Source organism: Ipomoea nil, unplaced genomic scaffold, assembly GCF_001879475.1.
Source record: "Ipomoea nil cultivar Tokyo-kokei standard unplaced genomic scaffold, Asagao_1.1 scaffold1720, whole genome shotgun sequence".
NCBI lineage: Eukaryota > Viridiplantae > Streptophyta > Magnoliopsida > Solanales > Convolvulaceae > Ipomoea > Ipomoea nil.
In genome coordinates, this window is record NW_017618148.1 from 332,457 (window position 1) to 393,404 (window position 60,948).

A 60,948-nucleotide genomic window follows, 5' to 3' on the forward strand; every position below is an offset into this window, starting at 1 on the left:
GACACCAAAGTCGTTTAGGACGAAATTGAGAAAAACAACTATAGTCGAGGACAATTTTGGGTATTAACTCTATATAGATTTTATTCCTTCACCTAACAACTTTAACTTCATTAATATTTATTTTATTTTAATCAATAAAATTTAATATTGAGTGGTATTATAGCATAATTTAATTTTATAAAATGAAAATTTGAGTCTTTAGTTTCTCATTTATGCATAATTAATTGAATTGATCATAATTTAGTCACAAGACACAACTTTGGTTCCCAATTCTATCATTTTTTTTCATAATTGAGAAACTAAAAAATATTTTTATTTTTACCAAAAATGTATTTCCACTACTGGAAATTATGGAATTTCCGACCACCTGAAAGTGATTTTAAATCAAGTCGAAAGCCTTGTTCCGACCATTTTTGGTATCCGAAAAAACCTTTATTGCTATTTCCGACCACTTTTTGATTTCGACTTGATTTAAGATTATTTTCATGTGATCGGAAATTCCATAATTTCCAGTATTGTTCTACTCACACAAATTTGAAGAAATTAATGACTAATTTTACAAATTGGCAATCTTAAGGGATCAATTGACTAATCCTACATAATTCAAGGATTGAAAATCAATTATGCCTTCACAGATTTTAATTATTTTATTCAAAAAATGAAATTAAAATTGGAAACAACATATTTAGAAGTGAAGTGATTTAACTTTTATATAACCTTTCAAAAAAAAAAAAAAAAACTTTTACAACCTAATACACTAAAGATTTTAAAATTTTAAATTCGATCACAATTGTGGATTTGTGGTCAGGGCAACCACAAGGTAATGGATTGGTCAGCTAATAAAGTTTTGAACAATGTCCACTAATTAAAGTCATAACCCAGGAAATAATTGTATTGTTGAATGGTAGAGTTGACCACTAAGTTCTCAACTTTCTTCTTCTCCCAAAAGGTTAAATCCCCACACCCAAGGATTTCACATCCCAACTTAACAGAACATTTGGAAGGATGTAAATCACGGTGACTCAATGGCTCGGCATACAAGGACAAGTGAGCTACCCGAACCTTGGTCTCCTCTCCCAAATACTGCCTACTGAACCATTGAGCTAAGCCCGTACAGACAAGTTCCCAACTTTCTATCTGGGAAGATTAGGTTAAACTCATCATATTTTAAATTTTACATTTTTTTTAAAATCACTACTGGAAATTATGGAATTTCCGACCACCTGAAAGTGATCTTAAATCAAGTCAAAAGCCATGTTCCGACCACTTTTGGTATCCGGAAAACTCTTTGTTGCTATTTCCAACCACTTTTTGCTTTCGACTTGATTTAAGATCACTTTCAGGTGGTCGAAAATTCAATAATTTCCAGTAGTGAATCTCACATTTAAAATTTAAATAAAAATTTATATTTTCAAATATATGAAAAGAATAATGATAAAATCATTTTTAAAAATCTCATATTATCTGAGAATCTTATATTGGCATAAATCAAAGAAGGATATATCTAATATTATTTTTTTTTAAATGATATGAAATTTTTTTAATACACGAAGCAAGCACCACCTTAATGAAGATTGGCAAGTCCAATTTGAGTTGGTGGGTTGACTTTAAATTGGGTAATGCATGTGAGGTTATGAAAAAGTCAAAGAGTTAACTTTACAAACTCTTGATTTTAATTAAGCACATGCATTCTAGAACCCATCTTGCGGTCTCTTGCAACAAAGTGAAGAAATTTCATTATTTCTTTTTCATATTTCTTTATTTATTTATATTTTTCAATGATAGCATTCAAGTACATGTATGCTGTCTGAACCTAATTAATTCTAGATTGAAAACAATAGAAAATGTTTTGTTTTTCTTGAATGATAACATTTTCCTTGAAAATATGGAATTAATTTAACATGTTGAAAATAATTTCCGTGTTCGGATGAGAATTGATGGACATTCAGAAGAAAAATACGAACCAATAACAGTTATTCATTTATCAAGATCTAATAGATAATATATTTTTTTTTAATGTGGACATTTTGTAAATAACTGGAACTTTGTGTGTGTGTGTGTGTGTATATATATATATATATATATATATATATATATATATATATATATATTATAGACACAACCACAAGAGGATTTGTTCTCAAGAGAAAACTAAATACAAATGTTAGTCATCCATTTTAAAAAATACAACTAAAAATATGGAATTTGAAAAAAAAAAATTGTGATATTCTGATAATTTTTTGAACTTCAAAAGTGCAACTTTTAACACTATAATGTACAACTTTTAATAGTACAGAGTGTTGGATAAATTCTAAAACCTTAATTCAAAAAAAAAAAAACAAAAAAAAAAAACAAAATCCTAAACTAGTTTTATTTTATAAATATTTTAAATTTTGTCTGTGCATTTGTAAAATCTTGAAAGTACATTTGTTGATAAGTATTAGTGCACTTTAAAATGCTTAAAAGTGCATTTTTGGGTAACTAACATTGCACTAAACATGAGTACACTTTTATAGATCTTGTGTATTTTTATTTTTTTGAGTACTATTAACTCTGTTACAACGTAGTATCTGTTCAAAGCTACTTAAGCACTATGAAGTCAATATCACCCCTGATGGGGCTCAAACCTATGATCTTTACTTAAGCACAAAGAAGTCAATACCACCCTTACTGGGACTCAAACCCATAATCTTCCAGTAAAGCACAAAAAGTCAATACCACCCCCACTGGGGCTCAAACCCATAACTTTCCACTACGCCGAGAAATTAAAGCTACTTCATGAGAAGGTCATTGGCCTTAAAAAAATAAAAATAATAAAAAAATTAGAGGGTAAAATATCCCCGATGTATAAAGTTTTTGGTGCGCCTATTTCAACAATGATAGCCAAAAAAAAAAAAAAAAAAAACATTAATATTCAGGTTTCAGTAGTGAGTTGTCCTTGCCATATATAGTGGAGCAGAGTCATAAATACTATAGTTGCCTACTTGACTTGATAGATGACCTCCACTTCCCATTATATAGCTATACATACATATAGCTGATAAAGATATATTTCATAAGTGATGCTAAATTCTTATATAAAAATTATTACATTATATTTATTCTTTGATGTGTTACTATTGTATCATATATCTTTTTGTATTGATTGCAGTGTAGACTCTTTCCTTTATTAATTAACTCTTAATAAGTTTGTTTTTTATTTATTTATTTTTTCACCAATATTATGTCAATTAGTGATTATTATATAACAATTTTAATATCAGAAAGTAACATTTTTCATATTTTATAAAGAATTTGTTGGCATATTTGTGATTTGATTTGGGAAAATATCTAATGGTGACTTACAAATATAATTTCATTATTTCTGTAGTGCCCATACTGGTATAGTGGGCTTTTGACCATTAAAAATGTTAATTTTGTTCCTCCATATTATCATTTTATTCTTTTATTCTAAGGCCAGGTGCTAAAAACTCTATATATTGACTATTCGAAGGGTTCTATCAATAACGTCTACACATATAACTCAATTGGTTCTTAGGTGATAGATTGTGGACAAGGACTTTAATTGCTAACTTAAAAACATTTTTTGTCTAAACTGTACTGCCTACAACTGAATTGAGTTGTTCTATAACAATTTTCGGTTTGGACTACCCACAAATACATAAAGCTCACAAAACAACAGGAAGCCACATCTGGTAAAATCTTAGGTCATGGTAAGTCATCTGGTAAAATCTTAGGTCATGGTAAGTCATTTAGGTCATGGTAGCTCATAATTATCCTATTTGATAATTATCTTTATTTTTAACTAATGATGGGTCAGCCAATTCATGTGCATCCAATGAATGGAAGCCATATTAGGAGAGGAAAAATATGAAATAAAATTCAGGAAGAAAAATTATCATTTTCCATACTATAAATATGGGGTCTCAACTCCCTTTCAGCTTCAGACATTGTCATCAGTTCAAAGACAAACATCTTTAGTTCTCTCTTGACATCCAATTGACCAGCAGTTTGCAATCTAACCAATCGTTATATCGTGCATCAGGGCGCACGATGTATTGTGCGTCTTGACCCAAAACGACGTCGTTTTTATAAGTTGGTGGGGAGTTGACGCGACCGACAGCGTTACGTTCGTTATAGTTTTTTTTTAACACTTGTGTTTATGTGTATTATGTTAAGAGTTTATGTGTATTATGTATTATGTTAGATTATGTGTATTATGTTAGGAGTTTATGTGTATTCTACTATACAATTCTATACATACGAAACATGATTTTTTTTTTTTAAAGTTAACGGCAAAAACGGGAAACGAAAAAAAAAAAAAAAAAAAAAAAAACAGATACAAAACGATGTCGTTTTGGGCATTGTGCGCCTGGTGCACGATATAACGACTGTACAACAATCGTGTATAAATATTATGAGGTAAGAATTTCTGTGTATTCAGTTAAGAGTTTATGTGTATTCAGTTAAGAGTTTATGTGTATTCAGTTAAGAGTTTATGCGTATTCATTTAAGAGTTTTTGTGTATTCAGTTAAGAGTGTGTGTGTGTATTATGTATCATGTTAGATTATGTGTATTCAGTTATGAGTTTCTGTGTATTCAGTTATGAGTTTATGTGTATTCGAAACAGATTTTTTTTTTTTTGGACAATGAACCAAAATAACGTCGTTTTGAGTAGGGCGGGGTGCACAGTGAGATATACTCCGTAACTATTAGGACTATTAGGACTCTATTATCCATATTAGACTAGGACTATATTATTCGTGTTAGACTAGGATTCTATCTAGCATCTCTATATATTCGCTCCCTGTACTCTCAGACATTGTCATTGAATACAGAAAATATATTCTCATCTGGTATCTGTTAGCCAGGATTTTCTTTTCCAACATCCATGTTCCTCACTTCGTAGCAGTAGCCGATGGCATCAAACCAAGATAGACCGTATCAGAAGCGGTCCGGTCAACGACGTGACGTTGATGATCCGTGTCAAATTTGTAAAGGTTTCGGCCACACGGGAGCCAATTGTGTTTGGCGTTATGATGATCCGTGTCAAATTTGTAACCGTTTTGGTCACACGGGAGCCAATTGTTTTTTGCGCTATGATGATCTGTGTCAAATTTGTAACCGTTTTGGTCACACGGGAGCCAACTGTTTTCGGCGTTATTCAGGGGCTCCGGGTTTTCAGGCTAATGTGACCGTCTCTGGTGATAATGGTGATTCCAACGGTCCTCATCAGTGGTTCCCTAACACTGGTGCTACAAATCATGCTACGCCTGATTTTTCTTTGATGACTTCTGCGACAAGTTATGATGGCCCGGAGACTCTGCGAGTCGGCAATGGTACAGGTTTGCCTATTGTTAATGTTGGTTCTGCTTCGTTAGCCACTGATTCTGTGTCTTTTAAGTTACATGATGTTTTGCATGTCCCTGGTTTCTCTTCTTCTCTATTATCTGTCCAGCGTTTTGCAAAGGACAATAATGTTTTCTTTGAGTTCCACCCTCTTTGTTTCTATGTGAAAGACATTTTGACCAAGAAGGTTCTTTTTAAGGGACATGCGTCTGGGGGTCTCTACACATGGCCTGCGTCTTCTGCTTCCCCTGCTGCATTTGTTGCTGCACGGTCCTCTTACGTTTGGCACATGCGATTGGGGCATCCTCATTCTAGAGTCTTACGTAAAATTTTAGCGTATTCGTTTGTTAGTACATTTAATTCTAGTGATCTTCCCAATGTCTATTCCTCTTGTCAATTAGAAAAATCTTCTCGTTTTCCTTTGTCTCGTGTCGAAACTACTAGTACGCATCCTTTGGAATTAATTTATTCAGATATTTGGGGCTCTGCGCCATTACTTTCTGCGTCTGGCTTTAAATATTTTGTGTTGTTTGTGGATGATTAGACTCGTTATATGTGGTATTATCTCATGCGTGCTAAATCTGATTTGTATGCTATATTTGATAAGTTTCGGTCACTAGTTGAACGTTCCTTTTCACGCAAGATTATTTCTTTTCAATCTGATTTAGGGGGAGAATATAAAAAGCTTGGTTCCACTCTTGCGTCCTTAGGTATTCGTCACAGGCAATCATGTGCGTATACTCATGAACAAAATGGCAGGGTAGAACGTAAGCATAGGCATGTTGTTGAAACGGGACTAGCATTAATGGCTCAATCCTCTGTTTCGTCTCGTTTTTGGGATTATGCTTTTGAAACTGCGGTTTATCTAATCAATAAAATGCTCACTCCTGTCTTATCTGATAAATCTCCTCATTATCTTTTGCATCGGTCTCCTCCATCTTATTCATATCTGCGTGTTTTTGGGTGTTTATGCTTTCCAAATCTGCGTCCCTATAATCGCAACAAACTACAGTTTCGGTCATCCCCTTGTGTCTTTCTAGGATATCCTCCATCTTTTCGTGGCTATCGGGTTTTAGACACCAACACTAACAAGGTTTTTATCTGTCGCCATGTGCGATTCGATGAAGCTGTCTTTCCTTTTGTTGCTTCTGTGGATTCGCAGGTTCCAAAACCACGCCCGGAGCCGTGGGGTGTTGCACCAATTGTTTCTTGTGGTGATCCGACTATTGTCACGGCTCGTGACCCTCCTGCCGCGCCCATAGCCGCTTCTGACCACCACCGCCAGCAGCCTGCTACTGCCGAGCCCGTGACCGAGTCTGAGCGGACAGTCACGGACCAGCCGGCTCCTCGGCCAAGAGGCCGGCCTCGTGGTCGGTCTCGTCCCGCGCCCTCACCCGTTCGCTCTCATGGAATGAATACGAGAAGTTCGGGACAAATGATCATGTTGCTTTATCTACTGCTGCTGTTACTCCTGAACCTACATGTTTTACTCAAGCGGTTAAATTTCCTGAATGGCATGATGCAATGGATTTGGAATTTAATGCCTTGGTGCACAACAGTACATGAAGGCTTGTTCCCTTTAAATCATGTATGAATGTAGTTGGATGTAAGTGGGTGTTTAGAACCAAGAGAAAGGCTGATGGTTCGATTGAGCGTTACAAGGCTCGGTTAGTTGCCAAGGGATTCAATCAGATTGCCGGCGAGGATTTCTTTGAGACCTTTAGTCCCGTTGTTAACCGACTACGGTATGTCATCTTTTATCCTTAGCTATTTCTCGTGGATGGACTATTCGACAGTTGGACATACACAATGATTTTCTAAATGGCAATCTCGCTGAGACGGTTTATATGCGCCAGCCCCCTAGTTATGAAGACAAAACGATGCCCGGGCACGTTTGTCTCCTTCAACGTTCTTTATATGGGCTTAAGCAAGCTCCCCGTGCTTGGTTCACTCGTTTACATGATTTTCTAGTTTCTCACCTTCCAAGACGGATGTCTCTCTATTTATATATTCACATGGCAATACTCGTCTATATTTTCTGGTTTATGTGGATGATATTTTGGTTATGGGATCTGATCCGGCTCATGTGACTGCTCTTATTGACAAGTTGGCTCTTGAGTTTAAAGTTCGTGATATGGGTGTGCCCTCGTTCTTTCTGGGTATTGAGACTATTCCGTTGTCTGATGGCATGCTTCTGTCTCAACAACGGTACATGAAGGATATTCTAAAACGAGCAGGTATGGTTGATTGCAAGCCCGTGGCTACTCCGGTTTCAACCACGAAGGCCGAGACTGATGCCGTGGTACCATACGCTGATCCCACTCAGTATCGCAGCTTTGCAGGTGCTCTGCAATATCTTACGGTAACTCGGCCTGATCTTTCCTATGCAGTCAATCGTTTGTGTCAACACATGCACTCTCCCTCTACTGCGGATTGGGCGGCTCTCAAGAGGGTGTTACGGTATGTAAATGGGACACTACATCTTGGATTTAAGATTACGTCTTCTCCTTCTCTAGATATTCATGCATATTCTGATTCGGATTGGGCTGGCAATCCTGATGATCGCAAATCTACTAGTGGTTTTGCTGTATTTTTGGGGACCAATCTTGTCTCATGGGTTTTTCGAAAACAACGCACTGTGGCTCGTTCATCAACTGAGGCTGAATACAAAGGACTGGCTGATGTCTCTGCAGAGGTTACTTGGCTCGTCTCTCTGATGAAGGAAATCGGGTTTGCGCCACCTTCTGTGCCCAAACTCTGGTGTGACAATCTGGGAGCTACTTATCTTTGTGCTAATCCGGTGTTTCATGCTCGCACCAAGCACATTGAGATCGACTACCACTTTGTTCGTGATAAAGTCGCGAAGAAAGAATTACAAGTCAATTTTATTTCTACCAAAGATCAGATAGCGGATATTTTTACTAAGTCTCTTTCGTCTGTATGTTTTAATTAACTCCGTTGCAAGCTCAATGTTTTGGCTGACCAACCTTGTGCTTGAGGGGGAGTATTAGGACTATTAGAATTCTATTATCCACATTAAACTAGGACTATATTATTCGTGTTAAACTAGGATTCTATCTAGCATCTCTATATATTCGCTTCCTGTACTCAGACATTATCATTGAATACAGAAAATATATTCTCATCATAACTACCGTACCACAATCGTGTATAAATATTATGAGGTAAGTTTATATGGGAAAAAATATTTTTTTTTTCGTTTGTAAAAGCTCAACATGATTGACGCTGTCCAATAAAAATGCGAAGATATTAGTCCACAAACCATGCGTAAATTATATAGTGAACCAAAAACTATGTTTAGCACTTAGGACTTTTGGTATCCCCGGCCTGTGACCCAATCATTTTGATTTTGTCTTAAGTTGTTCACATACATTTTTGTGTTGATAAAGTCACAGTTGACTGCAAACTTTCAAAGTTTCCAGCTTGTTCAGATATACAACACTCGCAATAGATGGATGGATCTCCAACTAAACCACTAGAAGGTCAACCACAATTTTGTTAAACCACTAGATATCTTAAGTAGGCTCTAACAGTATGAGATACTTTTAAGCCTGTATTATATATTTATATTAGACTAATCCTTGTTTACACCGTGTCGACCCAATTAAGGGGCTGGCCAAATTATATTAATTTTTTCATACGAGAGGGGTTCGAACTTTCGACCTCTCTTAAGAAATAAGAGTACACGGTTTGAACCTGGGCGAGCCGGCGACAGTAGTTATGCCGTGGAACTGTGTCCACCTTGCAAGGTGGACACGATTCTATGTTCATAATTACTGAACTCTATGTTCATAATTTTTGAACTTCATATTCACAATTATTGAACTTTATATTCGCAATTACAGAACTCTATGTTCATAATTTTTGAACTCTATATTCACAATTATAGAACTCTATGTTCATAATTTTTGAAAACTCTATATTCACAATTATGACAGTTTTGGAACCTTGTCCACCTTGCAAGGATGGACATGGTTTCACAACATAATTTGGCAAGCAATGACAGTATTTGGACTTAATTCAATGACTCAGTAAGACAGTATTTTAGAAAAAAAAAAAAAAAAATCAAGGTTCAAACTAAGCTGGATGGGGTCAATCACTAATTAATACTTTATACTTGTCAAACAAAATTAAATATCATTTTTGGACTAATCCTGTGTGAGACTTTTATTCAGTGGATAAACCCAACCACCCAAATTTTACATATAAATAGACAGTACCATGAATGCTCCAACAACCAACAGATCTTCATCTTTCTGATCTCTCTGTACACAAATTCTTTGAACTAATATGACAGTTCCAAACCTTCATAACATGTTTGGATTTCTGATAGTTTTGTTGAGTTTGAGTTTTGGTTGTGCCATGCCATCTCACCCCTCGTCTGTGGGAGTCAAAGGGGCGTATTGGCCGTCATGGGCGGAATCAGATTTCCCGCCATCCGCCATAGACACAACTCTGTTCACTCACATCTACTACGCATTTCTCGTTCCCAACAACGCCACCTTCCGATTCGACGTCGACGCCGCGACCGCCCGGCAGCTGCTCCGCTTCACCTCCACTCTCCGGTCCAAGAACCCGCCGGTGAAGACGCTGTATTCCGTCGGCGGCGGCGGCGTGGACGGGAGCCTGTTCACGCGCATGGCTTCAAGCGCCGCCACTAGGAAAAGCTTCATTCAGTCGAGCATTCAAGTGGCTAGGAAGTATGGGTTTGATGGGATTGATTTGGACTGGGAAATGCCCCAGAACCCAACCGAGATGGATTACTTCGGGCTGTTATTGGGCGATTGGCGGGCCGCCGTGGAGATGGAGGCGCGGGCTACTCGCCGGCCACCACTGCTGCTCACGGCGGCGACGTATTTCTCCGTCGATTTCTTCCTGGCCCAGGTATACCGGGCATACCCAGTCGCCGCGATTAACAAGAACTTGGACTGGATCAACGCGATGTGCTATGATTACCATGGATCATGGGATACCTCGGCGACAGGAGCCCAGGCAGCCTTGTTTGACCCGAAGAGTAACATAACCACTAACTATGGTCTCGGGCGATGGATAAAAGCGGGGCTGTTAAGAAGCAAGGTGATCATGGGCTTGCCACTGTACGGGAGAACATGGAAATTGAAGGATTCCAGCTCGTACGGTGTCGGAGCTCCGGCCGTCGACGTCGGCCCCGGCGGCGGAACTCTGAGATTTAACGAAATTGAAGCGTTTAATGAAGCGAACAATGCGACGGTGGTTTATGACGCGGCTACCGTGTCAGTGTACTCGGTGGCCGGAACATCATGGATTGGGTACGATGATCCAAGATCCATCTCGGTTAAGGTTAAATATGCTCAGGCCTTAAAGCTTCGTGGCTACTTCTTCTGGTCTGTCAATGGTGATCACCAGTGGAAAGTCTCCAAACAAGGTATGTTTTCACCTTTAATTTTAGTAACCTGCAATTCAAATATCTTAAGAAATTTAATACCCAGCATCAAATTAATTTTACAATGGTGAAGATTTCAGTAATTATAATTTATAAGCTAAAAAATCAACTTGATTAGTGTAAGTCTTCGTGTACTCTTATCTCAAGAGGTCAGGAGTTTAAACCTCATCTCGTATGAAAAATGCCCCTTAATTGGACCAGCTCCGTGCGAACAAGTATTAATACATCTGAGTACGGTATAGGTTTAAATGTGCCTCTTACAGTTAAGCCTCAAAATATATGGAAAATTATATGTACAATATCTAAAAGCTTAGTATTGTAAATAAAAAGGTATGATATTATTGTTATAAATGACTATATATCATTCTATTTTTTTTTTTTTTTTAAAATCAACATTATTTTCTATTTATAATAATAGACATGATATCTTTTTTTTTTTTTGAAAGGATATCTTTTTGATATTATGGATCTTTGTAATATATATATATATATATATATATATATATATATATATATATATATATTAAAATTTTCTATAATATCTACTTTCATGATATATATATATTTTTACTTATTATTGAGACTAATTCAATCTTTTGTTTCTTCTATTTTTCTTCTTGCAGCTAAGCAGTCGTGGGGTTTTCACTAAAATGATAGAAAAATCCTTAACCCTGCGTGACTATGAGGATATATATATCTTTTGTTTTTCATATCATCACCTATGAATGAAGGAGGATCTGAAGACCACTTAAAAAAATAAAAATAAAAATAATAAACAAGAATCTAGATATTCCTTCAAATTCAATGTACCAATAATATAATTGTTGCACTTATTGCACAATGCGTTTGTTGCTTTAGCAATTAAAGTTGAACGTTGACTAATAGGTAGAAGCAGCAAAACTAGATGTATGTGATCCTGATTTGATTTCAGTGCGATTATGATTTCCAAGTGGAATCTTGTAATTGGTTTTGATTCTTTGAATCAGTGGTTCCGATTTGAATTGGATTTTTGTTTTTAAATTCAAGAGTTTTTTTTTTTTTTTTTTTAATTTTAAAATAGTTTTTAGATAAAATATTTAAAATGTTAAGTTAAACAAATAAATAATAATAATAATTTTAGACTTACATTTAATTTTATCAAGATTTAATTGCTTAGGTATCTTATATCAAAATTTCAATAAGAATCAAAATTCATGTAGTAAAACAAAATAATAATAATAATAATAATAATAATAATAATAATAATAATAATAATAATAATAATAATAATAATAATAATAATGAAATTATTTTTAAAAAAAAATCATCTTCAAAACCAGAATTGTTTGGTTCTTGCAAATCAAAACCGGATTATTTGCATAGTATTCAGCTTGAAGCCAATCATGATCATTTTTAAGTAAAACTTCAAAATGATAAAAGGACAAACTAAAGCTCTAATTTTGAACATTAGATGTTATGTGTATATATACTTACAAAGAGTTTTTTACTAAAGCTATAACGATTAATTTTTTCATGATCTCACTAATTTTAAATTCTTGCCATATTTGATCACGTACTCTAAATTAATTTTTGATAACCAATAACTTATCTTAAAAGAGTAAAATTGTTATTTTCATTACTTTTTTCTTACACTTTTTGGGAGGGGACGAAAAATGATAATTTTACCAAAATAAGTCACTTGCTTGAAATTTAGTCAATGGTGACTGGAAATTAGGTTGAAAAGACTAAATGTGATAAGGATTTAAAAGTCGTGAACTAAATATTTAAAAATAAAAAATAAAAATCGAGAACAAAATGTGAAAATAATCCCTTACTCGTGAGGCTAAAAATGAAAAAAAAAAAAAAATCTACTTACAAACTCTCCCAAAGTACTTGTAATGGATGGTTGACATTTCATAGCATTCTCAATAGTTTAGTTTTTGTACAAATTTTTAGATGCCGAATAGTGGATCGGAGAATGAGAGAGGGAAAAAAATAAATATATATATATAAAAACATGAAAAATAAGTTTTCAAGAAAAAATGAGTTAATGAAAAAGCTCAATTAACGTTGACGGTAAATATGTTACCGGAAATATAATATAAGAGTAACGAATAAGAAAGTAACAATAGTTGTATTGCCTTAGTTTCAGTATGGAAAGTACAGTGTCTTTGTCCAGAGTATTGAACGTCCCCCTCCAAGCTGAGGGGAGTCCCTACTTATACAAAAGCTGCTAACGGTAACAACATGAAGGATAAATGGGGAGCTAAGCCTTTAATTCTCTCTCATCAATGGTGACATCAATGGTGGCTTCAATGGCAGTAAAGGTGACAGCCGTTGGAATTCTGCCCGTTGGAGTTTTGCCCGTTGGGTTTCCATGTGGTGTCGGGTCAGATGCTGCTTATGGTCCGGGTCGGGTGCCAGCACCATTCCATGTGGTGTCGGGTCAGATGCTGCTTATGATCCGTGTCGGGTGCCAGCACCATTATCCTGTCACCAGTCCCCCCTACTCCCGAGTCTACGGATGTGTTTGAGTTGACTAGGGAGTAAGACTGAATTTGGTTGATATCGTGCAGAATCCCGGTTGATCCCGAGTATGTGATTTTATTTTCCAAATCACACATGAAATTTTTTTTTTTATGCTGGCCGAGACGGGCTGCGGCTTAGGCTGGCCGAGGCGTCGCCTCGACCGCTCGTGGCCGAGGCGTGCGCCTCGGTCGATCGTGGCCGAGGCGTCGCCTTGGCCAATCATGGTTGAGTCGTCGCCTCGACCAACCGTGGCCAAGGCGTGCGCCTTGGCCGATCGTGGCCGAGGCGAGCTCTGGCCCCTTTTTTATTTTTTATTTTTTATTATTATTTTTTTTTTACGGACAGGCTGAGACGCCGCCTCGGCCAGTGGCCGAGGTACTGCGCCTCGGCCTGGCCGAGGCATGCGCCTCAGGCCCTAGGCCGAGACGCGTGCCTCGGCCCAGCCGAGGCGAGCGCCTCAGGCCCTAGGCCGAGGCGTGCGCCTCAGGCTCTAGGCCGAGGTGCTGCGCCTCGGCCAATGGCCGAGACGCGTGCCTCAGGCCCTAGGGCGAGGTGCTGCGCCCGAGACGGGCTGCGGCTTAGGCTGGCCGAGGTGCATGCCTTCGGCCGATCACGGCCGAGGCGTCGCCTCGACCGATCGTGGCCGAGGCGTGCACCCCGGCCAATCGTGGCCGAGGCGTGCACCCCGGCCGATCATTCGTGGTCGAGGCGTCGCCTCGACCGCTCGTGGTCGAGGCGTGCGCCTTGGTCGACCGTGGCCGAGGCGTCGCCTTGGCCGATCATGGTTGAGGCGTCGCCTCGACCAACCGTGGCCGAGGCGTGCGCCTTGGCCGATCGTGGTCGAGGCGTCGCCTCGACCGATCGTGGCCGAGGCGTGCGCCTCGGCCGATCGTCGCCGAGGCGAGCTCCGGCCCCTCTTTTTTTTTTCTTTCTTCTTTTTTTTCTTTTTTTTTTTACGGACAGGCTGAGACGCCGCCTCGGCCAGTAGCCGAGACGCGGGCCTCGGCCTGGCCGAGGCGTGCGCCTCAGGCCCTAGGCCAAGGTACTGCGCCTCGGCCTGGCCGAGGCGTGCAGGTCCTCGGCCGAGGCATGCGCCTCAGGCCCTAGGCCGAGGTGCTGCGCCTCGGCCCGTCCGAGGCGTGCGCCTTAGGCTCTAGGCCGAGGTACTGCGCCTCGGCCAATGGCCGAGACGCATGCCTCAGGCCCTAGGCCGAGGTGCTGCGCCTCGGCCAATGGCCGAGACGCGTGCCTCAGCCTGGCCGAGGCGTGCGCCTGGCGGTTTTTTTTTTTTTTTTTTTTTTTTTTTTTTTCCGGCTGAGTCGTCGCCTTAGCTGTGTTTGGCCGAGGCGTCGCCTCAGCCGTGGGCGCTGACCGAGGCGCGCGCCTCAGCCCTTTTTGCGGCTCGGCTTGAGGCGCCGCCTTAGTCGTGCCTTGGGCCGAGGCGTGCGCCTCGACCTTGGTTTTTTTTTTTTTTTTACAATGTGGCGTCGGCCAGCTTTTGGTTGATCGAAGGTGGTGCTGAGAACCTTTTATTTGAGCAAAGTAACCTGGGCAGACCATGATTACAAATTATTGTTTACAGAGGCGGACCACGACTACAAAATATTATTTATAATATCTAATTAAATGTTCTGAGTTCCATACCCGATCGATCATCCTTGCAGATGGTGTGGACTTGAAGGTCCTTTCCGCCAATCTTTTTGCATGCTTTTACGTAACAACTGCGTGCTGCTCGCTGGTCTCCTCTGACGACTCCTATCCCACTCGGAGTAGGGAACTTCATACACAAGTGTTCCACCGACACTATGGCCTTGAGGTCCTCCAGTGCCGGTCTCTCCAAAATGATGTTGTGCACACAAGTGAGTCTTACCACGATGAATTCCACGTCAAGTTTGCGAATGTTAGGGCTCGTGCCTATCTCCACTGGTAAGACCACTAACCCCTCTGTCTCCACTGAATCACCCGTAAATCTAGAGAGTGGGGTACGTACTTCTTTGAGCTGGTTCCTAGGTATCCCTAATTTGGTGAAGGCATCGTAATACATCACATTGACTGAGCTTCCCGTGTCGACTAAAATGCGGCGGACAATGACATTGTTGACGTCCATCTCAATCACCAGGGCGTCATGATGGGGTAACGGGCGCTCTGGGAGGTCATCATTAGAGAAGGTGATGGCCTCCTGTCTCTGTTTCTCTTCTCTAGGAAGACTCACAACTTCTCCCACGTATAGCTGTCGGCTCCACTTCTTTCTTTCCGCAGGCGTGTCACCCCCTGCGGGTCCACCATAGATAAAGTGTATGGTGTGCTTCTTTTGTCGTCTGGGCGCCACCTCGATTTCTTTCTCGCTATCATTCTGCTCAGATATTTGGTCGTGTTCTCTTTTTTTGGCGTTCGAGGTGGACGGCTCTGTGCCATCCTCATTCCTCCAGACATTTTTTGGTGGATTGTGTTGCGGCTGTTGCTGCTGCTTGGATCGCTTGACGAAATGTCGGAAGTAGCCCTGCTGGATGAGTTCTTCTATTTGTCTCTTCAAAACGTGACACTCATCCGTATCGTGGCCGGTTTGCCTATGAAACCTGCAGTACTTTGTTTGGTCCGCCTTCGGGGAGACCTTCATGCACTCCTCGGGGAATTCTACCATTCCCATCTCCTCAGCTTGCTTTAGAATGACACTGACGGAATGGGTAAGAGGAGTTAGATTACGCAAGGGGACCAGGCGAGGTCGTTCGTGGTCTCGGCCTTTCCCTGCGGTCGGGTGGTTCGAGAGTGGTGCCTAGTTGGGCGGATCCGCTTTCCCAAGCTTCCCACCTTTCCTACCATCCTCTTCGTCCTTCTTCTTCCTGTCGACGTCCTCTGCTTCGGCATAGCGGCTAGCCGTCCTTATCAGCTCTTCGTAAGAGCGGGGGTGGTGGGCGTTCAACTGCTTGTGGAAATACCCTGATCTTAAGGCATGGATAAATATCGGGATCGCCGCCTTGGAGTCGTAGTCGTAGACATTATTGACTTCCTTTTTCCATTTTATCAGGAAGTCTTTGAGGCTCTCGCCTCTATCTTGCTTCACTACACAGAGGTGAGAGAAGGGTTTCTTACGCTGTATGCTACCGGAGAAGTATGTCAGGAAGCTCTTGGACAACTCCCCAAAGTTTTGGATCGACCCATCAGGGATGGTGTTGAACCAGTCTTGGGCCGCTCCATCCAGGGTGGACAAGAACGCTCGGCACATGATGGCGTCCCCTGCCCCGATCATTACCATAGCAGCCTTGTACCTTGTCATGTGGACACGTGGGTCAGTGATCCCCGTGTACTCCTTGATGGCGGGCAACCTAAAGTCCCTCAGCAAAGGTACGTCCATGATGCTTGGGGAGAATGGTGCTGCCATCCGTACCTCGGGTTCCGGCGACTGCTCTCGTGCCTCCACCCTTCTTGCTAACTCCTCGATTCTTCTCTGCAGCCTCTCGACCAGGGCCGACTCATCAGGGTGCCGGCGCGGGGCCGGCTGCCGCTCCTCCAAGTGTCGGTGTGGAACCCGCTCATCAACGCGTCGCTTCCTCGCCGAGTGCCGACGCGGAGCTGGCTCTTCGACGCGTCGCTCCTCCAAGTGTCGACGTAAGGCCGACTCATCAACGTGTTGGCGTGGGGTCGGTTCCCGAGACTCGCCTACCTCCTCTGTGGGTGATCTCTCGGCTTCTTTGTTTTCGTGTTGGCGAGGACCTCTGGTAGAGGATCCCTCGGCCCGTGATCCTAATCTTTTCCACACGGGCGCCCTCTGTCCCAATCGTTCTGGTGCAGATTGGGAAGGGCCTGGTTGTCGTCTGGCCGGTCCACTTCTTTGGGTCTCCACCCCTATTTCCTGGGGCCACGGCGGGGGCACTTGGCCTTGCAGTCCCACCGCCACTTGGTTTAGCGCCGCCGTCACTGCTCGTTGAATGGTCGCCTGGAGGTTCACGACTTGGTTCGCCCCTCCATTGTTGAGTTGGTCTCGAAGGTCCCCTCCATTGTTGAGTTGGTCTCGAAGGTCCCCTCCATTGTTGAGTTGGTCTCGAGGGCCCCCGGGCCTCCCGTTGTTGAGCTGTTCTCGGAGGTCCCCTCCGCGATTGTTGGTGAGTTGGTCCCGAAGGTCACCTGAGGCATTGCCATTGTTCACGTTGCGGGAACCGTGGGAGCTGCGGGACACCATTCTTTCAAGCTTGCTGTTGAAAGAGGAAAAGAGTTGTGTGTGTTGTCGCCTGCTTGAGTGTTGGACTCAGGCTCTCAATGAAAGCACCAATGATGGTAAATATGTTACCGGAAATATAATATAAGAGTAACGAATAAGAAAGTAACAATAGTTGTATTGCCTTAGTTTCAGTATGGAAAGTACAGTGTCTTTGTCCAGAGTATTGAACGTCCCCCTCCAAGCTGAGGGGAGTCCCTACTTATACAAAAGCTGCTAACGATAACAACATGAAGCATAAATGGGGAGCTAAGCCTTTAATTCTCTCTCATCAATGGTGACATCAATGGTGGCTTCAATGGCAGTAAAGGTGACAGCCGTTGGAATTCTGCCCGTTGGAGTTTTGCCCGTTGGGTTTCCATGTGGTGTCGGGTCAGATGCTGCTTATGATCCGGGTCGGGTGCCAGCACCACTCCATGTGGTGTTGGGTCAGATGCTGCTTATGATCCGGGTCGGGTGCCAGCACCATTATCCTGTCAAACGTATCCGGCTAGACGCTTTTAGTGCGCCTCACGCGCATCTTATGTTACTTTTGTTTTTTTAGGTGGGGCTCGCTATTGAGAAAGAAAATCATTCTCTCCTGCAAAGACTATCAATCTTCTCTCTCCTCTACATATATATACATGATCAATCCCCACAAAAAAACAACCAAAAATTAGACAAATTATGCTGTGCAACCGTGTGCACCATGCATGATGCACATGGTTGCAAAAACGATGTCGTTTTGACTAAAACGCGCGTACGACTTTAAAAAAAAAAATCAATTTCGATTCCCATCAACAGCATTATGTTGTGCATAATTTGAACTAAATATCCAGAATAAATGAACTAAATATCCAGCATGAATGAAAAAAAAATCAGTTTCGATTTCCGTCAACGGCGTTATGTTGTGCATAATTTGAACTAAATATCCAGAACGAATGAACTAAATATTCAGAATGAATGAACTAAATATCCAGAATGAATGAACTAAATATCCAAAAAAAATTAAATCAAGCATCAAAACGACGTTGTTTTTACAACCGTATGCACCATGCGCACGTTTGCACAGCATAACGACTCCAAAAACTATTTAATGCGGATGCTCTGTATTGCTTAAGTTTTCTATCTAGGTGGTTGTGTAATGCATGAATTTAAGTGCTTTTACATTAGTTGAATGAAAGCAAGTCTAAACAAAAATTGTCAACTTCATATGTTGCAATTATTTCCTCTGTTTGCTTCTCGGGTGGTCCCCAAGATGTTGTCTTAGATTTTAATTTATTACCAAAAAAAAAAAAAAAAAAAAAAAAAAAAAACTTTATGTTAAACGTATATATTCTGTCATGTACTGTTTACAATTTTGCTTATTTGTATCTTTCAAACGATAGATTTTATTTTTTTGCCTCAATAACACCACTTGTGCTTCATTGGGCCTTCCTACATAGAGATTTGTAAGATTTTTGAGAAGGATCTATCAAGCAGTAAATGTAAAGTGTTTACCGTTCAAGACAACTGCTCTGATACCACTTGTTTGTTCTGTTAGGGTCGAAAGAGAGTCTAGAAGAGGGTGAATAGACTCTACTCAATTTTAAAAACAATTCCTTTCGGAATTTGTACGCAGCGGAAGAATATGAGTTTGTTTTAACTTAAACTTTGCACAAGTTGAATATGGAAAATCTTAGGGTTTGGTCAATATGAATGCAATGCCAGATAGATAGTTAAATGAAAGTAATGAGAGAGTGAGAGTGAGATTTTTATAGTGGTTTGGCTGTTAACAAAGCCTACTCCACTCTTATTCCACAACTTGTGAAAGTGTTTGCACTATCACTCCTAGTACAAACTAAACAAGCTAGCTTCCTTGATCACTAAGCCGGGCAGCTACTTGTGTAAGTTTTTCAACTCCTCGAGTTTACTCCGCCTCTATCAACTTCTTCTTCAGAGTTGAGGGTTGGAAAGGAATAACAAAATCCTCCAACAATTTGAAGTCTTGACTTGTAGTTGAATGATTCTTCACGTAAACGATGCAAGACTTCTTCAAGCTGTGAAGTATGAAATCTGGATGAGCCTCTTTGAAAAACTTCACAATCACACGCTGGTTAGTAAAAGCTTTTGGATGGCACTTGTTTGAAGAGCTTTTCTTAAGATAAAATCAGTTGAAAACCAACACCTTCTTTAGTGGTGAAGAGGGGTATTTATAGGTGGGGAAAAATTCATCCGTTGGAGGGAGATGAAAATTCAAACTTATTAACCAGTGTGTAATAACCACTGGGCATGAAACATTTAATTCGGCTGTATTGTATAGTCGTTGGAGTCAAAAGTTGCTTGTCCTTTTGTCCTCTTTCACTGACAAAGGTATTAATCATTTAATGTTTCTTGGTTTTTGTGAATATCATTCCTAGGACTCCTTTTGTCTAGGATGATTGTCCAGCTGTGAGACATAGACAAACATTCTTCTTGTTCACATGTAGAAATTGTCTATTTAAGTCTGACTTAGACTTTTTGTCTCGGGAACGAAAGATAGTCCTTATCTTTCGTCTTTCCTTCTAGTCAAGTGATTTTTCTTATCATTTGACATTTACACGAGAGTTACGTTAGACCCTTCCATGTTTCGGTCTAAGTTGCTCTCTCGGCCTTCTCTTGATCTTCTCTTCTTTAGGTAGACCTAATTTACTAAACTCAACTCAGATTCATGTAAATGTGCTATACTTAACCGATTCACAAGGTGAGTTGAGACTGCTTTCGTTTAACACGAAAGATGCAGTGAAATTAAAGTAAAAAAAGGGATCTACAATCCTAGTTTGGTATCATTAAAATCTAAATACATCTGTTCCTAACAATTCATAAAGCAAGAATTGAAAGAGAGATTAAAAGAGAAGAACTTATAATCTATTAAATAATGGAAGTATCCTTGAATTGCAATGTCAGTTGGCCTTGAAAATGGCAATGAAAAACTCTTAATCTACCCTAATCTAACCCTATTCTAAGTTGCTGAGAGAAGTTAAATGACGAACAATCTTTAAAAATATGTCAAAATACATGATAAAATAATAAACAATGCACTTATAACCGCTATAGAAGTCGTGGTAGCTTGAAATATCTTGCAAGCTAAGTTCTCCAAGCCATGACTATGGCCTGGCCCTTGGAATGTAGAGTTGTCCTACATTAAAGTTTTTAATCTTTAAGTTAGCTTTCAAAGGTCATTAGAAATCACTCAATTTGGGCCTTCCTACATAGAGATATAACAAAACACCATTCACTAGCCTAGTAGCCACATGTATGGGCATGATTTGTAGATTTTAGAGCCGGACTCTAATATATATTGGACATGGTCACAGGCTGTGTCACATACTCTAGTCCTTGCACCAAAGCCATTTTCATCCTTTATTATTATTATTTTTTATTTTGCGTCTCGAATCATGTCATGATGCTTGTAACTCAATTTTTTTTTTATCTTAGGCTTCAATATGGCTCCTGAACTCATCCTTGTGTCAAGATGATTTCAAAATACATCTAATTAAGTTCAATTCTTCATAATTCAAAAATTAATGTCTCTTAGTCACCTAGACACAATCAACAACTAAATAATTAAGCATCTAAATTAGCTATAAAATATATAAACAAGAAGCAAATTGGCAAGAAATGTAAGGAAAAATCTAAGCAAATGTATGTGACATTTATCAGCCCTAGACTTATTAGGGTTTCCTAATCCCCCTCTTTTGCTTTCATTCAAATAGGATGTCAAAACCATGTAGAGATTTTAACAATTTATGACACTTTGTCCTATCAATGAAAAAATTATAGAGAAAACCCCATAGTGAGAAAGGGTCATCAATTCATCAGCTTATAAGCTAATGTCATTATTCAAGTACTATACATTCTGCAGCATTTGATTATAGTCATGATTAAATCATATTATGCATAAATCTTGTAGTAAATGTATTATAGTTTGTTACGGTTCTAACTTGTTAACTTCCATTGGATAAGATATTTTGGTCCAATCTTTAACTATGGATGACTTGGATAAATCTGTTCCAAGAATTGCCATAGATCATTTAATTTGAAAGTTGAATTTCAAATTGATCTGGTTGGAAATGAACTTTTTGTTTGAATTTGATTTATCGAGTTTGGCTATTATAGACAGTTGACTTGACTTTTACACAACTCTGACACATTATATTCCAACTTCATTCATCATGACATCAAGTTTCCCATTGTCTAGGACCTTAACTTCTATCCTAGCTAGCTAACATGATGTGTCAAGCTCTAAAGACAACACATCAAGTTTGACAAAGAAATTTACACCACATTATGTCCAAACTCAAAGTATACAGTTACCAACACAACACATTGAGTTCAATAGTTCATGTGAAACTCTTTTATATATATTCAATTTTAGCTTGATCATTTTTTTATTCAATACGAAATTTTTACATATACAATAAGGTATCATTTGTAAACTAAAGCTACATTTACTCTATAAATCCCCAACAAATATTGGGCTATAAGTATGGACTACATACGTACCTACCCCTTCACCTAATGAGACTTTTTTAAAATTGCAATACTCCTTGAGTTATATCAAACCTAGCATGACTATTGGTATTGATGGGATAGGCATAACAACTACATTTTACTCCGTGATGACATATTTTGATTTATTCACAAATTTTATTTTTATTTTTTATTTTTTTAATTTTCTTCCTCAAATCAAATAAGGTCATTTATATTATATCCCTTTCAAATTTTTAATAGCTCAATAACTTTGACCGGTTCTTTCCCACAAATGTTTCTAACATTAGTCCATAAATCATGCACTACACTGTCAAGAGTTATGGGTTATTTATCCATAGGAGTTTGGACTTTTCCCTTTAATTTTTCCCAATTTGAATGTTTTTCTTGTCTCATACTACATTGTGTTATTAAACTCACTGCAGTCCAGAGATAATTAAATAGGTTGATATATAACTAAACCGCCCTAAAGGCCCCCCACTATTTTGTACTAGTAAAAACAATCATTTTTGGACTAATCCTTTGTTAGACTTTCGTTTGCAATGTGTATAATAATTAATAATTTGTTAGCTCAATTAATGCATCAATATAATCATTGATGTATCAATACTAACTTATAGGAATTTTTTTTTTGTTACAACTTATAGGAAATTAATCAATTATAAAAACACTTTCTATTGAAAATATAATTTTGTCATTTCAATATTGGGGTGTTTGGTAAATAATTGTTAGCTGATTGGGTTAGTGTGTTCGATTAGTTGATATCATTAACTGATTTTAGAAAGATATTTGTTAAATTAGCTGTTACATGCAAAATGACTTTCTCAAAAAATTTATTGAAGAAAAGCTACTTTGAAACAGCTTTTTGAATTTTAATATTTTGAAACAATAAGCTGTTACAAAAAGCTAAATAATCAAACACTTATATTGAATATTTAACAAAGTCAAACAACTAATAGTGATCAAATAAGTCAAAATTGACTATAAGCTAACTATGTTGCTAAACAGTGTCATTATTAATTAGAGGCCGCAAAAATAAGTCAATGACAAAAGCTATAATTTTTCCTCAATATTCTTCATAAAACTGAATTTAACATCAGAACTTTGGTTTTTTTTAGTGTGATTAAGTTTTCGTTGAATTGTAGACACCTCTAATGAGTGGCATAACTTACTTAAAAATTTAAGATTATTCCATACCCAAACCTAAAGATCCAAACTTTGGACCCAAATCTTTGGATATAAATAAGAGTGGCATATATGATGAGAGATAGCCCCAAAGAATTGAAGTACAATAAGTTAGAGAAGGATGACAGGTCAAAACCTTCATAATGTTTTCATATGTGCAATTGTTTGTTTGATGAGTATGAGTTCCGCCATGGCATCTGACTCATGTGTAGGAATCAAGGGGGCTTATTGGCCTTCTGATTCATCTTTCCCACCATCCGCCATAGACACAACTTTATTCACTCACATCTACTACGCATTTCTCAATCCCAACAACGTCACCTTCAAATTCGACGTCGACGATTCCACGGCGAAGCTGCTCCTCGGCTTCACCTCCACTCTCCGGTCCAAGAACCCGCCGCCGAAGACGCTGTTCTCAGTCGGCGGGGCCAGCGCCGGCGGGAGCCTATACGCGCGCATGGCTTCAACCGCTGCGACTCGGAAGAGCTTCATTCATTCCAGCATACACGTGGCTAGGAAGTTCGGGTTTGACGGGATTGATTTGGACTGGGAAATGCCCCAGAACCCAGAAGAGATGGAGCATTTCGGGGTCTTGTTAGGCGAGTGGCGCGTGGAAATCAAGAAGGAGGCGCTGCGCAATCGCCGCCGGCCAGAACTGTTACTCGCGGCGGCGACGTACTTCTCCGTTGACTTCTTCTTGGACAAGGTATACCGGGCATACCCGGTGGCGGCGATCAACGAGAACTTGGACTGGATCAACGCAATGTGCTATGATTACCATGGATCATGGGATACCTCGGCGACAGGAGCCCAGGCAGCCTTGTTTGACCCGAAGAGTAACATAAGCAGCAGTTATGGTCTCCAAAAATGGATCGAGGCGGGGCTTTTAAGAAGCAAGTTGATTATGGGCTTGCCGTTGTATGGAAGGACATGGAAATTGAAGGATCCTAGCTTTCACGGCATCGGAGCTCCGGCCGTGGACGTCGGCCCCGGCGGCGGGGCTCTGACATTTAACGAAATTGAAGCGTTTAATATTAAGAACAATGCGACGGTGGTTTATGACGCGGCGACTGAGTCTGTGTACTCGGTGGCGGGGACATCATGGATTGGGTACGATGATCCTAGATCCATCTCGGTTAAGGTCAAATACGCTCAGACTCTCAAGCTTCGGGGCTACTTCTTCTGGGCCGTCAATGGTGACCATGAGTGGAGAATCTCCAAACAAGGTACTATTTTAATTTTTAAGTTAAACTTTTTAGGGTGTGTTTGGTTGGTGGGTTTTGTCCATAGGAATGGGTATGAAAGTGATTCTTGTGGTTTGGTTGATAGGTTTTTAGAATACTAGTATGGGTTTCGAATACCCCATCAATTGAAAAACTTATACCCAAATACAATATGGATTTCATTCCCTTATTCATTCTCAAACACTACTATAAGTAACCATTTTCATTCCACCTTACTACCAAACATGTTAAATACTTTTACCAAAACCCATTACCATTACCAAGTATTTGATACCCATTCCGATTCCGATTCCTATGTGCGAACCAAACACACCCTTAATTTGTTTCGATATAATTACAGTTGATTTTAGTTTTTTGATATACTCCAACTACCTTCTCAAAAAATAAACTTACAAAAATAGCTTGCAAAGGCCTTTATGACTTTCAGACAATTGTTATACGATGAACCAGAATCCATTTTGCATTGTTAACCTGATTCAAAAATTATACGTTTGCAGTAAATATATATTCTATATCTGCAATTAATCGTACCTATAAAAAGTGTTAATTGTTATTCTGATCCTATCTTTGACTTACTTTTTTTTTTTTCTTTTTGTCTATTTATTTTGCAGCTAAGCAGACGTGGGGTTACTACCAAAGATGATGGAATTATGCTTGCTTCCCCTTCATGAATAAAGTGGATTTCTTGTCTGTGTGTGTGTGTGTTTTTTTTTTTTTTCCATCACATATATATTGTTCTATTGTTCTTCAAATTCAATGTCACAGTAATGATTGCAATTGTGATTTTGTATGTAGCTTTATGAATAAAAGTCCAAAGTTTTTTAATAGTGGAAGCTTTTTTGTTTTTTAATCTAAACAAGAAATGAAATTTTTTTTACAAAAATAAGAGATATACTTTGCTTCAAATATATGAGTCTGAGTCTAAAAATAATGGTATACAAATTATCAAATCATCAAATCTAATTAAATGAATTAATCAACAATAAATATAACATTAATTCCAATAAACTGTTAATTAACCCAATTATATATAAACCATACACAAATTCGCAAATCATATCCCATCAACATTAATTTACAAATTCAAACCATATCAAAGTCCACATTTAAAACGCACTCAATCTCTAACAATCACCAATCTCTTCCACATCACCATTGTACCACTTTTTATCAAAATCCATCTCTAATCACTAATCCCGTTCACATGGATGAGCATATTGTTGACCCTAGTTAAGCTTGGTAAAAAGTCTACATGGGTGAATAGACATTTTAAACTTTTTCAAAGTAATAATTAAATAATCAGAGCTTGTACTTAATTAAGTAAGTTAAGTTTTCAACACAACCAAAAAGGCAATGTCAACCTCTTAACTTGATAATCAAGTCTGAGAGATTATGCAGCAAAAATTATGTGTTTCGAAGAAGTTTTGTTAAATATACAAGTATAAGAGAGATACTAAGATATAAATTAAAGTGCTGAAAAAATAAATCGGACAAGATAATTTTATAGTGGTTTGAAGTGATGTAATTCTTCTACTCCACTATTCTCCTATCGTCCAAGAGGAATTTACTATAGCCACTTTTCTCGTACAATTACAATGAACGATCAAGTGCTTTGATCACAAAGCAAGCATTGATCACTGGTTTTCATAGGCAATCCCGGTTACTCTTCCTCTATTTACCACGCGATAGAGATACAAACATTCATTGATGCGCCGCTTCTAGTATCTTTGAACTTGTTTGAATGGCGATTGAGCTTTTGAATACTTGATCTTACAAATACGAATATTTCTTCTGTCCGTTGAAAGAAAACAAATTCAAATTCAAACTCATCCACTTGCCATTAAAAAATTGTGCTAGGATTTGACATGTGTCGATTGCGTCCAATAGTTGCTTGCAAATAGTCCTAAAAATTCAGCTTTTAATTTGTAGTATTTCAAGAACCTTTCCTAAGAAGACATGTATCCTCCTTAGATAATGTGCAACACTCCAAAAGTAGTAAGGAATAAGTAGAGAATGTTCGTCAAAACTCTTATTGTATATTGAGAACCTAGCTTGCTACTAAGAAGTCATGTTAGTTGTTCACAAGGTTTTGATGCTTTAGACTTCTATTGTTGATAAACTCTTACTTCTATTGTTCTCAATGAATACGCGATGTATATGAAAATATATATGCAAAAATAGGTCACCCCGGCCAATTCATCAATAATAGTAAATATGAAGTAGAGATTAAAAAATATATTAAATAAATAATTTAAAAAAATTATACAATCTTTAATCCATCCAAATGCTAATTGCTAAAGGCTTTCAAATATATCATACACAATTTAATTAGAAAGAAAAGGTAGGTTGCATTGGTAGCGGAACACATGAAGGTAATGTATAATTGGATTAATTAATAATGATATATGGTTAAGAATGAAGTTTGAATTTCCAAATTAAAGAAGCAAAAAATTGGATGGTATATATATGTAGATTGAACATGAGCACCAATTCACCCTCATCAACCTGCATGCGCTGCATCATATCCATTTCAATTTGTCTCGTCCCACGCCATGGAAGCTGCAAATTAATGTATGTTAGTTATATGCACAAAATTAAAATGAATCCATCATTATTCAACACATTTAAGCTTTATGATATAATTAAAAACATGCATGCCACTCAATTACAGAAACATAATTAATTTGGTTGAACTAGGATTAAAGCAATTCACTTCAATTATAGAAATTTCAATTAGGCTATCCCAATAGTAGATTTTAGGGTGTTTTTTTTTTTTAGAAAACAAGGATGATGTGGAGGAGAGAAGAAATGGGATGTTTGCAGGAGGAGGGGTTTCTGGTATGAAAATGTGGGGCCCGTATGGACAAAAAGTTGTGCAACACCCGCTTCAGCACAACTTAGCTTGTTGGGGCACGCCCCTAGGCGCGTTTTTTTTTTTTTTTTTTTTTTTTGTCAATCCATCCATTTAAAATGGTAATCGGGGTGTCATCACACGACATGTTAGTTGACACCTTTGAATGGAACATAAATGATTGAAAATTTTAAAAATTAGTTGGTGTAAAATTAAAGTAGAGAGGGAATATAATTTACCTGCTTTAGATAGAGTCCATTGGTTGTCATAGCCGAGTGCCCAGAAAAAGTAGCCACCAAGACCTTGAGCCTTAGCAAACCGAATCTTGGTGGTGATTGATGTAACATCATCGTACCCAATCCAATTTGTTCCTGCATATGAATATGTAGACACTGTGGCATTATCATACACCACAGTGGCGTTATTCCCCAGATTGAACCCAACTATATCACTGTAACTCAAGATGCCGTCGCCGTTATTCCCAGGCCCAACCCCCACTGCGGCATCTCCAATCCCATGCTCCTTCGGATCCTTCAACTCCCATGTCCTCCCATACAACGGCATCCCCATCACAATCTTCCTTGAATCAAAGCCCGTTTGTTTCCACGACCAAATCCCATAGCTCGTGCTGATGTTACTAGTCCTATCGTACAGCAATGCTTGCGCCCCTGTCACAGTTTTCAATTTTAGTTCAGATGGTGCAATCCGCCCGTCGAGATTTAGGGTTAGAGCCAAGTCGAATCAGAAAATAAAATAATTGATTAGTCTGAACTGAACCTAATATAACTAGTCTGAAACTGAACATGCTAACCCAACCAATAAGTCTGACAATTCGAAACATAGGGATACGATTAGAGCCATCAAAACGGCCATAACTTGTCGAGCTAGCCCGTCCCGCCCCACCAAAAAGGCAAGGCGAGCTCTTAAAATCAGAGCCCATATTATAGGGGACTTTTTAACCCGCCCCCGCCTAACCCGCGGGCTTGACGGGGTGGGCGGGCAAGCAGGACGGGCTTTGGCAGGTTACGCCAGCAGGCCCATTTTGATAGAGGTAAGATCAACACAAACCCAAAAATAAAATAATAAAGTAATTGATTAGCTCGAACAGATAAGTCTGACAGCTCGATAGGACTAGCCCAACCTGACATTCCTACCTGTGACGGAAGTATTCCAGGCGCCACGGTAGTCATAGCACATTGGGTTCAGAAAATCCAGATATGTCCTCATGGCGTGGGCCGGGTAGCTAAGGGACGCCGGGAAGAGAAGAGTGGGAGCGAAATAGACGGCCGCAGATAGTTGGAGCCGTGGTTTTCCACTGGAAAACGAGTCTTGGTCGACGGCGAGCCGCCATTCTTGGAAGAGCAGAGAGAGGTTGGCCATGGCTTCGGTGGTGTTCGGGTATTCCCAGTCGAGATCGAGGCCGTCGAAGTCGAACTTCCGGGCGACATCAATGGTTGATTTTATGAAGGACGCGCGAGTGTCTTTAGAGTTGGCCACGATGTCGAGAGTGGCGGCTCCGGCTATGGACAAAACCGCCTTCGCCGGAGGGCGTTGAGAATGCAGAGAGGAGGTGAAGTCCTGCATCAACTGCCCGTCGGCCGGCGTGATTAGCAGCTGGAACGATGTGGGATCAGGGATAGCGAAGGCATAGAAAACGTGAGTGAAATATTCAGTGGGGATAGCGGCCGGTGCGACCGTTCCAGCTAGCCACGACGGCCAGTAGGCCCCTTTGATCCCGCCAAACGGTAATGGTTCCGGCGCCGGCGCCGGTGACAAAGTGGGTATTAATGCAGAAGAGACTGAAAATTCTGCAGATGAAACAAGAAAGAAGGGCAGAAATATTGATAAATATAGTTTTGGGTCCACCATTGTTGTTTATTGCCTTGCAGATCAGATTAGATGCAAAGATGTATATAAAATCTCCCGTTTATAGCATATATATGATGCATAAATGAATGAACGCTGTAGTGTAGTGTAGTAATTGGATTTAGTGGCACTACGTATTCTCCGATTACGTCGAAAGATGCTACAACGTAAAGTTTATTGATATGTACAATGCAAGAATGTTTTCGTGTTAAAACAATATAATGGAGATCGAAGACTTCAATTTTGACTTTTACCTGCCCAGTGCTTCTTCTTGTATTGGCCAGTTTCTCAATGGTCAACGGGGTTTTCTATGTTACCGTTCTAGAAATGCAGAAATTGTGAAACATAAAGTATATATATATGCTCCCCGTGCGGTTGTACCGGTGATTAATGTGCCTAAATTTTATACTGAATGTGCGTGAGTCTTGTGCTTAAGATGCATGAGGGTTGTGTTTAATGTGCATGAGTGTGTAGTGCTTAATATGCGTGAGTTTTGTACTTAAATGCGTGAGTCTTGTGTCTAAGGTGCGTGAGTTGTGTACTTAATGTGCGTGAGTGTGTACTTAATGTGAGTTGTTGTTGAAACTTTAAAGTGCATGAGTTTTGTGCTTAATGTGTGTAAGTTTTGTGCTTAAGGTGCATGAGTATTGTGCTTAAGGTGCATGAGTTTTGTACTTAATGTGCGTGAGTGTTTACTTAATGTGAGTTGTTAAAACTTAAGGTGCGTGTGTTTTTGTACTTAATGTGCGTGCGTTTTGTGCTTAAGGTGCGTAAGGGTTGAGCTTAAGATGCGTGAATTTTGTGCTTAACGTGCGTGAGTTTGTGTGTTTAATGTGCGTCTATTGTACACTTAAAGTGCGCCAGTGTAATACTTAATGTGTGAGTCCACCCACACAACTGCACGGGAAGCACCACCCGCACCTGATCCCTTCCCATACATACATACATACATACATACACACACACACACACACACACACACACACACACACACACACACACATATATATATATATATATATATATATATATATATATATATATATATGAAAAAATGTCAAATTGTCTCCTAAGTCAATCGGACAGTGTAATTAGGCCATCTAAGTAAAAAAAAAAAAAAAAAAAAAAAAAAAAAAAAAAAAAAGTTTATTCAAATTCCTTAAATCGGTAAAATTGTTTAATTAAATTCAAATTGACTTCCTATTCAGTTAATTTTGTTCGACTTCCTGTTTAGTTAATTTTGTTCCTAGATCGCAGAATTACTTAGCACATACGTTAGCTTCTACTGCTTCTCAGTTTACTACAGCTATGTATTGGGACGAAGTTCCACTTGACTCTATTTCAGTTTATTTATAAATACAACCACACTGGTTAACCTTCAAAAAAATTAAAAAAAAAATATTCAAATTGACTTGTTTAGCAAGTTAACTCATTGTAAGTTTGACACGTGTCTTTTTTTAATTTTTTTTTTTTAAAAAAAACTTGTTATTTATTTAAGAAATAATAATAATAATAATAATAATAATAATAATAATAATAATAATAATAATAATAATAATAATAATAAAGAGGAATACAACCACCAACTGTCCGACGAGAAGAGCTAATGGCTATCTCCGTAACAGACAACCATGTCCATTTAAAAAAATTCAAACATTCCAATTTTTTTTAGACGGTCGTGGATATATTTCTCTTTTTTTAATGTTTTTAATTTTTATTTCTTAAATAAATAACATGTCTTCTTAAAAAAATTAAAAAAAAACACATGTCAAACCTACAATGAATTTAACCTGCTAAACAAGTAAATTTGGATTAAATTGAATAATTTAACGATTTAGGGGATTTGAATTGAGCTTTTTTTTTAATTAAGGGATCCAATTGAACTATTCGGTTGACTTAGGAGGTCAATTTAATATATGCTGCTTGCTGAGCAAACCTGCTGGTGTTGTGTTGCAAAAAGGGAAGACACAGTGGAAGATATGTATGTTCTCAATCTTGTCAGCATAAGCCTCTAGGGAGTGAACAGATTTCTGCAGTGCTTTGAAACCAGGATTATTCGTGATATTATTGCCCATAACGCCGACAACAGGAACCAAATTGATATGATCACGAGTTATACTCCTTGTTACGGGCCCATGAAAGATAAAATTTGAACGATTAAGTTATATTCTTCCCAATGTGAATAAGGAAAAACGGAGCCTTAAGAGAGAGTTGGAGTGGGAATATTGACTTTTTGTACTTCAATAAATTGAGAAAGTATGTATGAACAGATACTACATTGTAATAGAATCAATAACATTAAAAAAAAAAAACAAAAACAAAACAAAACAAACAAACAAACAAAAAACTTTCTTCCTTCTTTTGATTTTATTCAAATTCTAACTTACCTCTCATTGCAGCATGCTACTACTCGTTTACAAAAGAGCTAAAATAAGAAATAATAATATTGTGCTAGGAATAAAATGGATCCTAAATATCTTATTTACTGAAAATAAAAAAATGAAGAAATCTCAATCTTGGTAACCGACGATCTTATGCTTCCTTCTATAGTACTATTTACCCATAAATGCATCAGATTCTCTATTCCTGTATAAACTCATGAACCAAACACACCCTCAATTTTCTCAAGGGCCAACAAGGTTTTCTATGTTATGGTTCTAGAAATGCAGAAATAGTGAAACACTACTAACTACTCGTACAGTCGTACTATAGAGCAAAATAACATAAAAACAGAAAGCATAATCTTTAGAGACAAACATCAACAAAGAATTCAAGAGGGATGATTTTGTCATTCAATCTGCATTTGCTTCATGACATGAGTTTCAAGCATATAAATATATAAGGATTCAGGGATTGAGAAATGTGGCTAAAAATGAATCCATGCAACTTAAATAGAGCTAGCAAAAATTCATCATTCCATACAATGCTTCTGTTTTTTTTTTTCCTTTTTTTTTTTTTTTTGCATGACTCAAAATAGTTTGTATGAGTAATTTAGCAGGAATGTAAGTAAAATCTGAGATTGAATTTTGTATCCTGGCAGACCAGCTTCATATTCTCAGTAGCGCAATGATTCACGAGTACTTTGGCTCCGTCATGGAGTTCGGAGAAGCCCTGCATGCAAACACAAACGTCTTTGTCTCATAATTAAATGGTTGCAAGAAACTTCACTTCTTGTAAAACTTGGTACAATGGCTACCTTGTGAAATTAGCATTAAGGAGGGATGGTTTCAAGCTGGCAGTTAGCTTCGCTTTTCTTTCATCCAGTCTACAAAATTGTCAAGAATTACGGGCCATGCTTGGTTTGTATCGTAATCTTGGAGGTCTGGGAAGCTTATCTGCAAATAAAAATACATCCACCAAAAAGACATAAGCAGCCTGTAGAAGAACAAACCCAGTTTACCAGAGGCCACCCTTTACCCTCCCAAAAAGGAAAAGTAACTAAAGTTTATAAAAATAAAAGGATAAAGTGTCAAATAAGTTACTGAACTTATCTCGTGTGCAATTGGGGTACTGAACTTAAAACATATGCAATTAAACCATCAAACAAGAAAAATATGTGCAATTGGGATATTTTTCCAATTTCTTGCAGTAGAATCTGTTAAGAGTCCCACATTTAAAAAATAAGAGAACATATGGCCATGGGTTAAACAAACTAATTGATTAGATTCAGTCTTTTAGTGTGGTTTGTCCCATTGCATTATAGCCAATTGAGTGATCGTGGCCCAATCTTAGATTATAAGATAGTATCAGAGCATGTTTAGACGTTCAATCCCCTTTGTGTTTACCCGGTTGTCTACCCGTGGTATTGGTGAGTCCCACATTGAAAAAATAAGCGAGAACATATGAGTTTATAAGGTCATGGGTTAGATTAGTTAATTGATTGGATTTAGACTTTTAGTGTGGTTTAGCTGATGTGCATTATATAGCCCAGTTAAGTGACCTTATCCCAACCGTAGATTTTAACATAATCCAATGACATTGCTTACATGGTATGTACTAAGAATTGCCTTTTCCTACCCAACGCCTTGTGATCAAGTGCTATCAGCCTTTGACTTTAGGTTAGAAATTAAAATGTATAAGGTTCAACCCCCAAGCCCCTCAAAAAGAGAATTGGCTTTTCCTCAGCCACGCTAGTTGGAGGAAAGATTGAAATCTTTTCAACTCAAATTGCACCGGAAGAAATCAAGAAAATATCATAATTACTAATATTTTGCTTGTTTAATGATTCAATTGCACACGTTTTAAATTTAGTGACCCAATTGAACAAAAGTTATAAGTTGACCTATTTGACACTTTTACAAAATAAAGTGAACGTAACCACTGCCATAAACATCATGTAGGCAGTATATAAATTGCAAATTAAAAGAAAAAGAAAAAAAAAAAAAAAAAAAAAAAAAAAAAAAAGATTCATAATGAAGATAGGTGTCGTCAAAAACTTGAAGCCATCCTCATACACATTATGAGATGATACGGTCATAAGATACAATCAATATGATACGGTCGGGCATGAATTATGAGATGAAGTGGAAATATTATTGTTTGGTCTTGCGAAGATAATAAATTAATAACAAAACAAGTTAATTCCAGTTTTAGTCCCCCCTGACTATTGCGTTTTCCCACTTTTAGTCCTTGAGTTCAAAATCAACCATTTTTGGTCCTCAACTATTGAAAATGTGCCACTTCTACTCTTAAATGCAATAGTCAAGGAACCAAAACTAGATTTAGCTCTAATAAAACACACTAAAAGGAAGTAGCAACAATGAGAAGTACCTCTTGGCAAAATCGAAGAAAGTTTGTCCACTGATCCATATTGAGTACTTTATAATCACTTTGACTCTGGAAAAAAAAAAAAAAAATCATTATTATACTCAGACTCATGATTTGACAATTCAAAATAAATAAAATAAAATAAAATAAAAACAAATCTATAATCATAACCATGACTCCAATCAAATTCTCCAGTTTAGGCAAAACAAAACAGTCCTGGGAGTTCCGATACAAACCAATCTAAATTCAGCATCCAAATAGCTTCAGAAGAAAGATAAAGATATAAGGGATACAACCTTAAGATATTCTACGAATGAGTCAACCTGAGCTCGGAACTGTGACCCCAGAACAAGATCCACCAGTATACAGATGCTATCAATGTCTAAGCATTTTTGTTTATCCTCTGAAAAAGGAAGGCATGCAGTTTATAATCTAGAGAAAGGACTATAAAAATTAAAGTTGAGTAAAAGCTGCACAGAATTTGAAATTCTTCCTGGCGTACCTGTTAGGCAGTAGCGAAATGCAAAAGCATAAAAATCCTCAAAATTCACAGGCATCATGACCTATTATCCAAAAGGGTACACATTCAATCACACAATGTATTAACCATGCCATTAGTACACAGAAAACTCAGCTCACAAGGTACCTCTGCCTCCAATTTTGGGAGGGCTTTCTTCAATTTAGTAATGGTATCAGCCTGAAGAGCTTTCAACCCTAATTGCCACTCATCCTGACAATTTAAAGTTTTTTATATTAAATGAAAAATAAAATAAAACAGTTTAAGGGTATGCAACACTAGTCATATAAGAACGAGCTAAGTGTTTTACCTGAGAGAAATATCCCTGTCTTTTCGCTTTCATTTTCCTGAGAACTGTCAAAGGTCAGTTACATCCAATGGAAATCTAGCGCAAATAAATTACATTCACACACACATAATGTCAACAACTGACTTACCAAGCAAGCATCAACACCCTGACATCAGTATGATCTACGCCTAGATCCGAGCACAATGCCTCAACTCCATCTGGACTGTGCAAAGAGAAACAAGGATTGATTCCAATAAAGGTTCATGAAAACACATCCATGACACTACCTTTGGTGAATAAAAACTAAATTATATATGCCTAGACTAGGTCTAAATTTCCACACCCAAAAAAAAAAAAAAAACCATAGTTTATCAAAAAGTTTATTCTTTGCATGATTAATCAAATAAATTGCTGAAGTAGTTTATCTTTGACACCACCATAAGATAACAATGCTTACTCTTTGTTTAGGTATAAACCCAAATCATATAGAAGTCCTAAATTTCTGTGTAGCCTTATGTGGATTATTGCAATAGTTGCTAATGGTTAGTTCCTCAAGTTAATGGAGATTCTTTATACACTAATGTGGCTATGTAAATACGTAATAGTTGTAATGAAATTTCATAGTATTTCAAAGAAAGTGTGTGTGTGTGTGTGTGTGAGAGAGAGAGAGAGAGAGAGAGAGAGAGAGAGAAGTGCAGAACTTGAAAATATTTTGCTTTAGCAGCAAGAGAACTCATTCAGTAATCATCTAGTCTAGAAAATAAAGCAGCACTTGCTGAATTAGTCAATGGAAGCATAGAAATCTCCAAAACATTAAATTGTTTGACAGTTACCAAAAACATGAAGCATGCTATATAATATTGGAGACCATCATTTTCCATATTAATTCTATTGACTAGTGAGAGATTGTGAGAATATGACTAGATGGAATGCCAGAAGATTAACTTGTAAAGAAACAATCAACTCCATCAATAGCTAATAAATTAGATACAACAGTAAAACGATACACAATGAATTGGGAAAAAAAAAAAATGTACTTACTCAATTGAACCCAACGATTTGTTAGCATATGTATTGAAAAGGTTATCTATGGACTCCGTCACTTTTGATGCAGCTTTCCCTTTGCTTGAGGCTAAACTACATTGGGAGATGAAGTAAGTAAGACAGTAACTACCAAAAGGTAATATGCCTTTAAAGAAGATTTTACAATCTACATCATATTTCAACTACAACAGGTTTTTAGGAGCTAACTTGACTACATATATTTTCATAATCTGGAGATTGGATTATACATCCAAGGAAAAGGAACGATTGGCCGGGTAGTATTTGTATCATCAATATGCATTGAATGTCCGCTTGGGTAACAAAAGAAGCCGTAGATAGAGTTTTTATATCCTGCCAAGATGATCACTATTGACAGTGAAATCAGAAAAGCAAGGAGCTTCCTTGCAATAGTGCTGATGGGGAAATAGAAACATGTGAATTTCATTCCTCAATCTTTTGCCTTAGTAATAAACAACAAAACAATTTTCACATTAAATGTCAACCAAGATCCCCACCAGAATCCAAGGACCTATCACCAAGAAACATCTGTATAGAATATGAATAACAGCTGGGATTTAAATATATGTTTCCAAATAATTACGAAAACTAACAGAATCTAATTCTGAAAGTAATTATCTAAACTTTCCACCTTTCAGAATCAAAAGAACCAAAATTTCCCTTCCTTCGAGAATCTGAGGCCATTATTATGAGTAAAAGAGAAAGGCAAATCGTTTTGCCCCAGAAATTTCATCCAAAATCTTCCCACATAAACCAATCTCATCCAAACCTAATAAAGCTCAATCTTTCTGAACGGGCTATTATAATTCTCCGCGGGCATTCAAGAATGATCATAATTATAACAACAAAATGAAATTAAAACGGACCGACAATTCAAACCAAGACCCTATCTGTGCACGGAGAAGGGGAGATTACCGGAGCGAACAGAATCAACTTTTGGAGATTTGGCAGGGGCAGATTTGGTGGGATTAGCTTTTCTCTTGGAAGCGCGAGGAGGCATTGTGTTTCGAATTCTTGTTAATTGGGTTTCTGGGGAGGGTTTTGAATTATGGCAGAAATAGAACAGTATACGTTGGATCTGTGATTCTGTGCACTATGTGCTCATATAGACCGCGCTTTTGAGATGCGGAAAACTGAAGAAGAGGCTTCATATTATTTTGTTAAAAAAGATCAAAAGAAATTTTCTTTCAAAAAGTTTTACACTAGTACTTGAGATTTCTACATTCAAAATAATGTGTTGGTGTAGGGACATACATAGTCACACTAAAAATCGTGTTGGTGTAATTGGTGGTAATGATAAATTATACATGCATTGTGTTTATTTTTTTCTTTTTTTTTGTATATTTGGATATTATTTATACTTTTATTTTCTCTTTTATATTTTGACTGCAATGGACTTGGAATAAATGAATCCGTGCGATCAAAATTCAATCTGACGCCAAGAACGTAATTAATTTGATTAATGAAAAAACTGTTTTTAGAAGGCCACTGACAGAGTTTATTGAGGAGCTGAGCATATGACTTAATAAAAGCTAGATGGTCTCTATACAATGGATTTACCGGGAACAAAACGAAGTAGTAAGATGTGCTTGCAACTTTGGGAGCTATTTTGAGCAGTGGTTGGAGAGTTCTTGATATGTGCCTCTTACAATCGAAGTACGAGTCCATTATGATGGTGTTCGGGCTATAAGGGCCATAAGTGTGAGGGAAAGCGGTTAGCTGCCCTTTCTTCGGAATCACCTCATCCTGATATGATCTAATATATATAATAACTTATATATTATGCTTGGTTATGCAAATAAAACATATTTTTTACTTTACACTTATTTATTCATGACATGATGTATTAATTGTTTCTATTATAACCTAATATTCTCTCTGCAAGGGTTTTCCCTCGTCCTTCATTGATCGGCCACTGCCTCCGCTCGTTTTGCGGAGGCGGCGCCGGCCTCCTCTCGTTTCTTCCCAAACTCCGACCGAATCTCAATCGCCTATCATTCGGCCTCTCCTCCGCTGGCGGTACCTCTTCCCGCCTCTCTTCCACCGCCACCATCTCCTCCGGCCCCTCACCAACGTTTCTTCCTCCTTCACCACCGTCCCTCACCATCTCCAACCCCAGATCCAAGCTTCTTTACATTTTTTCAGCAGTTCAATCAATACACACACACACACACATATTAGTGAGTGGTTTGGTGTTTAGGATTTATTTTGGCTGATTTATATTTGATTTTCATTTGTTGTTTTGTTAAAGTTATTCCCTCTCGTTTCATTTGTGAGTTATTTCCTCTCATGTCTTTAACGAGTTTTTCTCTCGTTTATTTGGTGAGTTCTTTTTTCATAAGGTGAAACAATTTATCTGATAATGGAGTATGTTTGCTTCATCCTGAGCACCGAAGAAGATCTGAACCTTGATATGCAGTTCAAATTAATAGAGATATTGTCTATGGATAGAAGAGTCGCAATAGAGTCAGACTTGGGTAGCAAGATCTGAAATTACACCGTGAGTCTTGAATGCAAGATATAACTTAGAATTCTACTTAATTTTATATTATGCGACAATCCCATTCATTAATTGGATTAGTTAATCAAATGTAAATAACTGATACTGAAAGCATAAAATAAAGTAAGAACACAATAGAATTGTTACGCAGTTCGGAGCGCTTCTCCTACGTCTGCGGGGCAACCCACGTCTGCCCAATACACTATAGATGTTCACCAAGGAGTTATACAAAGGTAAGTACAAATGACTCTCAGCCTTTACCACTACAACCCTTCCTAATACCTATTTAGGACTGAACCGTGCATGACATAACAATCTTCGATTAAGATATGCTTCAGCAGAACCAGGTACAGGCTATGTAGCTCAGAATTAAAAACCTTAATAAAATATATAATCTAAGCAGATTAATTTGATGACTTTGTAGGAAATGCTTTCACTTAAAATTATTTAAAAATTATGTACCCAAAAAAAAATTATTTAAAAATTATTAAAAATGCCAACTCAGCTGCCACGTAAGCAGGTCACCTGTTAAAATTGATGGTAACCTGCTATCCGGTGAAATTGCATACATTTGGAGTATTTAGTGGCCTAATTGCATGTTTTTAGAGTGTTCAGTGGCCGAATTGCACTTTTTTTTTCGTTCAGTGGCCTAATTGCATTTTCAGGTTACGTTCAGTGGCCAATTTGAACCTTATTCCTAATATATATTGTTCAAAATATATATTCAGAGAGATGGTATCATAGTACCCTCCCACGGTACTGACCGGGGTTAATTCCCCTCATATCTATTCGCATGAGTAGCGCTTAGTTGGACACATGGTAAAATTGATTTCCTAATAGACAGAGATTTGTAAGTTATTATCAAGGAGGTAAATTTGGTTAGATTAACTTCAATTTAATTGTTTTAATAAAATAATATTTCGGTTGTTTGATATCAAGTTTGAAGTTCCTTATTAAAATTGTAAAAAGTATTTTAACCTTAAGTTTCAGTTTTTAAGTATAGCAAAATTTAATTTGATAAAAATTGGGAATGTCACAAACATTCAGCTTATAAAGTTTATTTTTCAAGAAAAGAAGCGCATTTGGTGTAATGGTATCATAGTACCCTCCCACGGTACTGATCGGGGTTTAATTTCCCGAATGCGCATTGTCTCTATCCTATTTGTTCGCATGAGTAGCTTAGTTGGTCACATGGTAAGATTGATTTCCTCAATAGAAAGTGATTTGTAAGTTAGTATCAAGGTAGTAAGTTTTGTTAGATTAACACAAATTTAATTTTTTTTTGATAAAAAAATATTTCGATTGTTTGATATCAAGTTTGAAGTTCCTTAGTAAAATTGTAAAAAAGTACTTTAACCTTAACATCACGTTTGGTTCACGGAATGAATTTTGAGGTAATAAGAATGCTATTCCATAAGGAATGGAATAGACAAGGAATAAAATAGGAATTGTATTCTTATGTTTGATTCACGGAAGGAATAGACTTTAGGAATTATATTACAGTGTTTGGTTGATTTAAGAAATAGAAATGAAATTTGTTTTAAAAGACATAAATACCCTTATACAAATATGTGATGGTGGCGATGGTGGTGGTGGTGGTGGTGGTGGCTATGGTGGTGGTGGCGGTGGTGGTGCTGGGGTGGTAGTGGTAGTGGTGGTGGTGACGGTGACGGTTGTGGCAGTGGTGGTGGGGGCGGCGACGGTTGTGGCGGTGGTACTGCTGGGTGGTGGTGGTGGTGGTGACGGCGACGATGGTGGTAGCGGTGGTGGTGATGGTGGTGGTGGTGGTGGTGGTGGCGGTGGCAGTGGTGGTGGTGGGGGCGGCGACGGTTGTGGCGATGGTGGTGGTGGTGGTGACGGCGACGGCGATGGTGGTGGTGGTGGCGGCGACGGCGGTGATGGTGGTGGTGGCGACGACGACGGTGGTGAAATAGGATAAATTTATATATAGGATAAAAAAATAGGTTAAAGAAAGGGGTAAAAAAGAAAATAGATTCTAAAATATATTCATGATCGTTCAGTAATAGGCTAATACCAGGAGGACCCTAGTAATAGCTATTACCAGAAATATTATTCCGGGTAATAGAAATGGTTACCAAACAAAGGAATAGGCTTATTACTGGGAATGTTATGCCATTCCTGGCCTATTCCGTGAACCAAACAGGCCATAAGTGTAAGTTTTTCAGTATAGCAAAATTTAATTTCATAAAAAATTGTGATTGGCACAACCATTCAGCTTACAAAGTTTATCTTTCAAAAAAAGAAGCGCATTTAGTGTAGTGGTATCATAGTACCCTCCCAAGGTATTGACCGGGGTTTAACTCCCCGAATTCGCATTGTCTTTATCCTATTTATTCGCATGAGTAGTTTAGTTGGTCACAGGGTAAGATTGATTTCCTCAATAGAAAGTGATTTGTAAGTTTGGTTAGATTAACTCAAATTTCATTTTTTTTTGATAAAAAAATATTTCGGTTGTTTGATATCAAGTTTGAAGTTCCTCGGTAAAACTGTAAAAAGTACTTTAACCTTAAGTGTAAGTTTTTCAGTATAGCAAAATTTAATTTGATAAAAATTGTGATTGACACAACCATTCAACTTACAAAGTTTATCTTGCAAAAAAAGAAGCGCATTTAGTGTAGTGGTAACATAGTACCCTCCCACGGTACTGATTGGGGTTCAATTCCCCGAATGCGCATTGTTTTTATCCTATTTGTTCACATGAGTAGCTTAGTTGGTCACAGGGTAAGATTGATTTAGAAAGTGATTTGTAAGTTCTCATCAACGTGGTAAGTAAGTTTGGTTAAATTAACTCAAAATTATGATTGGCATAACTCAAAATTATGATTGGCACAACCATTCAGCTTACAAAGTTTATCTTACAAAAAAAGTTCTCATCAACGTGGTAAGTTTGGTTAAATTAACTCAAAATTATGATTGGCATAACTCAAAATTATGATTGGCACAACCATTCAGCTTACAAAGTTTATCTTACAAAAAAAAGAAGCGCATTTAGTGTAGTGGTAACATAGTACCCTCCCACGGTATTGACCGGGGTTCAATTCCCCGAATGCGCATTGTCTCTATCCTATTCGTTCACATGAGTAGCTTAGTTGGTCACAGGGTAAGATTGATTTCCTCAATAGAAAGTGATTTCTAAGTTTACAAAGAAATAGCGCATTGTCAAAATAGCTTACAAAGTTTATCTTGCAAAAAAAGAAGCGCATTGTCTCTATCCTATTTGTTCACATGAGTAGCTTAAAAATTAATTTTTTTTGATAAAAAAATATTTTGGTTGTTTGATATCAACTTTGAAGTTCCTCAGTAAAACTGTAAAAAGTACTTTAACCTTAAGTGTAAGTTTTTCAGTATAGCAAAATTTAATATGATAAAAATTGTGATTGGCACAACAATTCAGCTTACAAAGTTTATCTTGCAAAAAAAAAAGAAGCGCATTTAGTGTAGTGGTATCATAGTACCCTCCCACGGTACAGACCGGGGTTCAATTCCCCGAATGCGCATTGTCTCTATATTTGTTCGAATGAGTAGCTTAGTTGGTCACAGGATAAAATTGATTTCCTAATAGAAAGAGATTTCTAAGTTATCATCAATGTGGTTAGATTAACTCAAATTTAATTTATTTATTTTTTATAAAAAAATCATGAGAAGGACTAAAAGTGTCCAAAAAGAAATAGTCTAGGATATTAAATGGCAAAAATGATAGTCTGGGACTAAATTTGGAATTGCCACCAAAGACAATGGATCTTTGGTGGAATTAACCCATATGTATATTGTCAAATGAACATGTAGTGGAATTAAAATGATACTTTAGTGCCAAAGATCTTGTGATCTAGTGGCACCAAGTTGCTCTCCCATATGTGAGGTTGTGGGTTCGAGTACTATTGACTCTTTGTGCTTCAGTAGATTGAAAAAGTAGTTATGAACAAATACTGCATTGTAACAGAATCAATAGTACTCAAAAAAATCTATAATAAACCTATTGCGTGAAATTGGATAGCAAAGACGTGAAGCATAATTAAAATAACACTTCAGCGTTATATAATGAAACTAATGTGTTTGAAAAATGAAATTAAAAAAAAAAAAAAAAAAAAAAAAAGCTCTTACAATGGTAGCGAACTACGAAAACAGTAATGACTTTGGTTTTTTAAAATTAAAATCAAACGATATTGTTTTACTTTATAATCCACGCTACTACATGACAATCGTTATGCATTGGACCCGTGTCTAGCATGCATGCTGGACACGGGTAACAGTGCCGTTAGGCACTGTTATCTTTTTTTTTTTTTTTTTTTTTTTTTTTTTTTTTTTTTTTAATTTCAGACCGCTTCGTTATAGTAGTATATGTTCATAATTTTATTACTATATGTTAATAATTGTACATTCATAACTCCATAACTGTACGTTCATAACTCTATAACTGTACATTCATAACTCCATAACTGTACATTCATAACTCCATAATTGTACATTCATAATTTTCGAAGCTCTATGTTCACAATTTTAGAGCTCTATGTTCATAATTTTATCACTATATGTTCATAATTGTAGGTTCATAATGTTAGAGCTCTGTGTTCATAATTTCATAATTGCATAACTGTACATTCATAACGGCATAATTGTACATTCATAACGACATAACTGTACATTCATAATCCAAAAAAAAAAAAAAAAAAAAAAAAAAAACGCCGCTAACGGCAAAACACGCGCGATTTTTTTTTATAACTAAATAATGCGTTTTTTTTTTTTTTTAAAACGACGTCGTTTTGCGCCCGTGTCTACAATTCATTGTGGACACGGATCCTGGGCATAATTTGCCACTACATGAATCATGGTCCATAATAACATTTGCCCACAATTTTCCTATTTATCAGACCCTGGACACAAAGAGCTCGTTATTGGTCCGGCCCATACCGTAACTAGCCCATTGATTTACACTTACATAAACTCCACAGCCTAGGGTTTTCAGAAAACAGAAGTCGTTATCTCCCTCAGAACTCTGCCTCGCCAAGCTCCTGCTTCTTTGAAAATGGTGATTCTCACTTCCTTCTATCGTCTACTTTTCTCTCTGTATACCAATATATATGTATATTTTTGGCGTATTCTTTTGGTTAAATCTAAATGTTTTTTTTTTTTAATATCAGCCGTCGCACAAGACCTTCATGATCAAGAAGAAGCTGGCGAAGAAGCAGAGACAGAACAGGCCTATTCCTTACTGGATTCGCATGAGGACCGACAACACCATCAGGTATATCATCAAATCCAAAGTCGCAATTTTATGTATTTGTTAATTTAACTTAGTTTGACATAGATTCAAAGGTTTAGTTTGAATTTTCTTAAATCCAAATATGGTATCATTTGTTTGTCAGGTACAATGCTAAGCGCAGGCACTGGCGTCGCACCAAGCTAGGGTTTTAAGTTGGAGATAGTCTCCATGGACCTTCTTAAGAAGAAAATTGGGTTTTTGTTTTATTTATCTGTAATAGGTTAGTGAAAACTGAGACAGTGGTGCTACTGATGTTTTCTGAAATACTGGTACTTAATATGTTTTCCAGATGATATTTTCATTTGAGTAATGGATCTACTTTTTTGGATTAACTCAATTTTAATTATGGATGTGTGATTTATTTTGAATTACAGACTACACCATGAGTATGTCTTCTTTTCAAGTTTACATATGGATTGGAATGTTGTGCCCGTGTTCATTTGATTGTACTTTAGGTTTTGATTTCTAAATTCTTTGGTTAGGTTTCAATTACCTAGTTTTTGTTGGGTATGCACATGGATTGGAATATTAAGTCTGTGATCATTTATTGATTAGGTTTTGGTTGTCTAGGGTAGTCCATTGTTATCCCAAATTGAATTCTAGTTTTGAACATTGGTATCTGTACAAAGGCTTGCTTTTCTTGGAACTATTTTATCATGCCAAACACTAGTTATGGTCTTTAGTTATTTGGGATTGCAAGATTATGAAGAACTGCTTCATTCTTTTATTCAGTGTGATTCTTTGATAGATTAGATTAATGTAATGCCATTAGCCAATGAGTTCATGAGGTCTCCGACATTAAATCTGTTTAGGTTTACCGTCCAAATTGTTTTCTTCGTGTTGTCTAAAAGGCCATTGTGTTGTGCTTGAGGATATGCTTGTGTAACAGAAGGGTTTTTCCTGATGTCTGGGAACGGAAGTTTTTGGTTTTGTACCATGCCATTCTTTGGTCAGGTTTCAATTGCCTAGGTTATTGGTGGGTTTTACACATGGATTGAAATATTAAGTCTTTGATCATTTATTGATTAGGTTTTGCTTGTCAAATACCATGGTTAATGTTTCCTTGTTGTAAACTAGGGTATTCCATTGTTAAGGTTGCTTATCTTGGGGAACTGTTTTATCATCCCAAGCACTAGTCTTTAGTTATTTGGATTGCAAGATTATGAGAGTTGGTTCATTCTTTTATTCCGTGTGATTCCTTGATGGATTAGATTAATCTAATGCCATTAACCACTGAGTTTACGAGGTCACTTTAACATTACATCTGTTTAGGATTGCCATCTAAATTGCTTTCCTGAGGATATGCTTGTTTAACACAAGAATTTTTGCTGATGTCTGGGAATGGAAACAATACCTTACTTCATCTATAATACCAAGTCTCAAATAAAGTTTTACACGAGGAAAGTCAATAAACAGCCAATCTAATGATACAATAAGATACAATAGTAAGACAAAAATGGTTTTTAGTTGTACAAGCAGTGGCGCACCAGTTAGCGCAAATTTTAACAAATAATGGTGCATGTGGTCTTAAGACGATGTCCATAGATATACCTGACCACCGGCAGTAGTACCTGCAAGCATCCCGACCTCATTCTGATGTGCATCAAAGCGGCTTTGAATAGCAGACATATGTTCACTTTGTAATGTTGAAACAATTCTCTGTTTGTCTGTCGAAATCACATCAACTCCCCTTTGCATGTTGCCAATGAATATATAGGAATCATCCCAACCCCATATAGCTCTGCTTGCGACAAAAAAAAAAAATTAAAATCAGAAGAAACAAATAATGGACAGGCAACTGAACTGTATACTATGCTGTTTATGTATAGTCAGACCTATATAAATTATTTGCAAGGTGTATTTTGTCCAAAGATACATAAGAAAATGCCAAATTTAATTTATCATAAAGTCGATATGTAAGTTCAGAATTTGTACATCAAATTCTGTTTAACAATCTAACCTTCAGCATGTGAAACATGCTTAACCACTACCACATATAGCTTATTAAAGCATATAGCCTAGAATCTAGCCAAATAGGGAAGCAATGATTCAGAATTTTCAAGAATAACATAATGCTCATCTGTATAACTTATGCTTGTCAAAGCAGTATTTTGCTAGAAATATTAAGGAATGAGAACAAACATACCTGAATGAGGAAATCCATCTGCCTGTTTGATTGTAGTGACGAATCATACTTACATCTTCATAATTAGCTCCACTTAACAAGCCAATGTTGTTATCATAACTGCCCAAGCCAGGAAAAAAGTCAAGTCTAACAACCAGTCCACAAAATAGCCAATTAGACACTAACACAAGACTATTGATGATCTCATAAGACCACACAAATGACTATGATTGTTTACTAGGCTTAAACAAATGTCATGCATTATGGCTTTTATTTCCTATAGTAAACTTCCAGGCACAAGGAGATACCAAAAAAGACCAAATTTGTATACTGAAGCACCAAGGGGACCTCCTTTTTGCCTAAATACATTCAAGCAAGCAGTGTGAAAAAATCAACAACGAACTCAAGGAAAACCTCATACTCTGCAGTATATGTCCAGGAAAGTTAAACACTTAATATTTGATAGACAATGAAGTTAAGCACAAATTGTTCTTTCTTAGAACTATTTCTATTGGTAGTAGGGTATTAGATTATCTAGGATGAACTACCTTGTTGTAGCAAGAAATCTTCCAGATCCTGAAAAGTAAGCAGAATGCACAGCTCTTTTATGGTGAACAGTTCTCAAAGACCTTGGTTTCTTAGATCCAGCATTTCTCATATCCCAAATGCAGCCAGTTCCATCTGTTGAACTTGTAGCCAGAATATATTTGTCCTCTAAGTTAAAATCTATCGAGTTGATTCTATCTTCATGCAAACTCCATGATGATGAAGACTTTCCAGCCCTCAAATCCCATATTCCGAGTTTCCCATTCCCCTCAGCGTAATACAGTGAATTCATATCATCTGGTCTCTGGGACAAAGCATATATAGAATGATCACTGAAGTATAGGGAATCAAATAGCTCCTTTTCAATGTCCATCAACCTGATAAACCCATCATAACAGCATGTGTACATCTGCACACAAAGTGCAACCATAATATCAGAGCACTGGATCTACATATTATGTTAACAAACCAAAACCTTTATCCATGAACATATCTATAAAAAATATGTAGAATGCAGTAACAAAATCTAGACATGTTCAACTGGTACTTCACTCATAATCCTAATACATATAATAAGTTAAAATAATGGTATTTCTTCAGAATATGGAGAAGAACATGAATTAAATTGGCAATGATGACCAACTATCATGTTAAGTACCTTTCAATTATTAAGCACTACTTGTATTTCTATGCATCTATATAAGCCTACGTATTCAAAGCCATAAGTTCTTAATTACAATAAAACAATATTTAAAGATAAAGACCTATCGAACCTTTGGCATTGAAAATGATTCAATCACTATCCCTGATACTGGAGCTGAATGAGGTTGGTACAAATAAATCCCATCTCCATCCTCTTCTTTAGCATCAGCATTCCAGAAACCTATATTTCCAAATTTGTTTCCTACAGCAACCATTCTCATTCCTGTTGTTGGGAAAAACTTCACATTTAGTATTCTTCCAGGCACAACCCGTGCTATATTTTCTGGTTCCAATCTCAATGACTCAATATCTACTGAACCCGAAGGCCTTCTTTTCTTCTTAAGATCACAAAATATGGGTTCTTGATCAGCATTCTCATCTAATTGGGATTTTCTTGACAAACCCTTGATTGTTTCAATTAACTGTTGGTTGGAGCCATTATTCTCACCACTAAATGCATCTTTCATATTAATAGGCACAGGTTCTGTAGGCAATTTTTTGGGTGAGGACTGTAACCCTGGTTTCTTCTTTTTTATGGACTCATCAAAATCATCTTTAAGACCATCAGCTACAGAAGCATCTGGCGGCTTTCCTTGTGTCCTTAGAGAACGCCGTAGAACAATGGGAGCCTCAGACTTCTGTTTCTTCTCTGGACTCAATTTATAAGACTTATTCTGCACTCTGCAAGTACAAGGAGGAGTGAACACATTGTAAAATATCAACAATAAAAATTGAAACATATAAGGAAAAAAATAGTAATTTACAACAATTACAAACAGAAATGCATCCCAATAATGTAACTCTGCAAAAATGGAAACAGTGAGAAAATTTAACAAACAAAACTTGGTAAAATCACAAATAAATACCCAATCATATTAAACAATTTAACAAGCACGTACATTAATACAGACAACTGATACATATATTTATTATATTCACAGAAAGCTACGAAGTACTCCGTATTACATTTCTAATATAAAAAAACAACTATTGCGCCTAGAGAAGTACCTCTGTTCACATCGCATTTTTAAAAACCCTAAATACGAACAGAATCCTACAAATAAGACTTTGTTTGGGGGGATAGGGCGATGGAAAGGACCTGGGACGTTTGGCGGCGGCGGCGGCGGCGGCGGAGAGATCGGAGAGGCGGGATTGAATTTTGAGGGCGGCGAGCATTTCCTCATTTCGCTTGATGTTTTCCAGCCTCCGACGTTCGTAATCCGTTAATTTCTGAGAAGGCGCCATTAGAGAAAGTAGGAAACCCACTGAATGGAAGAAGGAGCGGTTAGGTGGCTTGTTTTAGGGGTTTTCACATTTGTGGGGGGTGTGATGCCTGCCATATGCATTATACATACACAATTTAGCGGGAATATTGAATTGGCGGGAAAACATTTACACGATCTATTGTAAATCCAGGAAACTCGTACGGATTTAGCTGCTCAGTATGCATTATTTGAGAGAAGAATCTAAAAAGTAAAATTAAATTTTCACTGATAGTATGTCTGTTGAGTCATTGAGTCATCATGATTTACATATTCTTAAATGTCTTGTGAGACGATATATGGGCCATTGGGATTGAGTTTTAACCTTCTGGGAGAAAGAAAACATCACACATACTTTTTTTTTTTTTTTTAACTTTTTTATTTGATGCATAATGTATGCAACAATGTTTTTTGGAAGTAAGAGATTTGTTTATGGGTAAGATTTTATTGAAACTCGGCACTAATAGTTTTTGTTTTTTTTTTAAAAAAATTAAAATACAAAATGTATACATCACCAATACACCAAACAATAGCAATCGTTATACCGTGCATCACGGTGTACATAACAATGTGCATTTCACGTTTCTCAAAATGATATCGTTTTGTTAAGTTGTGTAGGGAGTCGACGTGACAGAGCGTATATGTATTCTGTTATATAATTATGTACATTATGTTATACAATTATATACATTCTGTTATACAATTATGTACATTTTTTTTATACAATTATGTACATTCGAACATGCGCTTTTTTTAACAAGTTAAAAATTTATGTATATTCTGTTATACAATTATGTACATTCTGTTATACAATTATGTACATTCTGTTATACAATTATGTACATTTTCAAAACATGGAATTTTTTTGTTACGAAATTAAGAGTAAACACATAAAACAATGTGCATAATTGTATAACAGAATATACATAAATTCCATGACTATAACTATAAGCTTCTAAATAAGCTCTTTTCAAAAATGGCTCTGTTTGGCAGAGCTTATTTAGGGCTTATAGCTTATTTTAAGCTACTAATAAGCTATATAATGTTCCAAAAATAAGATTATAGCTTAAAATAAGAGCTTATTTTGGAACGCTACCTTAGGTAGCGGTTCAAAATAAGCTCCTAGCTTCCTAACTTTTTTTTCCCATCTTTATCCTTATTATTTTAAAGAAATGACATAATTCACCATTCCCAATTAAAACTCATCTCTCTTCTCCTTTATTCGCAACTTTCACCGCAATTATTATTATTATTATTATTATTATTATTATTATTATTATATTTGCAACTATATTGCTACTTCATTATGAGATGCTAGATCATGATTATGCTAATCGTTTTATTTCAAAATATCAAATTTTTTTAAAGACAAAATGTTAATTTTTAATATGTAAGTAAACAAACTAATTTAAATTTTATGAAGATGACCTTTTTAGTCTTTTTACATTTATCAGCTTATCGAAAAGCTAATTTTACCAAACACTTTCAATCATAACAGCTAGCTTACCAGCTCTTCAGTTTTCAACTTCGAATTTATAGCTTTTCAGCTTTCAGCTCCTAGCTTATAGCTTTTCAACTAGGTTTGCCAAACAGAGCCTATATTCTTTCTTAAAGACTTGTAGCATTTGATGCATTAAAACACTTTTATTTTTATCTATGTTCTGTTTTTTTTTTTTTTTTTTAAGAAATGGATTGCGAGCAAAATGAGATGATCCAAGGAAGGTGACGGAAGAAACAAAACAATGACGAAGAGATATGTTTTTAACTATATATTCGAATTCGAATTAGGAATTAATTTTATTTACAAACACTAATCGCTAATTTTAAGGACACATACATTCTAATTAGTTTAAGTGTAATCTAAAAGTATCTACCTAATTAAAGAAAATAAAAACCCAAGGAAACTTCTATTCGCTACGTATCAGAATTGAGAACATTGCGAGACAAGTGAAAGATTGTGGAGGAAAAGAGATTTATACTAACACATTAATACAGAATAATAGTAACAATAAACACAAAACATTGCTTCTTTTCTTTTGTTACTCTATATGTTTCTTTTCTCCTTTTTCTTTTTCTTTTTTCGGGTAATGAGGAAAACCGCAACCACTATTCAAAGGTGTGCACTATGTAAATCCCGTACGTTTTGTCACCCTTTTCTTGTTTCTTGTACTTGTGGTAGTATAAGTTCTTTTTGTTTTTGTTTGTTTTTTTTGTTCCTTTCTAGTCTCAGTGAGCCCTTCTCTTCATCCTGATATCACCCTACATCCTATCAGCTTTAAATGTGAGGAGGACAAAAATGTTAGCCATAACGATGTTTCCTTTTGGGCTTTCTATATATCTTCTTGCTCTACTTTAGACTGTGGAGTGTTGCTGAATGGTGTTGATGTCTAAAGCCTTCGCCTTGGCCACTGATTAGTGATTCCACATGCCCCCTTATACTGCATCATCCTCTCTCAGCCTGCAAAATGGTTCTTGTGAACATATAATGTCTGTTGCAATAATTGTAATCTTATGAAATGCAAAACAACGTATTGGGCGGAAGCCGGTAAAGGGTCAAATCTATCAATTAGTGGTCAAGGAATTATTGGGCAGAGGCCGGGGAAGGTCCAAGTCCAAAACTTTGCATCTCGAAAATCTGACGGCAGTCTATAAGGAAATAAAGTCGCGCTTTTGAGCTATAGTGTTTGGCATAGTGGTAAGCGTTTAATCTTAAAAAGTGATATCAGAGTTGGGTTCAAGTCCCAACAAGAGCAGTTAAGACGACTAGGGGATTGTTGGGCCAATCGAGACCAGTGACGGACAAAGTCCATGCCAGACGGCGGAGCCCAAAGGCCAAGTCTATTAATTGGTGGCTAATCGAGACCCTTGAAGGATCAAGTCCAGCACACTATCTATTGAAAATGTACCTTGTAGCCTCCTCGGGGGCGCATTCAAGATCAGTCATTTCGCTGGAGTTCTTCTCATTGCATTGGTTAGGTGCCTTAGAAGTCTGCAAAGATGTTCTCTTAGACATGAAAGCATTCTAAATTTGTTTGCATCAAAAAGTTAAAGATGTGTGTGTCAGTAAGTGAAGAAGCTAAGAATTAAGGAATTACTGAATGTGGTTCATGATTGTATTGTCATGGCAACTTTTCTGCACTATACCTCGTTGTCAGTCAATGCTGCTCGCGTGATGAACTTTATGATGTCTAGAGGGAAGTATGTGATTATGCTGTAAATCCAGATGACTCCAGCCCATCCCCACCCAATTCCTTGGATTCTTGCAAAGCTCCAGTTTGCATATACAGTAATAGTTGTAGCCACCTACCCACACACAACAAAAAAAAACAGTTTTTTAAGTACAATAATAGGCCATTCCAATATTGAATGTGTTGTCAAGCTAGCAATCAAGACTCACGAATTGGGCTGCAAGAAAGGCGATGAGAAGCAAGATCCCGGGGGGCTCAGCAAACGACCAGCTTTGAGACCTCGTGACGAAGATGAGTGCTTGACTGATGATACTGATTTGGAGATAGACAGCAGCTGTGAGCTCACTAGGTGAACCATGGAGGGATTTAACCTTGAAAAAGTCCTGAAGATCAGATAAAACGCCCGCTTAGCTTGTAGTTAAACGAGGCAAGCTAAGGAAGAAGAAATATATGATGAAAGGATCGAAATTACATACAGTGAAGAAATCAGTGTCAGATACAAGGAAGAAGAAGAGAGCAGTCATGAGAGCTTGGTAGGTTCCAAGAGCAATGCCAATGGCAAAGATTTCGTTGAGCTTCCAGGAGTCCGGCATAGGAGAAGGCTTCACCCTATCCTTAGAGATAGTCATGATGGTTCCATCGTTGAGGACAGCGACGATGAGGACCATGAAAGGTGAGAAATCGAATTTCCATATAAGGGCAAGGAGTGTGAACCCCACGACAATACGTATCGTGATGGAGACTGCATAGATGGTGTAGTTCTTCATCCTCTGGAAGATGGCTCTGCTTGTTAAGACAGCACTCACAATGACACTAAGGCCCGGCTCGGTCAAAACAATATCCGAGGCGCTTCTTGCAGCATCAGTAGCATCAGCCACAGCAATGCCAATGTCGGCTTTTTTCAGTGCCGGGGCATCATTTACACCATCTCCAGTCATTCCACAAATGTGATTCATCTCTTGCAATCTCTTAACAATCTCATATTTGTGCTCTTTTTAAGAAGATAACCAAAACCCATTGTTAGTTCAATTCCATGGAGAATCAGGCCGGTTTTAATAAAATAAAGACTAGTTAATTAGTATATATTTACCAGGGAAGACTCCAGCAAAGCCATCAGCCTTCTCAATAAGCTCATCAATAGGGATTGAAGCAATGGATGGATCATTACTCTGGCCAAGAAGGGAGGAAGAAGGATACATGTTGGTCCCCATACCGAGCCTTCGACCTGTTTCTTTACCAATGGCAAGCTGATCACCCGTGATCATCTTCACATTGACACCAAGTTCAATAGCCCTCTTGATGGTCTCAGCACTGTCGTGTCTTGGAGGATCAAAGAGAGGCAACAAACCAACAAATTCCCATGGTAATCCAAAACTCTCCTTGGTCTTCTCAGGTACACTCTGAAAAAATAAACATTAACACATATAATCACATTAGTTCACACTCAACTTTCAACTTTTACCCACCAACTGTCTGTCCTTTCATTGGTCACCTACTCACCTGTCTCCCAACGGCTAAAGAACGAAGGCCACGGTTGGCAAAGTTGTCAATGATTTCATGAGCCTTCTTCAGAGTCTCTCCTTCAAGTTCACAGAGTTCAATGATCTAGTGAAATTTTTAAGACGGTGAGACACTATTAAACAACAAAAATGGAAAGCGGATATATACTAGAAAAACACACACACACATATATATACCTGCTCAGGAGCACCCTTGCTAACCCGGTGCCAGTCCCCGTGACTGTCAATATATGTAATTGCAGTACGCTTATCGACTGGATTGAAAGGCAGAAAATGCACTTCTTGAATGCCTGCTCTAGCCTCCTTGGGATCACTCAACATGCCAACAATGCAAGCATCAATGGCATCCTGGTTCTCAACCCTGGAGGCTCTAGCGCCAAGCAACAAGACATCGTCTTTACTAGCATCTTGAACGAAGACCTCAACCAAGCTCTTGTCAACTGTGAGCTTGTTAAGGGTGAGGGTACCGGTCTTATCACTGCACAGCACATCCATACCAGCCATTTCTTCAATGGCAGTCATCCTCTTAGTGATGGCGCCTTGCTGCGATAGCCTGTGAGACCCGATTGCCATTGTCACAGATAACACTGTAGGCATGGCAATTGGGATCCCTCCAATGAGCAACACAAGCAAATTGTCTATGCCCTCCCTATACCCCCTGTGCTGAATTGGGAACATAACCACAATCTCAATCAACACTCCTACAGCAATTGAGCAGATGCAGAAATTCCCAATGGCTGTCAACACCTATCAAAACAAAAAAAAAGAGCACTTTTAGTCTTATCAATCCTGCCTATAGTATATACTAATAGCCCAGACTCATAATTAAAATAGCTAAATGTGTCTTTAATGAACATTTAATTCAAATATGATGTACATTTCAACCAAACGTGATGAACACTTGGTTCAAATGTTGTGTACATTCCAATGACAAGTATTTAGGTTGCCCGCACCGGCTCAGCTCACTAGTGTACACAGTATTTGGGGCAAAATATCGGATTATGTCCAAAGTGAACAGATCCCTTGCTTCGGGGCTCAGCTTACTAGTTCATTCGGGGCTCAGCCTACTAGTTCAGTAGATATTATTTGGGACAAGAGAACTGATTATGTCCAAAGTGGACAGATCCTCTTTCGAGTGCTTTTGCAAAAATATGAGCTAGCTTGTTAGTTGATCTGATCTATGAAGGAAGACAAGTAGACAACGTTTACCTGTTGGAAGTGACCAACATTGTTGGTGCTATCGACGAGATGAGCAGCCTTTCCAAAGAAGGTGTGGATGCCGGTGGCGATGACGACGGCGTCGATCTCTCCCTGCTTGACGGTGGAGCCGGAGAAGGCGACGTCCCCGGCGCCCTTAGTGACCGGCAAGGATTCACCCGTGAGAGCCGCCTGATCAATCTTGAGGGAATCCCCTTCCAGGAGGCGAGCATCCGCGGGGACGATATCTCCAAGCTTGATGCTGATGATATCGCCGGGGACTAGGTCTGCAGCGTCCTGCTCGCTCCACTTGCCGTCTCTCAAAACCTTGGTTTTTAGCGCGAGATTCGCCATGAGCGCCTCCGCTGCATTGCCGGCATTGTCTTCTTCAATGTAACTGATTGTAGAGTTGATGAGTAGCAGCATCACGATCCCCACGAAATCTTGCCAATCCGGACCCTTTCCCTGATCGAATTGAAAAAAAAATGAAATTGTGGGAATAATAATCAATTCCAGTGAATCTAATCAGGAAAATGGGAATTATATTACTCACTCCTCCATTAGCCAGAACAATGGCCATAATCGCAGCGCACTCCATGACCCATGAAAGAGGATTCCACATGAAGCCCAAGAACTTTAGGAATTTGTTTTCCTTCTTCTCCTCAAGCTTGTTTGGCCCAAACATTTCAAGCCTTTCCTTCCCTTCATCTTCTGTCAAGCCCTCTCTGCTACATTTCAGTTTCTGGAACACTTCCTCAACCGAAATCTTCTCCTGCAAATATTATATATTTTACTTATTTAATTTCTAGCCATATGATTATTACTATATGATTATTAGTATGTAGCCATAGTAGCATGCATGGAAAACCCAACATTGAAAATGAACTTGCATGGCAGGTCAGATTTAACAAAACAAAAAATATTCATTTTTGAGTTTTCAAAAAAAAAAAAAAAACTGTCTATTTAGAGGAGGATAGATATATACTTACAAGATCAACTTGCCCTTTTACAATATCCTCCAGGGAGGCCATGATAGATCAAAATTAAAAGAGCAAGAACAATTAAGATACACAGAGGGCCAGGGGCCAAAAAAGATGTTTTTTCTTTTTTCTTCTTCTTTTTTTTTGTTTTTTTAATGAATGTTTTTTTTTTTCAAGAAAAGGAAGATAAAGAGAGAAAACTGAGTCTCTCTCTCTCTTCCTTGTTATGGGCTCACCTCTACTACTAGTTATTGTTATTATTATATTATATTACTATTGGTTATTACTATCTCTTTTCCTCCATGCCATTGAGCTTTGGAAGAAAGAGAAAAAAATGTGTTAGGCCTTAAAAAGTTTCTGGAGGAGCAATTGCTCTTTTATATATATCTACAACCTCCTCTTATTAATTAGCATCTATAAATCCGTTCTTTTTTCCCCCTTTTCTTTTTTTATTTTTTGTGGTTTTTTCATCACATTTGACCCCCAAAATAGCACGGTAATAGGCTGCAGACTTGGGGCTATCCTTAATCAATGGATTACCATTGCTCTCTGATTGCATCTCCTAATTTCCATGCACTTCCATTAAAATTTTCCCTTTTTTTTCTGGTTTTTTTTTTTTTTTTTTTTTTTTTTTGTTTTTCAACAAGATTATTCTCTCCATTCGATTAAAGCATGGATCTAGCTAATTCTTAGAATAATTGTCCATTGTTTTTCTAATAAGTCCGGCAGTGTATGTAATGTTACATCTGTTACCATTTTAAATGGGTGGTCACGGATAGAATCCAATGGTGAGAGCATTGATTCTTTGAGCTGTTGGTAATGGGTATAGACAGCTCACTAATGGCCGCACATGCCATTATGAAATGGAACAAGCTTTGGGGACTAAAAGCCCCACCGTAGCGGCGCTCCTTTCTCTGGAGGGCTGTGAAAGAAATCCTCTCTACTGCATCCAATCTATTTAAGAAGCTAAGAGAGTTGGGATTGAGCCCTCATGGCCGGTATGAGGAATGGAAGATGAAACTGCTCTTCATGCGCTTTGTACATGTTGGCTAGCTTCCAGTGTTTGGCAGTTGTCACAGCTCAATGTGGCCAGCGTGACCCATGCATGATCATGTGGTGGCACTTCCGCACTAAAGCCCCCGCGTGCAAGGAAGCTCTGTCGTGGATAGAGCCGTCAAAACGGTCTCGGGGAGTGAGACGGGCCAAAACACACCAAAACCCGTCCTCGTAGCGGGACGGGTTAAAAAACTCGCCTCTTAGCAGGTTTGGAATATGGTCAGTCCGTCCCGCCATGTCAAAGCCCACCAATCAATTTTTTCACTGTGTTAATTTTTATTTTTTTTAAATCACTGTACAATATCCTTCCAAAAAAAAAAAAAGAATCACTGTACAGACGTACAGTACACTAACACAGTAACAATACCTAGTATTGTATTACTATAAATCTATAATCTTTATAAGTTATAACACCCTGACACAATTACACAAACCAAAATAACACAAAAATGAATATGTATTAAATACTAAATATATATACAAAATATATATGTATTAGCAGGTCGCGGGCTAAACCTGTGACCCGTCTGACCCGCATGGACCCGTGACCCAGGCGGAGGGCTAAAAAGGCCCGCCTCCTGGCGGATCAAAATTTGAAGAACCCGTCCCCTACCTACGGTGGTACGGGACGAGTCAACCAGGTGGGTAAAACCCATTTTTTTCGGCTCTAGTCGTGGATTAAAACCAGGTCGGGCCTAAGGAATGTCATCATTGAAATAGATTGTCTGAATACGCAAATTATGATGTGGACACGAGTCCAAAACAACATCGTTTTCAAAGAAAACGCGACATTCCAGTTAAAAAAAAAATGATTTTGTCTCGCTGTTAACGACGTTATTCGTTTGTGGCATTATGAATGTACAGTTATGAAATTATGAATGTACAGTTATGGAATTATGAATGTACAGTTAAAGAATTATGAATGTAAGTTATGGAATTATGAACACAGAGCTCTGACATTATAAACTTACAATTATGAACATATAGTGATAAAATTATGAACATAGAGCTCTAAAATTGTGAACATATAGCTTCGAAAATTATGAATGTACAGTTATGGAATTATGAATGTACAGTTAGGGAATTATGAATGTACAGTTATAGAACTATGAATGTACAGTTATGGAATTATGAACACAGAGCTCTGACATTATGAACTTATAATATGAGCATATAGTGATAAAATTATGAACATAGAGCTCTAAAATTGTGAACATAGATCTTCGAAAATTATGAATTTACAGTTACTGAATTATGAATGTACAGTTATAGAATTATGAATGTACAGTTATGGAAGTATGAATGTACAGTTATGGAATTATGAATACAGAGCTCTGACATTATGAACTTACAATTATGAAGATATAGTGATAAAATTATGAACATATACTCCTATAACGAAGTGGTCTGAAATTATTAAAAAAAAACAAAAAAAAGGAAGATAACGGTGCCACTAACGGCACCGTTACCGTGTCCACAATGCATGCTGGACATGGGTTCATAGCATAACGATTGGTCTGAATATTGTCTATGCAATCACGTACCCCTAAGCCCGGTCCTATCATTTTATAGGCCCAAGGCGTATCAACAAAAATGGGCCCTATACTAAATTAATATATATATTTTTATAATTAAAATTTATAAACAAAACTTATAAATAAGAGAATAGCATAAAATCTTAATTATTCAGAGTAATAAATCAGAATACTCTAAACGTGATAAAAGATGTTCATAATAAAATATAAAACATAATTAATTGGATAATATAATCTATACTATATATAAAAACAAAATCCTGAAATTTTAACTTCCCGCCCAATTCCTACAAAATCTCTCTTCCCAATAAAATATATTGATTTCTACTTTCCCATTCGTACAATAATTCTGGGTAAAAATTATATTCTAAAATTATAAAATAGTGTAATACAATTCTCTCTACACATCTAATCTAATCTATACTATATATAAAAACAAAATCCTGAAATTTTAATTTCCCGCCCAATTCCTACAAAATCTCTCTTCCCAATAAAATATATTGATTTCTACTTTCCCATTTGTACAACAATTCTGGGTAAAAATTCTATTCTAAAATTATAAAATAGTGTAATACAATTCCCTCTGCACATCTAATCTATACTATATATAAAAACAAAATCCTAAAATTTTAACTTCCCGCCCAATTCCTACAAATCTCTCTTCCCAATAAAATATATCGTACAATAATTCTGGGTAAAAATTCTATTTTAAAATTATAAAATAGTGTAATACAAATCCCTCTGCACATCTAATCTATATATATACTATATATAAAAACAAAACCCTGAAATTTTAATTTCCCACCCAATTCCTACAAAATCTCTCTTCCCAATAAAATATATTGATTTCTACTTTCCCTTTCGTACAGTAATTCTGGGTAAAAATTCTATTCTAAAATTATAAAATAGTGTAATACAATTCCCTCTGCACATCTAATCTATACTATATATAAAAACAAAATCCTGAAATTTTAACTTTCCGCCCAATTCCTACAAAATCTCTCTTCCCAATAAAATATATTGATTTCTACTTTCTCATTCGTACAATAATTCTGGGTAAAAATTCTATTCTAAAATTATAAAATAGTGTAATACAATTCCCCCTGCATATCTAATCTATACTATATATAAAAACAAAATCTTAAAATTTTAACTTCCCGCCCAATTCCTAAAAAATCTCTCTTCCCAATAAAATATATAGTTTTTCTACTTTTCCATTCGTACAATAATTCTGGGTAAAAATTCTATTCTAGAATTATAAAATAGTGTAATACAATTCCCTCTACACATCTAATCTATATTCTATATTATATATAAAAACAAAATCCTGAAATTTTAACTTCCCGCCCAATTCCTAAAAATTCTCTCTTCCCAATAAAATATATTGTTTTCTACTTTCCCATTCGTACAATAATTCTGGGTAAAAATTTTATTCTAAAATTATAAAATAGTTTAATACAATTCCCTCTGCACATCTAATCTATACTATATATAAAAACAAAATCCTGAAATTTTAACTTCCCGCCCAATTCCTACAAAATCTCTCTTCCCAATAAAATATATTGATTTCTAAAAAAAAAGCTTTATTAAATAGTTTCTAAGAAAAAACTATGAGAACCTTATGTTTTATTAATGAATTTTTAAATTTTGTAATTAAAAAATTGTCTCGTGCTTTATTTAATAATCTCTCTTTATAATTGGTCAAATTAATTAATTATGATAAATTAGGGAATAATTAATGATGTTAATAGAAATCTTAGAAGAATATTATAATTGAAGAATATTTAATTATTGTTATATTATTATTGTGACTCACGGAATACAATACAAGAATATTTAATTATGGTTATATTATTATTGTGTGGCTCACGACCATTATATACTAACAAAACTTGAAAATAAACTAATAATCATAATATAATAATAATAATAATAATATAAGTGGTAAAAATAATATCTAAAAGTAATTAAGTGTTAATAATCTATACTATATATAAAAAACAAAATCCGAACTTTTAACTTCCCGCCCAATTTCTTTTTTTTTTTTTTTTTTTGGAAGAAACAACTTAATTCATTAAATCAGTAGCAAGAATCTGACCAAGATATGGTGGTGGCACATCAAACCACTCACCGCAACCTGACTCGGAAGCGGCTGCCTTAGCTAATGCATTGACCGCACGGTTCGCAAATCGCTTTACAAAACCAAAGCGCACCCCATTTATCAAAGAGGCTGCATATTTAACATCATCTATCAAGAAACCAAAAGCAGAAAAACAAGAATCAGAAAGAATAGCATGGTAACACAATTGGGAATCAGTCTCAACCTCCACCTCCCCCATACCCGTACCACCTAACCAACTTAGCGCCTCTCTTATAGCCATAGCCTCCGCCTCAGCCACCGTGTGACGACCAGGTAGTTGCACAGCACATGCAGCCAAAAACTGACCCTGATCACTTCGTAGAATCCACCCAATGCCCATTACATTTCGGACCGTATCAAAAGCCGCATCCGTGTTCAGTTTCATTCTCCCCACCGGTGGTAACTGCCATCTACACACTGCATGGGATTCGTCCAGAGTGGGAAGCTGGTTTGCGGTTGCATGTTGCCAATTCTCCCAATAAGCAATTGTTTTCTGCTGCATAACTGATCGATTAAAGGTCGTCCCCTTCCATACCGTTTCATTCCTGGAATTCCAAATTCCCCATGTCAGCATGGCAAACTTGCTTTGCTTCTCGTCCTTCAACAACTCCAACTTCTCAAAAAACCACTCCTCGCAGCTTCCATAATCCTGCGGAGAAGGTGGCAGCTGCGCAGCTGCCCAGATTGCCTGCGCCTGAACACAGTCACGAAAAAGATGGATGGCTGTCTCCTCTTCCGCACCGCACATATGACAAGTAATATTACACGCCACACGCTTAGTCAGCAGGGCATCCCTTGTTGGCAAGATGGCCGACGCAAGCTGCCAACAAAAAACACGCACCTTCGGAGGAACCTGCAATTTCCAAATCAAGTGCCATGGTTTATTAACCACCAGTTCACCAACTAGCTTTCGATAACAAGATTTCACAGAATAATGCCCTTTTGACTCCCCACTCCATACCCACTGATCACTAGGTAAACGACAACTTACTGGAATGTTCAGAATATAGGTTGCATCTCTATCATCAAACATATCACGTATGCAACCCACATCCCAGCCGGGCCTATCTACTTGCATCAGCGCACTCACAAGTGCGTTCATAATTGAAGGATCCATCACAGTTCGAACATAA

General features: G+C 37.4%; 6 protein-coding genes and 4 non-coding genes across 11 annotated transcripts; 6 read left to right on the forward strand and 4 right to left on the reverse strand.

The window, feature by feature from the left end:
* Positions 1–9,593: 9,593 nt before the first annotated feature.
* Positions 9,594–11,813, forward strand: LOC109191728 (acidic mammalian chitinase-like). The gene is made up of 2 exons (XM_019342381.1): positions 9,594–10,775; positions 11,417–11,813. Exons 1-2 carry the CDS (start codon positions 9,662–9,664, stop codon positions 11,440–11,442), a joined length of 1,140 nt encoding a protein of 379 aa, XP_019197926.1. The 5' UTR covers positions 9,594–9,661; the 3' UTR covers positions 11,443–11,813.
* Positions 11,814–23,268: 11,455 nt separating this feature from the next.
* Positions 23,269–25,256, forward strand: LOC109191735 (acidic mammalian chitinase-like). The gene is made up of 2 exons (XM_019342388.1): positions 23,269–24,413; positions 25,043–25,256. The coding sequence occupies exons 1-2, from the start codon at positions 23,309–23,311 to the stop codon at positions 25,072–25,074; spliced, it is 1,137 nt and encodes a 378-aa protein (XP_019197933.1). The 5' UTR covers positions 23,269–23,308; the 3' UTR covers positions 25,075–25,256.
* A 1,589-nt stretch (positions 25,257–26,845) lies between these two features.
* LOC109191734 (chitotriosidase-1-like) lies at positions 26,846–29,337 on the reverse strand. The gene is made up of 3 exons (XM_019342387.1): positions 28,437–29,337; positions 27,522–27,950; positions 26,846–26,990 (listed from the first exon to the last, which is right to left on the reverse strand). Exons 1-3 carry the CDS (start codon positions 29,149–29,151, stop codon positions 26,962–26,964), a joined length of 1,173 nt encoding a protein of 390 aa, XP_019197932.1. The 5' UTR covers positions 29,152–29,337; the 3' UTR covers positions 26,846–26,961.
* Positions 29,338–31,908: 2,571 nt separating this feature from the next.
* LOC109191800 (DCN1-like protein 4) lies at positions 31,909–36,948 on the reverse strand. Of its 2 annotated transcripts, none has more exons than XM_019342474.1 (10): positions 36,699–36,948; positions 35,763–35,853; positions 34,870–34,944; positions 34,743–34,779; positions 34,562–34,645; positions 34,418–34,478; positions 34,212–34,318; positions 33,919–33,984; positions 32,345–32,483; positions 31,909–32,259 (listed from the first exon to the last, which is right to left on the reverse strand). In XM_019342474.1, exons 1-9 carry the CDS (start codon positions 36,781–36,783, stop codon positions 32,388–32,390), a joined length of 702 nt encoding a protein of 233 aa, XP_019198019.1. In that variant the 5' UTR covers positions 36,784–36,948; the 3' UTR covers positions 31,909–32,259; positions 32,345–32,387. The 2 variants fall into 2 exon arrangements, with proteins under 2 accessions (XP_019198019.1, XP_019198020.1); XM_019342475.1 differs by lacking the exon at positions 36,699–36,948 and adding an exon at positions 36,415–36,692 and having other exon boundaries at positions 35,763–35,858.
* A 3,600-nt stretch (positions 36,949–40,548) lies between these two features.
* On the forward strand, positions 40,549–40,619 carry TRNAG-CCC. The gene has a single exon. It is a non-coding gene; the product is annotated as a tRNA-Gly (tRNA).
* A 288-nt stretch (positions 40,620–40,907) lies between these two features.
* On the forward strand, positions 40,908–40,978 carry TRNAG-CCC. Its single transcript has one exon. It is a non-coding gene; the product is annotated as a tRNA-Gly (tRNA).
* Positions 40,979–41,286: 308 nt separating this feature from the next.
* On the forward strand, positions 41,287–41,357 carry TRNAG-CCC. The gene has a single exon. It is a non-coding gene; the product is annotated as a tRNA-Gly (tRNA).
* A 373-nt stretch (positions 41,358–41,730) lies between these two features.
* TRNAG-CCC lies at positions 41,731–41,801 on the forward strand. The gene has a single exon. It is a non-coding gene; the product is annotated as a tRNA-Gly (tRNA).
* A 3,105-nt stretch (positions 41,802–44,906) lies between these two features.
* LOC109191799 (WD repeat-containing protein 76) lies at positions 44,907–48,255 on the reverse strand. The gene is made up of 5 exons (XM_019342473.1): positions 48,037–48,255; positions 47,009–47,618; positions 46,238–46,644; positions 45,711–45,809; positions 44,907–45,305 (listed from the first exon to the last, which is right to left on the reverse strand). The coding sequence occupies exons 1-5, from the start codon at positions 48,180–48,182 to the stop codon at positions 45,092–45,094; spliced, it is 1,476 nt and encodes a 491-aa protein (XP_019198018.1). The 5' UTR covers positions 48,183–48,255; the 3' UTR covers positions 44,907–45,091.
* Positions 48,256–50,154: 1,899 nt separating this feature from the next.
* On the reverse strand, positions 50,155–55,512 carry LOC109191798 (ATPase 8, plasma membrane-type-like). Its single transcript, XM_019342472.1, has 11 exons — positions 55,094–55,512; positions 54,658–54,876; positions 54,117–54,569; positions 53,085–53,654; positions 52,888–52,992; positions 52,478–52,787; positions 51,864–52,378; positions 51,597–51,770; positions 51,344–51,502; positions 51,106–51,188; positions 50,155–50,657 (listed from the first exon to the last, which is right to left on the reverse strand). Exons 1-11 carry the CDS (start codon positions 55,133–55,135, stop codon positions 50,633–50,635), a joined length of 2,655 nt encoding a protein of 884 aa, XP_019198017.1. The 5' UTR covers positions 55,136–55,512; the 3' UTR covers positions 50,155–50,632.
* Between the last annotated feature and the right edge of the window lie 5,436 nt (positions 55,513–60,948).

Excerpts from the sequence above, each read along its gene's own strand:
- LOC109191728 (XM_019342381.1), top strand. The coding sequence starts at position 9,662 with ATGACAGTTCCAAACCTTCATAACATGTTTGGATTTCTGATAGTTTTG. Across the intron at positions 10,776-11,416 it reads GTGGAAAGTCTCCAAACAAG|CTAAGCAGTCGTGGGGTTTT; the intron begins GTATGTTTTCAC and ends TTCTTCTTGCAG.
- LOC109191735 (XM_019342388.1), top strand. The coding sequence starts at position 23,309 with ATGACAGGTCAAAACCTTCATAATGTTTTCATATGTGCAATTGTTTGT. Across the intron at positions 24,414-25,042 it reads GTGGAGAATCTCCAAACAAG|CTAAGCAGACGTGGGGTTAC; the intron begins GTACTATTTTAA and ends TTTATTTTGCAG.
- LOC109191734 (XM_019342387.1), bottom strand. The coding sequence starts at position 29,151 with ATGGTGGACCCAAAACTATATTTATCAATATTTCTGCCCTTCTTTCTT. Across the intron at positions 27,951-28,436 it reads CTGGAATACTTCCGTCACAG|GGGCGCAAGCATTGCTGTAC; the intron begins GTAGGAATGTCA and ends AAACTGTGACAG. Across the intron at positions 26,991-27,521 it reads ATGGACTCTATCTAAAGCAG|CTTCCATGGCGTGGGACGAG; the intron begins GTAAATTATATT and ends ATTAATTTGCAG.
- LOC109191800 (XM_019342474.1), bottom strand. The coding sequence starts at position 36,783 with ATGCCTCCTCGCGCTTCCAAGAGAAAAGCTAATCCCACCAAATCTGCC. Across the intron at positions 34,945-35,762 it reads AAATCGTTGGGTTCAATTGA|TCCAGATGGAGTTGAGGCAT; the intron begins GTAAGTACATTT and ends CTCTTTGCACAG. Across the intron at positions 34,319-34,417 it reads ATTTCGCTACTGCCTAACAG|AGGATAAACAAAAATGCTTA; the intron begins GTACGCCAGGAA and ends TTCCTTTTTCAG.
- LOC109191799 (XM_019342473.1), bottom strand. The coding sequence starts at position 48,182 with ATGGCGCCTTCTCAGAAATTAACGGATTACGAACGTCGGAGGCTGGAA. Across the intron at positions 45,810-46,237 it reads AGATTTCTTGCTACAACAAG|TTATGATAACAACATTGGCT; the intron begins GTAGTTCATCCT and ends TGGCTTGGGCAG. Across the intron at positions 45,306-45,710 it reads AGATGGATTTCCTCATTCAG|AGCTATATGGGGTTGGGATG; the intron begins GTATGTTTGTTC and ends TGTCGCAAGCAG.
- LOC109191798 (XM_019342472.1), bottom strand. The coding sequence starts at position 55,135 with ATGGCCTCCCTGGAGGATATTGTAAAAGGGCAAGTTGATCTT. Across the intron at positions 51,771-51,863 it reads CTGACACTGATTTCTTCACT|GACTTTTTCAAGGTTAAATC; the intron begins GTATGTAATTTC and ends TCTGATCTTCAG. Across the intron at positions 51,503-51,596 it reads CCTTTCTTGCAGCCCAATTC|GTGGCTACAACTATTACTGT; the intron begins GTGAGTCTTGAT and ends GTGTGTGGGTAG.